Here is a 72,089-nt window from a genome sequence, read left to right as displayed (position 1 = left end):
AAGCAGAATTAGTTGTGTAGATATATGAGCTTGATCTTGATTCAGAAGTGCTATTGGACTAAAAGTACTGCAGTAGAAGCTGAAAGATAGAAATCAGTGTATCTTTAAAAAAAAAAACACAACTACATTGGACGTTATTAAATTCACATTGCGCTCCTTATGGATGGCATTTGAAATTAAGTAAGACTATAATAAGTCTATACCTCATATTTATTTATTTTTCTGTCAAACACTGGCAATGACAAATCATTATTTGCATTCAAGACCACCTCAGATTAACCCGTTGTAGCCACGCACCCAAACGAGAGCTGCAATGCAGCAGTTCGAAAAACTCAACTATGAATAAAAGTAGAAAACTATCATAATAAAGAAAAAATGTCTATAAAATAAAGAACATAGGATTTTGAATGTCATCCTTGTATCTCTCAGGACCACCGCAACTCTGCTCCAATTTAGGGGGAAGCTGATGGCACTGTTGTTTAAAGAACACTACATCACAACGAAGTATAAGTTGACGTCCAAACCCAGAACCTAGCTTCCTCTCAAATTCCTCATTAACTTTATCTTTGTATTTGACCCTAAACAACGCATCTGGGATCAGACTGGGAGTGCCTGAAGGGCTGGTCTAACAGATCAGTGTATGGTCTGGTTTTCGGGCTGTTTGTGGTCCTGTTTTATGGCCACATGAGCCCGATATTTGGTGTCTCCCGGACTTTGCAAAACACCTACACAGCTTGCATTTACAAGCTCAAAAGTGCTCTGATTTACCAATGTCGGACATTTTCTCAGCTACATGATTTGCTAATGTGGGCCCCTTTTATCTTGATCACTGGGTCTATTTTCTGCCCCAATCTGATACAGAGCTCAGCACTGCATTTTAGTGAGCTTTTCTGCTTTTCTCTATACAAATACAATATATATATCCGGGTCGGACTGGGATAGAAAATAGATGTATAAATATATATACACACACACGCACGTTTCTTTAGTAGGCCTAGTCATTGCAGAAAATTTAAAGATAAAGAGAGATAAGACGAGAAAAAATAAGAGGGTAATGAAGAAGAGGATGTTAAGAGGTAACCCTTAACTCTTACTTCTTGATTACTATACTCAATGACATAATCAAAGCAATTAAATATAATAAACTGGATATCCGTAGTTATTCCAGTTTGGATGTAGGCCAGTGGGCTCATTGTGATTTCTGACACTGCATCTTTCCATGCAGAGACCCTTATATGGAAAGTGCTTAGAGACCGGCGGTGATAGGCGCTATATAAAAACCCTATAACATAACATAACATAAACAGTTTTTTAGATTGTGGCATAGTGGCTGGTGCATTAGTTCACTAGGGTCAAGCTACTTCATTGTTAGTCTTAAGAAGGGAAGGAATTTAATGGACTCTGTACATGTGCTTGCTCTTCCACAGATTGCTCCTTGTAAACTGTGTATATGTCAGAGAATTTGAAAGGGTGGTAATAATGGATTGTGAACATGGATTCTTAACAAAAAATTAATATACCTGATCTAACATTCTTGTAGCATACATATTCTTTTAACTCTAGTTAAAGTACCAACTTCATATGCTGATCATCCTTTACAAGAGGTAAAATAGTACTTTGCATTTTAGTGTGCCTGTAATAAATATACCTAAATGTGTCAAAGGGTCAAATACTATAAAGACACTAACAACAAGATCCCCAGTAATGACGCTCACAATTAGATTTATTTTCTACTGTCTCCATTTTTCTTAGAGCATGTTTGTGGATTAACAGGAGAAGAATAATGTATTCATCGACATAAATTCGAGCCCTGATCAATGTGTGTTCCTGTATCGTAAAATACATTATGACATTTGATGTTGAGAGGTCCACTGACGACAATGGAGTAGGTCACTGCCAATATTGGATGATAAAGACATTCTGCTTCAAAATTCAGATGTTTGTTTTTCTGTTTCTCCCTTTTTTAGTTTAGAACATTCAAACCCCAAGTATGGAATGTTCTCATAGCTTTATTTCTCTTTTGCATTGGGCTCTTTTGGTTACTTTCATTTAGGGCTTTACCTGTGTCTCGGGCCTACAACTCTGTTTAGGATTTATAACAATCCCTTATCGACCTTGGCAGTGGCCAGCATTTTTTTATTATTTCCATGAACATGAGCATTTGGTGCTAGTGAATGTTGTCAACTTTTCTAACTGCTCGCTAGTGTCATCTCTTTATGATGCCCAATAATGTCAGGTCTTCATTCTACCCACCAAGGACTAAGACCAGCCAGTAACAGTTGCTCATACTTGCCACCCTGACTCATTACACGACTGACTGGTATCTGGGTAAAGTGTGTTATTCATTTAGTGGCTTCCTTTTTTATCAAGCACAAATGACATATATTATTCCCCCTGGGTGTTAACATTGTAGCATGTGGTTGTCACTCCTCCAATAATTTCCTGTAGTTGCATAGCCAAGACAGTCATGGTAGCTATACATTATTCATTGTTTTGATTAAGGATTAATGTGAGATCAACCCGTCCATGAGGGTGAACTCATTCTTCATTCCTCATCTTTACAATTTTGTTCAGGAGTTGCTTCTTTGGTTTCAGACTGGCACTTTTGTATATTTGGGGTCAGTAGATCTGGAGCAAAACATGTTAAATGATTGTTTCTGAGGTAATAATTTAAATAAAAACAAAAAAATGAAAAGACTAAGGAATGTAGAAATGGTTTCAGGAGTAAACCTTGATAAGGTTTGACCAGAAAACATATTTCCCCAAGAATGTCTACGGTTTTGATAGTAGACCAACAAAAATAGGTTGATTAAACTCCAGAGTGTAAAGGAAATTGCTCAGGATTCAGACTAACTTTATCCACCAAGCTGGCATTAAGCACAAGAGGCCTGAGATCATTTTTCCTATACTTTCTTGTCTAGCCATCATTTACTTTATTGATGACCACAGATGTAGACTTCTGATTTCCTGATGCTGAACATGTCTGATCGGTCACAAGGTAGATAATTAAACTAGAGAGCTAAAAAATCCAAATCTGTGACTGGGGGTGAGTGTCTGAAAAGGTTCAGAACTCTGTCCGTCATCTCCTTGTGTTTGATTTGTTCATCCTAAGTTGGCAGGGTATGCCCAGACGTGGGTCCCTTGCTCACTTTATCACTGGATTCAAGCTAGCCTGGCTGATGTGGGGTGTTACTCCGAAACCAGTCAGGGGATGCTTGTTTCCGGTCCAGGGAAGTCCTGGCTTGGTAGTTAGGTTTGGACTGTTCCAATGAGGCACAGGGTCAAGACTGATTTGCATATGGATGGGTCTGAACTGGGAGGGTGAAGTGAGCTAAAGAATGATGATAGATTCAATCCAGATCTGTGACTGGGGATGAGTGTCTGAAAAGTTTCAGCACTCCGTCCATCATCTCCTTTTGTTTGCTCTCTACCCAGCATCATCTTATGGATTTTTGGGGCTAGTGGGAAAGACAGACTTTTATTGTTTTTGAGGAACCACGTTAAATTTTAACATATAATTTAGTATTGTTTGGCATCATGTGCGCTTGAAATAGCAAATTTGTTTTTCTACAGCGCCCATCAAATATGTTTTGCCCGGGGCCCATAAACTCCTTATTTTTGGGGATCAGCACCTATTCCTCAGCAGACTTGGACCCAGAAGAAGAGAGAGAAAAATGCAAAAGGGGGCAGGAAGGAGGTAGAAAAAGACAGAAAATGCAGAGACAAAGAGAGAAAGCAGGGATGAAAAAGACTGAGGTGAAGAGGTAGGTAGTGTCTGTTGGTGGATTGAAGAGTCATGAAGTGACATCAGGATTGCGCAGCCTTTGTTATTTTATTACCATGACCTTCGATGGCCCCTGCCTCAGGCTTCAGAGCTAAACTTTGGGCCTCAACACCGTAGTGTTGTGTATGTTCACAAAAGAAGAAGACACACTTAACAACCAGAGAGCAGATGCAACGATCCAAATGTTGACACACGGTTAGGTCTTCATAAAGTCTAAGTGGGCAGCAGACGCCGCCGGAGTAGTCTCTGCTCTCAAAAGCAGAAAGTTCCACAAGTTTTGATGCTGCCGTATTATTCAAAACCACAGCCTTCCTTCAATGCTGCCAAAAAGCAGAATATTGGTGACATATGGACTGCCTGAATCGAACCTTCGATTATTTCCTTGATGCCCTGAAATTAGCAAATCCAAATCGGACCCTAAATATCTAAAGAATTTGGTGGGCGAAGGAGTAGAAGAAGTTATAAAGAAAATACCACATGATGATGAAGTGACGTACTGGTATGCACAAAACGGGGAAGTAAGAGGATATAGGCTAGGGCCACCTTCCAAGGCCAGACTTATGCATTGAAACAAAAGATCCCAACCTTACTTTTGAGGTGAGTCATTGTTCCTTCACTTGGGAAACCATACATTTCCCATAAAACCCTCACCCACCATGGTTACTCCTTGGTGGCATGCTTCATCATAGGGTCCTTCCCGTTCCGCTATGGAGCCCAAAGACTGCACTGATTTTTGACTATGAGAGGCAAATGATCCTGCAGAGGAGGAGTGAAGTAAAGGAAAGTGTTTGTTAAAAATACTTGGCTAGTGGGTTATACTACTTTATTCTGACCCCTAGTCGGTATGATTAAAAACAGAGGGAAAAGATTAGGAGTTCCCAAAGCCTAATGGTCGACATGTTTCTAGCCTACCCCTCTCGGCTATTCTTGAGGACTTAGCGTACTAATTGTCAAATACCTAGTTCCACTCCTACAGTTGTTCCACTAATCACAACTTTCAAAAAAGTGCATCAATCGCACTTGCTTACACAGGTGCATAAGTAATTAATACCACCTGGTACTTGTATTGTCAAATTATGTGAAAGAGAGAAAATGAAAGAACAATAATCATACTTTCCCATGTTGGCTTAGCTGCTCTGAATGGGCATGTTAATTGTGCCCCTCATCCATGTGCACACCTCCTAGGTGAAGAGACAAACCAATAGTGACTTGTCTACTCGTTTGTTCGTGGTTACCAGTGGAACATCTAGTGAGTTGAAGTAGTCACCAATGAAATGTTGCTTGTCAACACTAAGACATACAACATATATATGAGACAAAACACGTCCGTAGTTCTCAGTGTCTCATACAGTGAGTGAATATTTTTTCACCAATGACCGTAGTATTTTTTGCAAAATAAATCACACAACATATGTACACACACAACACGTACATATTATAACTTAAGCCATTGCTTCAGGGTTTCACCGTCGGGAAGTTCGGCTTGTAGTCACACACTGTTGTGGGAAATCATATTTAAAGTTAGTGGTTTTGAGAGAAAAGTCTGCTCTTAATGGTGGCAGTGGCATTGGGGGGTTGCAACTCACCTCGTCAAAGCTGTACTTCTCTACTATACTTATTTCCTTGCCACTCGGGAACCACATCTTGCCTGGTCCCGCTGCGGTAACTGAAAGCACCCGTAAGTACGTACGCATGCTCACGTAGTGCATCTGAAAAAGCTGGTGTGGTAACCTGCCAAAATGACAGCCATGAAATGGGCTAATCCGGTCAACCCGAAAGGGAGAGAAATATATATTTCAAATATATATCTCATTTCGGCCTGAACAATTCTGTCATGCTTAGGGAGAATGCACACAAAACGCAAAACAACTTGTTTAAAAGTTTGCGAGTTGTCTTATATTCAGACTTCTGAAAAGGGGAAAAGTTATATTTGTATTAGCAGCGATCGAAGGTTTTATATTAATTCCACAACTATATTAGCAAGGGATGATATGTTTCATGGAGCTACATATAAATAAAATGCTCGTGAAAAAGTCATATTTCTGCAACCAAAGTTGTAGGTAATGATAGTGACATGTACAGAGAGATGTTTTCAGTGCCAAACGCGCTGCAGCACGCTTAGTCCTCATTTGGGGAGACTCTGTAGGCCTAGAAATGCCTTATGCACAGACATTCTCCTGGCCATTTCTAAAGAAGATTTTTAGGGTTACTGGTGCATGATCTTCATAGGTGTGTGTTTATCTTACAAAAATACCCCATGGTATGTTGTCGTTCAGACCCACTATGTGTGTTTTAAATTTGTAAACCCATTGTTGCTCTTTCTCGAAGAGTCTGACTTCTACTGATTCGTGATTGATGCCAGGACGAGAAATTTAAAATCTTGAACCGTGTGTTTCTTTTCAATGTAATGCGCTGACATCTTGGTGCTTGTTCTCTCACAACGCACGTTACTCCTATGCTTGCAGATTCGAGTCTTCACTTTCCTGGTGGTCATTCTGATGTAGTTGAGACCGCATGGGCACGTGATCATATAAACTACCCTCTCTTTGTTACAATTCGTGATTTTCCTGAGTTGACATGTGATTCTGTTACTTAGTGTGGGAGTTTTGGTGGGTTTGGTTAGGTGGCAGACACTACAATTGCCACATGGGTAATGGGCAGTTACAGGGGCAAGGGTCCCTTGAGTTGTTATCCTTGTGTATGAGTTCTTTCTAGTAGGTGTGTGTGCTAGGATGTCTTTCAACCTCCTGCCACTTCTGTGTGAGAACATTGGCTGTGGTATTTTCATGGAGCCTCTGTTCAGAATCCGCCAGGGTTTATTAATGATCTTGGTGACAGCATTTGCTGCTATGCTGTAGGTTGTTATACAAATTGGCCTCTCCTCCTTTTCTTTTATGACAGGTGGCTCTAAAAGAGACTCTTGGTTGTTGTTTTGGGCCCTCTTATTTGCTCATGAAATCATTCTTCTGGGATATTTCCACATGATTAGTTTCTCAGTCAGGTGGTCTGCCTGTTCCTGGTAGTCCTGTAACTCCGAATAGTTCCTCCTGAGCCTCCAGAATTGTCCAAAGGGAAGATTCTCCCTCAGGTGGCATGGTCTTAAAGCGGTCATAAAGTAAAAAGCAGTTTTATGCAGTAGCTTTTTCGTGTGTGGTTGTCCTCAATTTTTCGTTCCCTTCTACTATGATATTCAGGTCCAAGAAAACTAGCTCTTCCCTGCTCAAGGTACATGTACAGGCAAATCAAAGAGGCGTTAAACACCAAGTTCAACCCAGTGGCAATTCTCAACTACATTTTCAGTCAAGAAAGGCAGAAAGCTGGTGAAATGATGGATGAGTTTGTAGGAAGACTTGATTCGCTCATCAAGCATTGCAAGTTCAATGAGTTCAGCGATGAAGAGGCCATGCGTCTCAGAGTAACAGATGGTTGTCTCTCTTATTCCTTCAGACGGCAAATGCCGAAAGAGACACTCAGGTTGCAGTGACTACTCATGGCTGCTAGAGTAGAAGAAAAAACTGACAGATAAGTGGCTAATATGGAGGCCGGAATCGCCCAAAATGAATCAGCGTGGAGTGTGAAAAATAAACTGAAACACAAGGTAGAAGGCCCCAAAGTAATGTCCCCAAAGAAATAAAACTTGTGTTTTCCATGTAGATTTTCCTTTCCACATTTAGGTGAATGTGCCACCATTGGATAGACATGTAAAGGCTGCGGGAAAGAGAACCAATTTGTAACAGTTTGCAAAGTGAAGGAAAGATCACGTGTGCCACGTCAAGAAAATAAAATGGATGCCAGAGATGTTCTAACCATGCCCACAAGGCCAATCAGCAACATCAGTTGAGGCAACTAGAAACTAAACAACATCAATTGTCATCAACCTCCGTGTCTAAAAGTATGACAATATAATTTTCAAGTGGCAGTGAGGAAGATGTGTGTGTGATGTTGATGTCGACCACTGGCCAACGGGCATATGTAGGACTATCTTCTTGCAAGGAAGAATGCCGATCGACAAGAAAAAGTGCACAAGTCCTTGAGACCCTGTCACAAAATCACACTGAAGGTGAATAGGTGCTCCACACCTTTTGTCCTAGACTGTGCTCAACGACATCGTTGAATTGCATTTCATTTACAAGAGGCTGTTGAGAAAGAACTTGCGACACTATTGAAGCATGACTTCATTGAGCGATTCACCTAACCGACACCATGGGTGTCACCCATAGTGGTAGTGCCAAAGAAGGAGAGTGGAAGAGCCATGCACACCAGCCAAGAAGACGACTGAAAGAGAATGATATCCATGTCCACATATTGTTGACATGATTACGCAGCTGAATGGAGGCAAAGTATTTTCCCGCCTTAATTTGAACAAAGGGTATCACCAACTGGAACTGGAAGAAAATTGCAGGTACATTACTTCCTTTTTGACTCATGTTTATTTATTTTGATATAAAAGACTATATTTCAGAGTGTCATGAGCTGCAGAATTCTTTTAGGATGTCATTCATCACATAATACAGCCAGTCTCAAATGCTTTAAATTACAGTGATGGCATACTGGTTTTTGGGGCCACCCGAAAGGAACATGATAACATGATAAATCCCTGTGGTGTTTACTTGCTGATGCAGGCATCACTTTAAATGCAGCAAAGTTTGAGGTTCATAAAACAAAGCTCAAGTTCTTTGATCATATTTTTTCTGATGGGGAAATGACTGCAGATCCAAATAAATTACAGGCTTTGCTATCAACTTCTCCACAAGGTGTAACTATGCTGCGATTCTTCCTTGGTCTGGCCAGTTACTGTTCAAGGTATATATGTGACTTTGCCACTGTAAGTGCCCTAGTGCGCGACTTAATAAAATTAAATGCTCTATTTCAGTTGTCACTTGATTGTAAACAAAGTTTCAAGAAAATCAAACATGCAATTGATAATGCCACTGAAATGGCATACTCTGATTCGAAACTACAAATGTATATTGTTGTTGATGCCAGCCCAGTGTGGTTAGTTGCCATCCTTGCCTAGCACACTGAACATCCTAATGCACCAAGACATATTGTGGCTTCTGCTAGCAGGAGTTTGTCAGCACAATCTGAAAAAGAAAGCCTCGATGTGGTGTGGACTTGTGAGCATTTTCATGTGTTCCTGTACAGAAAGCACTTCACAGTTGTCACCGACCAGCAAACATTGCTCACCATTTTTGGCAATCCTAAAGCCATGATGCTTCTTCGCATTGAGAGGTGGAGGTTGCGACTGCAGGACTGTCAAAATGCAATTGTGCATCATCCAGGAAAAGATCAAAACCCTGCTGCCTACTTCTCATGTGTATAATACCTTGTCATAGCACCACTTCTAAAGCGGCTGATGCTTATGTTAACTTCATCGTAAAATCAAGTACCCCTGCTGCTATATCAGTGGAACCAATCATTGATGCCACGAGCACTAACAGATTTGCTGATACCCAAAGACATTATTACACATCAGTCTTGGAGGAAACATACTTGAGCTCTTCATGATGGCCTTAAATACCAGAAATTCCAAAAAATGCAAGATGGACTTTCAGTTACCCTATAAGGCATTATATTATGAGGGTCGAGAATTGTTATACCTGAAAGCCTGAGACAACAAATCATTGAACTGGCACATGAGAGACATCGTGGAGTTTCTGCTACGAAACAAGCTCTGTCGGACTTGATTGTGGTTCCCTCATCTTGATGAAAGAGTTGAAAAGGAATTAAAGGCATGTCATTTGCGGAACTACTTGTCATCCAAAATAACCCTGCACCTGTTAAATATGTCTGGTCTTCCAAAGCATGCATGGGAGAAGTTTGCAATTGATTTCTTTGGACCCCCTGATAATGGTCACCCTATATTACTAATAGTTGATGAATATTCCTATTTTCCACTTGTGGAAGATCTGTTGTGAACCACTCACAACAGAGTCATTGAGAGATTAGGAAGTATTTTTGCAACTTGAGTTGTTCCTTCGATTGGAAATCTGACAATGGCCCACCTTTCAATAGTTAAGAATTTAAAGATTTTCTCACTCACCTAAATGTCAAGCATAAGAAAAGCACACCTTTCTGGCCCCAGGCGAATGGTGTTGTTGTCTGCAAGATCGTACAGCGCGCTCACTGGAAAGTCTTGAACTCAAATCAGTTCTTTACTCTATTCTTCGTGCATGTAAGTCAACTCTCCATTCTACCACAGGTGAAAGTCCTGCCTCCTTAATGCTTGGTAGAGCCATGGAAACCAAATTGCCACAATGGACCACCGAAAGATCTCTTCACATTGATATACTTTGCACTACTGATTCATCTCACAAACGCAAAATGAAGACCTATGCAGATAGACGCTGCAGTGCTTGGAGTACTGTGTTCAAAATAGGAGACCCAGGGCCTCATGTAGGTAGCCCAATACCGGTCGGTAACGGCCGATTTTCGGTAAATATACCATGACCGACCGGTATTTAGGCTTTTGATATGTAGGGGGATCATTTCTGTATTCGGTAATTTACCGAATCGGTAAAATTACCGAATCGGTAATTTTACCGATTCGGTAAATACCGAATACAGAAATGAGATGTAGGGGGAGTGTGTGGTGGGTGTGGGGATTCGTTATTTATCACCAACTGAAAGTTGGTGGTAAATGACGAATGTCTCAGTTAAGGCATTTTTTGGCCCTTAGATGTGTGCAATGTGGCAGACACACATGCCCTCAGGGCATGTATGTGTGCCACATGTGCACACATGCAGGAATCAGGGGTGCAACAGGGTGTCAATGTGACACCCTGCCACCCTTGATTGAGCTCCCTCCATTACAGATTCGGTATTTACCGATTCGGTAATGGTAACTGGCTTCACATGGATTCCTATGGGCCTCCTGGCCCATAGGAATCAATGAGATTCAGGTTACCATTACCGAATCGGTAAATACCGATTCTAAAATACCGACACTTACCGATTCGGTATTTTTTAACCTACATTACATTTACCGATTCATAAATACCGAATCGGTAAAATTCGGTATTTAAGAATCGGTAAATGTAATTTACCTACATATGGCCCCAAGTGCTTTTTTCAGGCAGAAACAAAAAAGCAAGTCTGATGCTCCTTTTGATGCTGACCCACTGAGGTTTGTGACTAGCAAAGAACACATGGTGCCTGCACATTGCTCTGGAAAGTCCATCACAAGAGATTCTTCTTATTTTAGACACCTGCCTCAAGGTTCATTGATTCTAGACGTTCAGAGTGTGACCCTCCCATCTGGGAGTCAGGAGAGGCCAAAGACTGCACATGTGTCTGTGTCACTTGTGCCTGCCATGGATGTCTCTCTCATATCTCCTCAGCCTCACGAAAAGAGATCTGGAATATTGAATCGAGCACCTTTTTGTGTACTTTTTCTTTAACAAGTGGGGAGATGTAGTATTGTATATGTTAGAGATAGCTGGACCCCTCGGGTCCCAGATGGACTCCTAGAATAGTGACGTAAGTGATTGGGTGTGGTTAAGAAACTTAATGACATAGTACGGGCAGTTAACAGCTACACTCTGAAGAATAAAGACCTGTATGTAATACGATCTCCTTGTGTGGCGTGATCATTTACATGTATCCGGGCTGGGGGGGAAGCAACAGGCAATTATTCTTTTGCAAATTAAGCACTGACAATTACACAGTTTAAGCCTTTAATGGCACTAAATTATCCCTGGGATTTCATGCTGTTAAACACATCACATATTACTCAAAGCAGGGCAAAATTGCTCCATGTTCTTGGCCACTGGTAAATTCCCTCAGAAACAAAAGTACCACTGTTGCAACATTGTTTCCGGAAAAAAATATGTCGGCAGCCCACTGCATTTAGTGATCAGGCCCTGTTTCGAGTGTTAGTTGGGCTTACAACTAACTTCCCTATTCGGCAGATTGTGCCCACATGAAAAACCAGCACCCCGGCAGGTTTTATCAATGTCGCTGAACCATTAAAATGTGCTCGGAAATCTGATGAGCAAAAGAAATGTTGAAGAAAGGTTATGCAGCTTTCTTTAAGGAAGTATTTATGCAATACTTTAAAAATAATAGTTGCAACAGCAAACACGCTGCGCCAAGATACTTTTCTCAGAAACACTACTGAGCGGTTAAGTACCAGCAAATATATTTAGTGTGGTTGGTCACATAGTGCACTGTCAGCTGGAAATTGTTTAAAAATATAACTCCACATCGAAACACGTGAGGCCCTCGGAAAAGCCAGGAATTACGAGCTGAGTTAGCTTCCAAGCATAAGAAACAGCCTCATATGCCGACAAAGTAGGTGTATTTGAAAAGAAATGAAACTCACACAGATGGCATCTCGTTTGGAAGAAACCCAAGTGGTTCCAGAGGGATAGTTTTCAATGACACACTTCTTTAAGTAAGGAAGGGGGTATGAATCACATCCTCTCCTGCGCCCTTGTAGAATAGGCCGCATTAGCAAGGAAGACAAACAACTTACAACTCACACATTCAAAGCCAATGAATTAAAACAAGGAACACCTTGCAGCAGAGTGGAATGTGTGCTAAGGGCCCTAATAAAAGCCGGGAAAATGGACCCTCAATTATGGAGAAATGGGCTTCTCAAAGCTGTATTAGGCTTCTCACAGGGCCTCCTTTCCCCCATAGAGAAACCCCTTAATCAGGGGCGTAGCTTCAGGGGGTGTTTAGGGTGTTACACCCCCCTAATAAATGTATTTTCTGATGAACAGGTGCTTTCAGTTGGGTATGGTGAGGTGTCTGTCGGATTTCACCTTGGAGTTTTACATTCACACACTGCCAAAAACAAATACACTCTTTCCCATCTTTGTTTTGAAAGCTCTAAAAAATGTTGATTCGTTTATGAAATATTGTTTTTCTTGCTTAGTACTCATACCAATCAGCATTCCTCTCCCTTTCCACTGCCCCTTTAGCCCCTCTCATGCACCCTGCTTTTCATATAATGTATTTTAACACTATATGCCTTCGTGATTGTCAGGAAATCTGAAGCTCACCACCCCCCAATCTTACTGACCAAGCTAAGTCCCTGACCCTAATCTACACCACAAGCAAATATGGAGGTGATCCTTTCTCCTTCCAATCCAGGAACAGGTGTTATTCCAGGCCTTGTCTAGAGTAACTTTCCAGCCATTTCCAGGGTGGGAAAGTGACAGATTTTTTAAATAAATACCAACAAATGTACAATTGTGAGAGTGTTTACAAGCTTACATGGTTAACCACGCTGTCGAACGCCCACTTTATCCATTGCATGGCATTTTCTGGGCTCGTGGTGGAGAGACAATCAGTAGTAAATCCTTTTATGTCTGCCAGAACTACTTTTATGAATTCCTAGTGGGCATGAATGAAGGTATTTCCAGTCAGAAATGTACATTTATGATGGAAAATATATTTGTGAATTGGGCTCATAAGAAGTGAAATGATTAGGCATTAGATGCCAGTAGATGCAAAACTCTCCATACCCAGATGCTTGTTGTTGCTAGGGGCATGCTGCTACCTGCACATGGTGAGTGCACATACTTACAAGAAATTGTCATAGTGCGGTGTTAGGCCAAATTTGACAATGCTGCGCTCCGACATTTTCAAAACGCAGGGATGCGCGAAATTTACAAAAATACAGCACAACTTAGATTTTCCCCTAGCACTGGCACTAAAAAAGCTGCCTATTGCCAGCCTTAGGCACCCTTGCGTCATGTTAAACGGGTGCCTGCACTGCAAGGGCGATTGTTTATATGCAGGAAAGGGCACCTTCCTGCACACAATCAATAATGGTGATTTGCTCTTTCTATGTGTACTGCAGAATGCAGCACACATAGAGAGAGCCGAAAACTAAGAGAAAATAATAATTTCTCGTTGTATCTCCATTTTAACACAAGGTATTACCTGGCCTTAGATTTTGTCGCTGCCCCAGCCATGTAAATCTGGGGGAGCATCAAAATTCAATGGATGTTGTGGTGGAGCGCCCACTTCAGTACCCATTGCCTGCCCCTTTGCCACAGAAGACTGACGCGGCAAGGGGCATATTTACAAGGTGTCATTAAGCCACATTAAGTGACTTAGCACCACCTTGTAAATATGGGAAATGGCGAAACTCCACTGGAGCATCAGAAAAAGTGATGCTGCAGTGGCGTTCAGGGCTTGTAAATATGCCCCCGTGTGTCTTGTGTTTTTTTCATTGTCAGATGTAAGCAATAGACTTCATCTGTAGGTGCCAGGATTGGTGCCGCAACCTTTGTTTGTTTTTGCTAATAATGATAGCCGTTGAGATTTTTCACACCACAAGTTTGGTATCCACACGTGCTAATGTTTTGTATATTATAGTAGACGGTCCTTGTTAGGGTTTCCCACAAGTTACTGATTTGGGTACTGCTATGGGTTGCAGATCTTTGGTCACCACTTGCGTAGCTACAAGAGCACTGGCTTTAATGTGGAAGAACAGTAATTCTGTGAGTATCTCAGAGTGCACTGAATGTAACCACAGTTCTTCATTGGTAAGGCACACGGTATGCCCAGTCCTTCAGAAGTACCCGCTTTCCAAATGCTAAGTATGCCAGGTTTACAATACACAACGTGCATGCTTGGTTGTGCCATTTGTTTGGCATTTTCATTGTAATAGCATGTCTATCCAGTGGAAATTATAAGTTTAATTTGGTAACAAAGTTTTCAGCAGAAGAACAATTTTTTTACGTGTTTTAATCAAACATTGGCAAAGCCAGGAGACTTAGCTTGGATTTTCAGTTATGTGCCAGAATTATTTTATACAACAATGCTTTTTGCTAAATTCATTTTGAGGTACTTGGGCCTCATTATTCGATGCCTAATATTTTGTTCATAAATAGCACTTCAGATAAAAACAGGAACTTCTGGGTGGGCATCAATCCTAAATAATAAGGTTAAAATGAGTCATAACATGATATAGCAGCTGGAACTCCTGCTTACCACATGCTTCACCTTTGTGCGACCATTTACATTCAGGTTAATTGTGGCAGATTGTTTCAAGAGAAAAGTGTTCTTGGAAGATTACACATGTGCACGAGTTACTCACAACTAAAAATCTCAATTCGTGCCCATTCTCCCCTTTGATCCCCAATCAGGATTTGTGAGGTATTTGTGATGAGGCCCTTTCTTTCTTGGGTTGTTTAAAGGAGATCTATTAAGTTCAACAACAGTTATTTAATCAGTATAGCATGGTAAAGCTAGTAGAAAGTGCCATATAAAAACAGGTTATTCTTACATACTGTCATGACAATGGCGGTAGATGACGCTTGTATGTCACCCACCACCTTCTTATTCGTGACGTTTTAGTTTCATGCCAGACAACTCAAAACAAAATGTTCTTCACTTTTTCTCTGTTTTAAATATCTGATTAATTAAATGTATCATTCAACAGACATAGTATACACCTAAATGTTGCAGGCTGCATCCCACCATGTTCTGTGCTGCCTACCTGCCAAAATGGTGGTAGGAGTTGTGCCTGTCTTCTTTAGGGTGCACTAGACTAAACCAGGTTGAATGGCAGACAGTCTCTGACCTGTCTGATATATACAAGGTGTTCATAGTTTTCTGAATTTAAATAGTTAAGAAATCTGTGGTTTTGGAGTCTGGATCAGTAATATATTTGGGCATTGTGCACAAGTGCAGCACAGATAGAAAGAGGAAAATGCACCAGAGGATTGTTTTTGTGCAAGAAGGCGTTTCCCTCCTGCACAAAAAGAATCCTGCTTACAATGCAGGTACCCTTGAACCATGGTACAAGGGTACCCACGTTGGTGCAAGGCAGCACACTATGCGCCCTCATGCCAGGAAAGGACAAGAATGCGCTGTAAAATGTTAAATATGGCACATTCCTGCCATTTCCATTTCACGCAGCGCAGCAAGGTGGCTTTCTGAGTTTGATAAATGTGCCCCCTGGCGTTTTGTTAAGATTCATTAAATTAAGTAGAAATGAGAAATGACTGACTTAATTTGATCAACAAAATTGACAATAGATATAGCAATGTAATTTACTTTGAGATTTTTTTCAAAGGCCCTATTAACTGCATTTGAAAGAGATACACGCTAGTGCGTGGAAAAGGTTTATCAAATGTGTTTATTAGGTTTAAAATTAATCTATAAATCACATTCACAGAAAATGAAATGTCCTTGTTTTAAGAGCGGCTTAATAAACTTTCGACTGGTAAAGGACTATCATTATAACCCCAATTAAATATATTAGAATATAACCTCAGATTTTCTAGGCCAGGGTTTTGCATGGGTCACACCAACTGAGTTCTAGAAATGGTGATCTACGTCTAAAAGACACTCCTACATTTAAAATCATCATTGTTAGGAGGTTAGGCAATAGCATGATACTTGGCTGTTGTCATGTCAATCCATGCCATATTATCATCATAGATGTATTGTATATCTGTTAAATGTGCAATACCAAGAGTAAAAACCAGTAGCAAAACATCTCATTCAATATAAACATCACCACATACACTTCAAGAAAAACATATAATACAATTAAAATAAAAAAATAAAAGGAGAGACCCGAGCTAGCCATTCTTAAAACATTGTTTACATTGCTTCCAGGTTCTGAAAATATTTTTTTCTACCTTTTTATTTTGATTAGCAAACAATCAAACATAAGTTTCACATACATTTTAAAAGTGCAAATGTCTCTGTAATGGAGTTTGTTTGAGTCTTTTGCTTATGGAGCTTTGAAACATTGTGCATCATATGGTGAAGAGGCTAGGCTAGGGTTGATATTATCAATAATGAGAATGCACAGCTACATTTGTAACCGACAATAATCAAATTAGGAGAACTCAGAGGGAACAACTTTGAGGGAAATCAAAACTCAGCCGTGGGCTGGAAGAATACCTCCTTTTAAAAAGTTTTTTAATACGTGTCATATATTAATAAAGTGCTAATTTTTGGCACAAATAGCTAGGCCAGAGATGTAGTACCTGATGTGTATGAAGCAAACGTTATTTCAGAAAATCACAAATTTAAATTATCATCTGACATAAATGCTGTGTCCTAAATATAGGCTACACAGAGATCACTGCATTGAAAGAACCTTTTCTGTTTATAGTGTCACCACCTCAGCTGTATGAGGCACTTCATTGGAGTCAGCGCAATCCTCACTAGCCATCAAATGAAAGTCTACACAAGCATCATTGATTGTCAGGTGCCCATGAATGATTCGCATGCTGAATTTGTGGTAACAAGGGACATGCTTGAGTAATTGGGGCACAGTCATCCGCACCATGGTCCACAGTGTACAAGGAGCAGAATGTCTCACTCATTTGTTCACACTTTGCACTTTTCACACATCTGAGTACCAGGGAACTTGATTGGATGGCCAGAAAAATGCTAAATATATGTAGTGTTTACTTTCTCATAAAGAAATACCGCAAGATTTTCTCGGCAACAAAACAGGCACCAATTCCAACTTCTGAGCATTAAGTTGGCAGAGGTAGAAGAACAATCCCTCTCCAATGGGAAAACACATGTTACACCAGTCAAGATGGCAAGAGTACAACGCATTCATAAATCCTTTACGAGTTCTTCCAGATTTTAAACTGCAAAACATCTATTTCAGGGGACTTTAAAATGAGGGGCAGGCCCCCCTAGGGGGCATCAAGTGTTCGCGGGGGCGCCAGGCTCTGGTCAAACGAAGCATTATGCTGATAACAGTGCTTTGTTTCAAGCCCCAAAAAAATTTGAGCAATGAGTCATCACTAACATCTTTTGTCATTTATATCCTAGCTGGGAGTATGTGTCAAAAGGGAAGGGATTGCAAATATTATTCAAAACCCCCACCCCCATTCTAAGAATCACACTATGGATACTTTTACACTTCAGTAAGGCCTGCCTGACCTGAATAGTATGTTTAGTAATCATGCATTTAATTGGATTTTTAAGACAGTAACAGAACTTTACTGCAATGTTCAAAAAAGTCTAGAGATATTTAAACATTTCCAATTTAATAGAATAATTGTGAAAAATTCTAAGGGGGGGGGCGATGATCTTTTTTTTCCATGGGACGGGGGCGCGCAACATTAAAAAGTTTGAAGACAACTGATCTATTTACACCTTAATGCCATGATTGCCACCACAAACTATGAAAAGCCTGCTTATAAAACTAGTGAATCCTTCAGAACAGGAGCATGTTTTCTCTTTTCTTACTTTTTTTTTTTTTTTTTTTTACTGAAAATTTTTCAAAACGGCCAGTACAGCCAACAAACATAGTAGTCCACATCAGCATGATAACGTAATACAGGGAGCTGTCAGGTTGTATATAAAGAAGACATAGTTCAATGGTCAACATGTCAACATCCGCAGACATCATTGGGCCAGGGAGTCAAATGCAATGGCCCGGGGGTCCCACCACCTCATCTCACCACGCAGGGCATTTCGGACAAAGAAAAGAAGATATGGGACTCGCGGCTGGGTGTCCCAGCTCGGCACGTGCCATCAGCATGCTCTGAGACATCCGGGCGTCAAGTCACTCTCTCCACTCCCCAGCACCCCGCAATCACACACTCACAGCGTCTTCCTCCACTGCCCCCTCCTGATGTGCCCGGGTCCAGCTCACAAACGGTTCCCAGATGTCCCGGGGCCGGGATGCGACAGGCAACAACTCCCCAAACGTGGTTAGCTGCGTATGTCCATACGTGACGTCAGCCAGCCAGCCCTTTACTGTGGGTACCCCACTTCTCCCCCAGTGGACCGCCACCCGCCTCTTAGCAAACAGCAAAAGCAACGCGTGCAACCTGCGCGCCTACGGTGGAGTGTGTTGAACATAACCCAAGAGCCCGAGCAGGGGGGAAGGAGCATCGGAGCGACCCACAATCTGATTGATTAGGAAAAAAACCTGAGTCCAGTATCCCACCAATTTCGGGCACGACCATGCTATGTGCAGAAAAGAGGCCGAGGCGGATCCGCAGCGCCAGCAGTCGTCGGTTTCCCGCAACCCCATCCTTTTTAAGCTGATGGGGGTTCTGTACACGCGATGAAGGTATTTAAAATGTATGAGCCGTAGCCTGTAGTTCGGTGAAAGCTCTGTGAGCTGCCTACAGCAAAACTCCCACTGGTCTTCTGTTATCTCAGGCTGGAGCTCACCATTCCAACACTGCATGGATTTAGGCGACCCCACCAGATCCGTGTGCTGCATGTGGCGATAAAGACGGGTTACCAATCTCCGGGGAGACGGGGAGCCCACCACAGCCTCCAAAGCCGTAAAGACCGGAGGAGCATCAGGGAATTCTCCGGAGAGCGCCCGGCACGCCGCCCTCAGTTTGTGGTACAGAAACAACTCAGAAAAGGGCACCGCGCCCCCATCCTCCGGCTCTGGAGGAGGCATGAACCGGCCCTCAGGAAACAAGTCCGCGAACGTGCGTAGACGCCGCCCGACATCGAGGCGGCCGGCTAGTCCATCCGCTACACAGGGCAGTAACGGATTGTGCCTCAAAGGAAGCGATGGTGCATACAACAGCGGCACTCCGGCCCTCTTGCGCAACTCCTCCCACACCCACTGCAGCATCCCAGCCGTGTCCACATCCGCTCCCGGGCATCGTGCCTTGGCACAGATCGCCACGCCCAATGGCAGGGGCGCAACTGCGTCCCGCTCCACCGCAACGTGGGGTTGATAGGGGGTGGGGTGGGCCCAAAAATGTACGAACGGAGCTTGCGCACAGAGGGCATACAGCTTCATGTCCGGAGCACCCAGGCCTCCCTGTCTCAGCGGCAGCACCAGGGTATCCCACGCCACCCTGGCCTGTCCGCCCGACCATACCAGCGCCACCAAATGGGACCGCAGAGTAGCAAAAAAATGCGAGGTCAACGGAATAGGTATATTGGCGAATAAGTAAAGAAATTTGGGTAGTACTACCATTTTTGTCAGTGCAATCCGCCCAACAAGCGACAGGGGCAGGGAGGACCAGGACTTTACTTTCTCACTCAACCACATCATAGCCCTGCCAAAGTTGAGGCTCCATATTGCCTGTAGATCTCGGCTAATCCAGATCCCCAAGTATTTAACCTCTTCCGCCTCCCAACGCAGAGGGTAGTCAGAGTGCACCTCAGCAGTACCGTCCGTAAGGGGAAAGATGACCGATTTGGACCAATTGATGGAGATGCCCGCAAGGCCCTTAAAGCGGACAAATTCCCGCAAGACAGGATCCAGGTTATCGGCCGGATTGATAAGATAAAGGGTCACATCGTCGGCGTAAAGTGAAATGAGTAGACTTCTAGAGCTGAAGCCTATACCTCTCGCTGTGTGGTGCTGTCTGATCCGGGCTGCAAGCGGCTCCATAGCTATGGCAAACAGCAGCGGAGATAGAGGACAGCCCTGCCGAGTGCCGCGTAGGATAGGGAACGGCGTCGACACCAGCCCATTGACTCTCACCCTTGCCCTTGGCATGGTGTAAAGCAGCCGGATTTTTTTGAGCAGTAGCGCACTGAACCCCATCCGCTCCAATATCCGGAAGAGGTAAGGCCATTCTAGAGTGTCAAAGGCCTTAGTGGCATCCAAAAATACCACTGCAGCCCTGACATCAGGATGTAGGTAGTGCAACGTGGCAAAGACGGTGCGCAAGTTATGGGAGGTCGCTCTTCCCGGTATAAATCCGGACTGGTCTGGAAGGGCGATTAGCGGCAACATGGGCTGTACCCTGTTCGCGAGCAGTTTGGCTAGGATTTTCATGTCAACATTAATCAATGATAGGGGCCGATAAGAGTTAAGATCGTCCGCCGGCTTGTCCGGCTTCAATAGTGTGATTATCAGCGCCTCCCTCATGGTGGCCGGAAGTACCCCTTTCTCCAGGGCCTCCTCGTATACCGCCAACAGCTTCGGCGCCAGCTCGTCGGCGTACGCTTTGTAGAAAGCAGTTGTCAGGCCATCTGGTCCTGGCGCCTTGTCAGGCGGCAGGCTTCTAATAACCTGCGCCACGTCAGTGGCGTCGATAGGAAGGTCCATGTATTCCCTGTGTTTATTGTTGAACCATACCAGTGCGATGGAGTCAAGGAAGGATGCGAGACCGTCAGGGCACGCATCCTGGGTGTTGGTATATAGTTGGGCGTAAAATTCCGAGAATGCCCCCAAAATGTCCTTTTTATTGTGTAGGTGCCCTCCGTCCGATGTACTCAACTCGTGAATATAAGTCGCGGAACGAGGCGGTTTAAGCATATTTGCTAAGGACTTCCCGGGACGCCCTCCCTCGCCATATCGCCTAGCCTCCGCGTATTTCCCCAAGAACTTGACCTCCCTCATCGCCTCTTCATCATATTGCAGCAATTTAGTTTTGAGCTGTCCCGCCACCGCAGATCCACCATCTTCGAAGAAGGTGCTGTGAAGCTGTTTAATGTCAGCCTCCAGCGCCGCCAGAGTGCCTCGTATCGCCCGCAGCACTCCTGCCTGCCGGGCAATACATTGGCCCCTAATAACGGCCTTAAAGGCCTCCCACAAGGTCGATTCCTCCGCCACTGAGCCTGCATTCTGCTCAAAGTAATCCGCGATATCAGTCCGTATCTCTTCCCTGAACGCGTCATCAAGCAAAGCGTGAGGCGGGAGTCTCCACGAAAACACAGGAAAGGGGTCACCCGGGAGTAGCAGACGCAGCATGCAGGGGGCATGGTCAGATAGCGAGCGGGGCATGTGCTCCACCTGTGTCGTCCACAGCGCGACGTCTCGCGACACCAACCAGAAATCTAGGCGGGACCACGCTCCGCTATGTGCCGATATACAGGTACCCTCCCGCTGGGCCGCATGTCTCCCCCGCCAGACTTCAACCAGTGCCCCATCAGTCAAAATGTCTCCTAGTGCAGCACTCGCCAGCGGGTTCAACGCACGCGCCGCTCCCCTTCTATCCATCTTGTCGTCCAGAACCGCATTGAAATCCCCTCCCCAGATAATCGTCTCACTTTCTCTTTTCTTACTTAACAGGAAGGTTGTCCGATTCCACAGCACATATCTAACGTGTGGACGTACCTTGTGAAGGTAACGAATGACAGTGTTTCCACCTTCACTTGGTCATCAAATTGCAATTCTTGTGATATCTGAGAGCAATGCAGCTACCTCATCTCTTCTGTCTATTAGGAAGCAACATCATCTGTGTGAATTACCAGAACATGCAGAGCAGACTCAAGCAAATCACTCCTCACTCATCAACATGCTGTCTCCTGAAAATGTGATGAGGCAAGGGAATGTATATCTTAGGAGTGTGTAATATTTGCATAATTTCCTTTTGCATAATTATGGTAAATTTCACAAAAATATAAAAAATTATACGAAATGCAATTTTGGCATTTTTGCTATATTTTAGTCTTAAATGCATCCTCCCATGAATTTTGGATGCGAGAATGCACTTCATGCTAAACAATAGTCAAAAAACACATTTGCCGTGAACAAGAGCCACTTGTGGTCTATCGATTTTCAGAGTTCCTGTACTCCGACAATTTTAGTCCTTTTTTTTTACGTGCTATCCTCCCAATTACGTAATTTGGCGTAATTTCGTAGGATTTCACATAAAATGCAGGAAGTTTCGTGAATTATGCCGTCATAACTGAAATTTCACCTGAGCCTACTTGACATACTTGAGGCTAGCAGTGCTACTAGCACACACAAGTGGAGCAGCAGAATGAGAACCAGAAGAGATTTACCTAAGTACCAGACAAACAGAGGAAGTCTGTTAAGTGCACTCAGAAATATTACAGGAGGCACGATAGCATAAATATTTACTCAGTGCTGAACTATCGATAATGCAGACAGTAGAGTTTTCCCAAACTCCTGCATAGAAAACACTGGCTTTAGATAGTTCATACCATGAACTGATTGCTGCCTTCAAATATCCAATCGCAAACAATTTTAAGCAAAGGGGAACTGCATTTCTGTGTACAGGTACTTCAGGTGCATGGAAGGGCACTGAATAAGAGGGGAGGAGGAACAGCCATTTTGACATTGTCATCCTGACCAACAGCCAAATTCAGATTATGGCCACAGCTATCAGTAGTATGGTGCATGGGTGCACAAATTGCAGGGTTCAGAGTCACTGATTCAGAGAGGTAATTGTGCCATTACATGTTAGTTACCCCAGCATGGGGAGCAAGATATAGACCTGGCCTTACTGGATCCAAATCTGCATGATTACCTCCAATTCCAGGGATTATTGGGCTCCCATTCACCACCTTTTCTGCGAACATGATAAATGGAAGCATGGGTTCAATAAAAAGCAAGGGAAAGAGGTGGTCAGGGTGTTGGGACGCAGGGGGTGCAGGACAGGCTATGGACCGTTTGTGGGGAGCACTGCACTCACCTCTTGGGGTTTGATTACGAGTTGCTCGTAATATTCCAACCCATGCATAAACCCCCTGTTTACGCATGAGTCGGAATTATACGTTTCAAGATATTTAACGCATTTAATAATGATCAGATGTGTCAAATAAATAACATTTGTTACATTTCTGCAGATTGAACCTGTCGAAATTTGACAGGGGGAAACATACAATATTTACTGTGACATGCGGATTGTGGTGCATTAAATACCAAAATCCTACTATTATTCCCCATGAACTCCCAATAGACACTATTTATCACATACGATAAATAGCACACTCTGTGGAAATATATTTATCAGGTGCGATAACTAATACCTTCACTCGTAATCAAGCCCTTAGTTTCCAAACTGTAGGAAGGGAGCTGGGACAGGCTGAGCTACACTTGAACCCGCAGCTCCTGGCAGGACACACACACAATTTCACTTGCTGGCTTTTTCATCTCATAAGATCAGCTCCAGTGTTCCCCACTCTGTAATCCTGGCAGTGGGAACACAGAGGCAGTTTTAATCTGTCCTTACATCTCTGTAAAAGCGCACAGGGTACTTTCCCACTCTAGAGAAAGAAAAGCTGCAACAAGAGCAATGGCCGAATGTGCCTATGAAGTTCCAAGAATTGCCAGTCACCTCTGGTGAAGACAATAGGGTTGGCTACCCCAATCAATATCCATCTTCCTACTGGCCTCAAGCATAGCCTGGGAAGTAGGATGCCATATGCTCCTGCTACATTGTTCTAAATTGGTGATTCATTGTGTTTCATTACCCTGGTCCATATGTGAAGAATTCTGTCTTCATTTGACTGATTGACATTACTTGAATGAACACCAGTACAGATCCTTTACATCTAACAAGATAACATGTCTTTTACCGACTAGAACTTGAAGTCCGGCATAAACATGCATTACCAAAATAATCTTACAATGTGTTATGATACTAGCTTTATTTCAAATGCACTTGTTATCACAACTTAATGGTGCTGTAAACAATGGACATTGAGATTACCCACTTTCATGGCTCTGAATTGATAAACCTCAGAAGATTTGAAGGTTAAGACACACATTTCAGGTCTCAAATCTGCAAGATTTAATTATCACAAAACTCTGAGGAGCAATCATTTAACTGACTGAGTTGTGTTGCCAACATTTTAAAGTATTTGTCCATCATCTGAGGCCTTACCATCCAATTACCACACCCATTCATCATAAAATATGTTTTAAAAAAACAGCTTTAATGTATTGCATTCTTAGTCTTGCAGGCCTTAATTTACTTTTTCCTCTACTTAAATGTGTGTTCCCCTAAGAATAATGTGCTTGTCAACATATTCATTCCTTTGTATAGAGTAAACGGTGAAAATCTTTAAGTGTTGCCTCAGGTTGCTCAATCATTTTTTTACAGCTGTATACATGGCATCTTTACCATTTATGTTATGTGTCTTGTGTTACTGTAAGTGGGTGGAAGAGGAAGTATACAGGAGGAGAAGATGATGAAAGGCTGCACCTCCTCAATATCGAAACAACAATATCAATGGGACACAATACCAACAATAAAATATTGAGAGGTAGGTCTAGATTTTCTATACCTAACTCGACATTTATGTACCTACGAGGTTAGTCTGCCCTTGATGTCCTTGTACCATAATGTTGGTGTCGATAGTAGTTGAATCGATGCAAAAAGTCAGAAGAATATAGGGGCATATTATCAAGCCAGGCGATAAAATTATCGCTGCTTTAGCGGCAGAAAACTGCCGCTAAAACGGAGATAATGGGCTTGATAATATGCTCTATGGAATTCCAATTGAAGCCCAGGTTAGATGTGAAGGACATCTAACCTGAGCTTCACTTGGAATTCCATAGAGCATATTATCAAGCCCTTTATTGCCATTTTAGCGGCAGTTTTCTGACGCTAAAGCAGTGATGATTTTATCGCCTGGCTTGATAATATGCCCCTTAATGTGCATTTGTAAATCACATGTTCACTCAGAAGGGCATCTTGCCACTGCAATGACAGTAATGGATGAAAGGTTGACTGGCATCACTGGGTTTTGAAACTGTCACCAAGAGGTTAAACACAGATGCCTGTGGTCACATTAGTCCAATGTACCACCAGGCCTGGCTAAAAAAAATGCAGTTATCGAGGACCTTGACACTGAATCCGATTGGTGATTTCATGGGTAGCCATGTATGGTTGCTCCAGCATGACACATGCAAGATGGCGGATAAAAGAGGGACAAACACACACAAATACACCTATCACTCGGCTAGCGAAAAGGGGAGCGACTAGAGAGGAAGAGAGACAATAAAAATAAGACGTGAGGCAGAGAATGAACGTAAGTGAAAGAAAAGGGACCAGAAAGAGAGTCGATGGATATAGAAAAATAGAAACAGACAGATCTATTGTTCAGACAAAGCTGTACTGGTCTGGGAACCTACTTGCTAGTCATTTTGATATGTGCGTGTACAATGTTTTGTGTATTTAAATTTGGACTGTCATCGCAATTGTACCCAATTCTCTTACTTTGAGAACATTTGTTGTGCATTTGTCACTGGTGGTTAACACTTGAAAAATGCAATCTCATATTTGTATTTTCTTCCCTACAAGATACTCTGTTCATCGTTTATTCTAATCACTAAGTTTATTACCATCTTTTCAAGAAGCATCCCAAAGATGTCGTTCTTTATCATGCCTTTCATATGAGTATTTAGAAAATATTAACATATATAGGCCTTACTCTCTGGACCAGATAAGGTGAGCATCTCTTATTTTTCTGATTAGTTTGTATGGGACACTGCTAGTTATGTGGTTACCTTTCCTGAATTTAAGATTTACTCTTATATGTTGCAGATTGTAAAATGGGCAGTTTCAAGTTTCTCTTTCAGACAGATACATGCCAACATATTTCTATGAACATATGATTAGTTAAGCCATCTGAAAATAAACACTTCTCAATGCCCCTTGTGTATTTCTCCTAATCCAGACAAGGGTTGGTATATATTTCCATTTGATGCACAACAGTATGTGATAGTGAAATGTTGATTGGTACACGCTGCATTGATAGTTATAATGATACCTATACTATTGGTAAAACTATTTGCTCATATAGAAAAAACTCCCTTGGAAATTACATTAACAGAGAAAGTGCAATTTCCTTGATAAATTAAACAATTATTAAATATCAAACTGTGAACTCCTGCCTGAAAGGGGAATCCATAAGATAAGTAATGTGCACTGCAGGAAACAATAAAGCCACATTCCATGCCATAAGATAACACTATAATAACTGGGTAAGCCATCTGGAACATTATTTATTCCACAGTGATGAAGGTTAAATTTTGATAATTATAGAAAAATGTGAGTTATTACATTTACAAGGCTACGTATCAAAAACACATTTCAGAATGTTGTTACAGGGTGGTAATTGTGTAGAAAATGTGCATTTATTCCTCTGTTAATTAAGATCTGAATGCCCTCTATTATTGTGCTGTCATGGCTTGTGTAACTATAATAGAAGATTACATTGGAAGGTTAGCATGTTACCCAAATCTTCAAATTGGTTACTTTTCATTTCTGTTCTATTTTTTCCAAAAATACTGTTGTACGAATATAATGCCCGTGACACTTCGCAGAGAGCAACCCCTCATTATAATTGGTGTTAAAAGTGCGCAGACCCGAGGGAAGAAACTGATGCTTCGGGATAGTGCCCATTGCAGTCCACCAAGCACAAGGTGACAGAAGTGGAATATGAGAACGCAAATTTTACTGAAGCAATCAAATTAAATGTTATCAAGAGAAGAGACTTATAACATGAATCATCAGCATAAAAATGCAAATATTAACCTTAGCTACGGTTGTATCATAGAGTTATATGGCCAAGGATTACTTAAATAAGTTTGCATACCAATTTAGTATATCAATGGTATGAATGGTGTAAAAAAGTGGATTATGTGGGGTGGGTGACTACTCACTTCCAGTAATAATCACAACCTTTGCCAGGGTGAACTTTCAAAGTCAGTAAGTTAACCTGATTTCAACCGCCTGGTAGCTAAGGCACAGAGTAGGGAAGCTTTACTTAGGGCAATGTGTAAAGTATTTATGCAGTACCAAAATGGTTACAAAGTCAAAATGCAAAACAATAATAAACACATTAATAAAATAGACCAATTTTTAATAAACAATATGACACCAAAATGACCACAATCCAGTAAGGAGAACCAAAGAAATTAGTTTTGAATGATTTTAGGGAAAAAAGCACTAAAAAACAGAAAGTGACAATGATAGTCCATGCTCGTGGTCGACCAGGATGTAGGCGTAATTTGAAGCTGACCAATATAGAGCGCAGGTTGAATACACCCCTCTGGTTTGCTTTGGTCAAAGATTGTACCGTCTAGCTTAGGACCTGATATCCAAGGCCCAAATCAGGCCTTAAGGATTTAAACACTTCAGACCCTAAAAAAATGTGCACTTTTGAGTAAGTTCACCCATTTTGAGTAAGTTTACTACTTCGGCATTCACAAATTCTGTTTTGTGGACTACAGTAGTACTACAGAACTTACTGCAATGTGCTATTCACAAACTGCACTTTTGAAGTAGCTTACACTTTTTTAGTAAGTCCCTACCTCCATTATTTTCTATGGGAGAGTGATCTGGTACCAGTGGTTGTACATGTGTAGTGCCGGGCTAACTAAACAAGTGTAAGTTACACAAGTGTAAGTTACTACAAAAATCCAGTTTGTGAAAACCCTAAAAAAGTAGTAAATCCAGCACTAAACATGGCCAATCACTGGTACTGCATACCCTCACATAGAAAACAATCAAACTAGGGACTTAAAATTATTCTCCATAGGAAATAATGGTATATTAAAGTCAATTATTAAAATAGTTAAAAGACCTCAATAAATATAAAATGTTAACAAGATATAAATATAGCACATACCTATTTAAATATACACAAATGAATAACCTCTTTTCAATCGATTTTTTTTTATTAATAAATGTATACATAATGTTTAATAAATATTAATGCACGTTAAAACATCTCTGGGTAGCATTTTTTTAGTTTAAAATTATTTTACTCTAATTTAATATTTTTGAACTCATTACATTTTTAATTCGAAATAAATTTAAAAGTGCAGTAATTTGTATTCTTTTCCTCCACATTTAAAAGAAAGATATTAATTATTGCAATTTTTTTGTTGTTAAATAATAATGTAAATTCATTTTATATATTGACTTTATAATTATAACGGTATACACACACACACATATCTATCTATCTATCTATCTATCTATCTATCTATCTATCTATCTATCTATCTATCTATCTATCTATCTATCTATCTATCTATCTATCTATCTATCTATCTATCTATCTATCTATCTATCTATCTATCTATTTATCTATCTATCTATCTATCTATCTATCTATCTATATTTATAGTTAGGATGTATTTTCTTTATAGAAACCAAACTTAAACTACATAAATATTAAAAAAGCTAACGTTATAGTTATACCTTAAATTTCTAAACAACACACTACCTTTAGATTACAGTAACTTTATATATTCTTTCTATACAAACAAAACCTAAACTGTACAAATGTTAGAAATTCTATATTTATGCTTATACCTTATATTTTTTATGTACACAATACCTTCAAATTACTATAAGTCGCACATCTATTCACTTATCACCTGCTCAAGCTGGATAGAGACTCCAGACCAAGGGGAGGTGTGGCAATCACTTTCAATGACCCAGTGAAAATAGCTGTTATTGAGACCTTGTTAGCTGATTGGATGGAAATGTGCATCTTTTGAATTGATCTCTCAGCTTCAGACTTTTGGAAGGGTGCGGTAATTTATTGTCCCCCTGGAATTAAGAAAAGCTTCAGTCATCTCTTAGGGGCGCGTGTCGCTCCTCATATCCTAGCATCTGACAATTTTTTACTTCTGGAGGTTTTCAATTTTCAAGGTGAAAATATCCAAACATCTTTTGGCTGACTTGGAGATGCTAGGACTTAAACAGGTTGTGCTGGGGCCTACTCATTTGGCTGGCCACAACCTAGACTTAATTTTAACTATGAGCTGAGGTGTGAACCAACTTTACTTCTTTTCTGGACATACCACTATTTGATTAATTTTTAAATTCTAAAAACAAATGAGTAGGTAAAATCAAACAGACTGGCTAGACAAGCTATGAGACGGTGGAAATATGTATCCCCAATCTCCCTTGCCAAGGTTTATCCTCCTTTGCCCAGGTACTAGATCAAATCACCTCTTTTAGACAGATTCCTGTCAACTCCAGCAAAAACAGGGCTCCCTGTTTTTTGGCCAACTTAAAATTGGTGAAATCCAAGTGAAAAAGGCTGGAAAGGAGTTGTGATGGACCAAAGTTCCAGCAGAAAAGGAAACGTTTAGGTTGCTCCTGAAAAACTATCATAATGCTATCAAATTGGGCCTGAAGAAACTGGATAATATGCAAGATCAAACAGGTAGACAATTTTACAAAAATTCTCTTCAAAACACTTAATGATTTTATAAAACCTCGTGCCTGCAAACGTGTGAGCCTGGCTTCATGAGAGCTATGCGACTATATAAACAATATCTACGTGAATTTCCCACCAATTAGGAGCGAAACAAACAACTTTCCTAATCTTAGTCTGACTTCTCCTGAGGCCATTTTTTATATTGAAAGACCCAGAGGCTGCTTGAAACTGCCAAATCAGTATCACAATTGGAATTGTGATCTCCCAGTATTATAGCAAGTCTCTCCAGCTTAATTGCTCCCACCATTATGTCCCTTTTTAACGTGTCCAATGACTAACCCTGGGCGTAGTACTACGCTACGCTCACGGAGCATGCGTAGTTTGCGCTACTATGCACTACGCAAATTGCATGTAGCACAGTGCAAAAACACGTAGCGTAACAGGCATTCTTTGCTTGCGGTACTCAACGTCATGTTGGCGACCGCCAGCGAGCAAAAACAACATCCCGGAGAGACTTTTTCCTCGTTTGCGATCAGCAACATCAAGTTGCCAATCGCGAGCATGGAAAATAAACCTCCCGGTGAAAGTCTCATCCCGGGGAGGTCAGGTTTCTCATTGCGAGTGGTCGAGTATTCTCGAGAAACTACCAGTCGGCGTTGAGAAAGCTGCCGCTTGAGTACAAATCTACTAGAGCGGCAGAAAACGTCCGCTTGCACTGTGCAATATGCAGTTTGCAATGACTGCACAGTGCAGACAATCATCCAGCACTGTGCAATCAGTGCGAACAGCATTTCTCTACCTCACAACGCAGGTCGCGTAGCTACGGGAAGAGTGCGTAGTGCAAAGTGCACTTCACGTAGCTACGCGTAGCGCTAATAGGCAAACTACACCCAGGGTTACCAATGACTCAGTCCCTATCATCTGGACAGCCTCCCAAGTCTCCCCATTTAAAAAAAGCCCAAATCTGACCCTAACAATCCCTTTAATTTCTGCCCTATCTCGCTGCTCCCTCTCCTTATCAAACATTTAGAGAACATCATAAACAAGCAGCTTTCCACTTTTTTGGAAGAAGATAGGCTCCGCAATTCCTTTTAGTCAGGCTTTAGAGCATGTCACAGAACAGAGACTGTACTTGTCTCTGTCACTGATACTATCAGATCATCCCTGCATGCGGGGACCCCAATGTTGATTGTGTTTTCGGACTTAACTGCGGTTTTCGATATGGTCGCCCATGATATCTTAATTCGCAGGCTGCACAGCATTGGGGTCTAAGGCATAGCACTCCAATGGTTTGTTGATTTCTTGAAAGGCTGTACGCAAAGCATCTCTTTGAAGCCCTTTAAATAATGTATCATGCTGGTCAGAAAAGGGGTACCACATGGGTCCACACTAAGCCCCACATTACTCAATATCTACATTGCCCCTTTGCCACAAATCCTCAAGGCATGTGGTTTAGAGATAATATCCTATGCTGATAACACACAGTTGGGCATCTCCTTTGGTCCAGATCTGGAAGGGGTTAACGCCCGCTTCTCTGACTGTATGTGAAAGATAGCTTCCTGGATGTCTAATAACTGCCTGCAACTAAATGGAGAAAAGACCAAAATACTTTCTATGCAGTAAAGCTCAACACCTGTGGAAGTCAGATTGACGGCCATCCGAACTGGGACTTAGTAGATAAAAAACTCTGTGTTAAGCTGGACACTCCTTTGTCCATGAAAGAACATGCATCAACCCTCTGTGTAACATGTTTTGCACCTTGCAATTATTCAAAAAAGCATGTCCTTGGCTCCCCCCTACCTCTAGGAAAACCCTAGTTCAGGCCTTAATCACAAGTCGCCTTGACAATGGAAATATTCTTCGTGTAGGTGCCAATGAGACTTCATAGTCTAAACTGCAGGTGTTTCAGAATACTGTATGCAATCTCTCATCTGCTCCTCCTTCTGCTCCAATAGTAAACTCCCTGCATTGGCAACCTATTAGGAAAACATTTGCAATTAAATAGGTCTCGCATTTGTGAGAGTTTAAGCTATTGGCATTGTAAATGGCAATGCCTTTTATTTATGTTTTTCAAAATCAATACGTAAATAAAAAGCAGTGTCATATTCAATGCAATTAGCTCAAATTCTCGCAAATGGGAGACCCAGTGCATTGTAAATGCTTGTTTTTTTTAAACTTTAATTACCTTTTTGGTTGTTGTTTTCAAGCGCCCATGCCGCGCTTTCACATTAACAGAGGCCACGCCCCTTTTGTTAGACGAGTCATGTCTAAAGAAAGGTCCGCAGCTGTTATTAAAGTGAAAGCACAGCAAGGTCACGTTTACCAAAAAAGGACACAAACAAATGCTTTTTTTGGTAAAAGCGCCCATGCCGCGCTTTCACTTTAAGAGCTGCCGCGGACTTTTGTTGAAACACGGCTCATCTAAAGAAAGGGACGTGGGCTCTGTTAATGTGAAAGTGTGGCATGGGTGCTTGAAAACAACAACCAAAAAGTAAATTAAGGGGCATATTCACAAGAAACTATCGCTGAGTCAAAGGTACTTTATCGCAGCCAAAGTTGCGATAAATCTATTGCCCCATTCACAAGCTGGTGTTAATAGCCCACAGCACCAGTATACCTGCGATAGCAGCTGCACAGAGGCCCCCCGCAACTGTCGCAAATGAGATGCAGAGTGGGCGTTCCTGTGCCAAAAGTCGCGACAACATCACACCGCAACATAAGGCGCGTTAGCACAAGGAAATCTACACCTGCTCTGACCTGGTGTAAAGTCGGACGGCAGGCTGCACAACAAAAGGGAGCACAGCCCAGGGCCACTTCGAAAGGGCAACAGATGCCATGGAGCCACCCATCATGCGGCCCGGACACTCAAGAGGGCCACAACACCCACCAACACCACCCCAGGACCACCCCTCCCTGGCACCCCCAACCAAAGACATGCACATCAGCTACACCTAAACATGCACAAAATAATCCGCCTGACGTCGCACAATCACAACTGGTGACATGCATGTGTTGACACAGAAATGAGCAGCACACATTCACTTTCGAAGCAAGAAATGAAACTTTATTAAAATGAACACTGAAATGAAATGAAGACACATGGCCGCTCCCCTCGGTACAATCCATAGGTCCCAGCCTGCAAGACAAAAAACATGATGAGAAGGTGTGTCCTGTGGACATCAAAGGACAGAGAGAGAGCGAAGGGGAGAGAGAGGAAGAGAGAAGAGAGTGAGAAGAAGAGAGGGTGAGAGAGAGAGAGAGAGAGAGAGAGAGAGAAGAGAGGGGGAGAGAGAGAGAGAGAGAGAAAGAGAAGAAGAGAGGGAGCGAGAGAGAGAGAGAGAAGAAGAGAGGGAGAGAGATGATTTATTCCACAGTGATGAAGGTTAAATTTTGATAATTATAGAAAAATGTGAGTTATTACATTTACAAGGCTACGTATCAAAAACACATTTCAGAATGTTGTTACAGGGTGGTAATTGTGTAGAAAATGTGCATTTATTCCTCTGTTAATTAAGATCTGAATGCCCTCTATTATTGTGCTGTCATGGCTTGTGTAACTATAATAGAAGATTACATTGGAAGGTTAGCATGTTACCCAAATCTTCAAATTGGTTACTTTTCATTTCTGTTCTATTTTTTCCAAAAAACTGTTGTACGAATATAATGCCCGTGACACTTCGCAGAGAGCAACCCCTCATTATAATTGGTGTTAAAAGTGCGCAGACCCGAGGGAAGAAACTGATGCTTCGGGATAGTGCCCATTGCAGTCCACCAAGCACAAGGTGACAGAAGTGGAATATGAGAACGCAAATTTTACTGAAGCAATCAAATTAAATGTTATCAAGAGAAGAGACTTATAACATGAATCATCAGCATAAAAATGCAAATATTAACCTTAGCTACGGTTGTATCATAGAGTTATATGGCCAAGGATTACTTAAATAAGTTTGCATACCAATTTAGTATATCAATGGTATGAATGGTGTAAAAAAGTGGATTATGTGGGGTGGGTGACTACTCACTTCCAGTAATAATCACAACCTTTGCCAGGGTGAACTTTCAAAGTCAGTAAGTTAACCTGATTTCAACCGCCTGGTAGCTAAGGCACAGAGTAGGGAAGCTTTACTTAGGGCAATGTGTAAAGTATTTATACAGTACCAAAATGGTTACAAAGTCAAAATGCAAAACAATAATAAACACATTAATAAAATAGACCAATTTTTAATAAACAATATGACACCAAAATGACCACAATCCAGTAAGGAGAACCAAAGAAATTAGTTTTGAATGATTTTAGGGAAAAAAGCACTAAAAAACAGAAAGTGACAATGATAGTCCATGCTCGTGGTCGACCAGGATGTAGGCGTAATTTGAAGCTGACCAATATAGAGCGCAGGTTGAATACACCCCTCTGGTTTGCTTTGGTCAAAGATTGTACCGTCTAGCTTAGGACCTGATATCCAAGGCCCAAATCAGGCCTTAAGGATTTAAACACTTCAGACCTTAAAAAAATGTGCACTTTTGAGTAAGTTCACCCATTTTGAGTAAGTTTACTACTTCGGCATTCACAAATTCTGTTTTGTGGACTACAGTAGTACTACAGAACTTACTGCAATGTGCTATTCACAAACTGCACTTTTGAAGTAGCTTACACTTTTTTAGTAAGTCCCTACCTCCATTATTTTCTATGGGAGAGTGATCTGGTACCAGTGGTTGTACATGTGTAGTGCCGGGCTAACTAAACAAGTGTAAGTTACACAAGTGTAAGTTACTACAAAAATCCAGTTTGTGAAAACCCTAAAAAAGTAGTAAATCCAGCACTAAACATGGCCAATCACTGGTACTGCATACCCTCACATAGAAAACAATCAAACTAGGGACTTAAAATTATTCTCCATAGGAAATAATGGTATATTAAAGTCAATTATTAAAATAGTTAAAAGACCTCAATAAATATAAAATGTTAACAAGATATAAATATAGCACATACCTATTTAAATATACACAAATGAATAACCTCTTTTCAATCGATTTTTTTTTTATTAATAAATGTATACATAATGTTTAATAAATATTAATGCACGTTAAAACATCTCTGGGTAGCATTTTTTTAGTTTAAAATTATTTTACTCTAATTTAATATTTTTGAACTCATTACATTTTTAATTCGAAATAAATTTAAAAGTGCAGTAATTTGTATTCTTTTCCTCCACATTTAAAAGAAAGATATTAATTATTGCAATTTTTTTGTTGTTAAATAATAATGTAAATTCATTTTATATATTGACTTTATAATTATAACGGTATACACACACACACACATATCTATCTATCTATCTATCTATCTATCTATCTATCTATCTATCTATCTATCTATCTATCTATCTATCTATCTATCTATCTATCTATCTATCTATCTATCTATCTATCTATCTATCTATCTATCTATCTATCTATCTATCTATCTATCCATCTATCTATCTATCTATATTTATAGTTAGGATGTATTTTCTTTATAGAAACCAAACTTAAACTACATAAATATTAAAAAAGCTAACGTTATAGTTATACCTTAAATTTCTAAACAACACACTACCTTTAGATTACAGTAACTTTATATATTCTTTCTATACAAACAAAACCTAAACTGTACAAATGTTAGAAATTCTATATTTATGCTTATACCTTATATTTTTTATGTACACAATACCTTCAAATTACTATAAGTCGCACATCTATTCACTTATCACCTGCTCAAGCTGGATAGAGACTCCAGACCAAGGGGAGGTGTGGCAATCACTTTCAAAGACCCAGTGAAAATAGCTGTTATTGAGACCTTGTTAGCTGATTGGATGGAAATGTGCATCTTTTGAATTGATCTCTCAGCTTCAGACTTTTGGAAGGGTGCGGTAATTTATTGTCCCCCTAGAATTAAGAAAAGCTTCAGTCATCTCTTAGGGGCGCGTGTCGCTCCTCATATCCTAGCATCTGACAATTTTTTACTTCTGGAGGTTTTCAATTTTCAAGGTGAAAATATCCAAACATCTTTTGGCTGACTTGGAGATGCTAGGACTTAAACAGGTTGTGCTGGGGCCTACTCATTTGGCTGGCCACAACCTAGACTTAATTTTAACTATGAGCTGAGGTGTGAACCAACTTTACTTCTTTTCTGGACATACCACTATTTGATTAATTTTTAAATTCTAAAAACAAATGAGTAGGTAAAATCAAACAGACTGGCTAGACAAGCTATGAGACGGTGGAAATATGTATCCCCAATCTCCCTTGCCAAGGTTTATCCTCCTTTGCCCAGGTACTAGATCAAATCACCTCTTTTAGACAGATTCCTGTCAACTCCAGCAAAAACAGGGCTCCCTGTTTTTTGGCCAACTTAAAATTGGTGAAATCCAAGTGAAAAAGGCTGGAAAGGAGTTGTGATGGACCAAAGTTCCAGCAGAAAAGGAAACGTTTAGGTTGCTCCTGAAAAACTATCATAATGCTATCAAATTGGGCCTGAAGAAACTGGATAATATGCAAGATCAAACAGGTAGACAATTTTACAAAAATTCTCTTCAAAACACTTAATGATTTTATAAAACCTCGTGCCTGCAAACGTGTGAGCCTGGCTTCATGAGAGCTATGCGACTATATAAACAATATCTACGTGAATTTCCAGCCAATTAGGAGCGAAACAAACAACTTTCCTAATCTTAGTCTGACTTCTCCTGAGGCCATTTTTTATATTGAAAGACCCAGAGGCTGCTTGAAACTGCCAAATCAGTATCACAATTGGAATTGTGATCTCCCAGTATTATAGCAAGTCTCTCCAGCTTAATTGCTCCCACCATTATGTCCCTTTTTAACGTGTCCAATGACTAACCCTGGGCGTAGTACTACGCTACGCTCACGGAGCATGCGTAGTTTGCGCTACTATGCACTACGCAAATTGCATGTAGCACAGTGCAAAAACACGTAGCGTAACAGGCATTCTTTGCTTGCGGTACTCAACGTCATGTTGGCGACCGCCAGCGAGCAAAAACAACATCCCGGAGAGACTTTTTCCTCGTTTGCGATCAGCAACATCAAGTTGCCAATCGCGAGCATGGAAAATAAACCTCCCGGTGAAAGTCTCATCCCGGGGAGGTCAGGTTTCTCATTGCGAGTGGTCGAGTATTCTCGAGAAACTACCAGTCGGCGTTGAGAAAGCTGCCGCTTGAGTACAAATCTACTAGAGCGGCAGAAAACGTCCGCTTGCACTGTGCAATATGCAGTTTGCAATGACTGCACAGTGCAGACAATCATCCAGCACTGTGCAATCAGTGCGAACAGCATTTCTCTACCTCACAACGCAGGTCGCGTAGCTACGGGAAGCGTGCGTAGTGCAAAGTGCACTTAACGTAGCTACGCGTAGCGCTAATAGGCAAACTACACCCAGGGTTACCAATGACTCAGTCCCTATCATCTGGACAGCCTCCCAAGTCTCCCCATTTAAAAAAAGCCCAAATCTGACCCTAACAATCCCTTTAATTTCTGCCCTATCTCGCTGCTCCCTCTCCTTATCAAACATTTAGAGAACATCATAAACAAGCAGCTATCCACTTTTTTGGAAGAACATAGGCTCCGCAATTCCTTTTAGTCAGGCTTTAGAGCATGTCACAGAACAGAGACTGTACTTGTCTCTGTCACTGATACTATCAGATCATCCCTGCATGCGGGGACCCCAATGTTGATTGTGTTTTCGGACTTAACTGCGGTTTTCGATATGGTCGCCCATGATATCTTAATTCGCAGGCTGCACAGCATTGGGGTCTAAGGCATAGCACTCCAATGGTTTGTTGATTTCTTGAAAGGCTGTACGCAAAGCATCTCTTTGAAGCCCTTTAAATAATGTATCATGCTGGTCAGAAAAGGGGTACCACATGGGTCCACACTAAGCCCCACATTACTCAATATCTACATTGCCCCTTTGCCACAAATCCTCAAGGCATGTGGTTTAGAGATAATATCCTATGCTGATAACACACAGTTGGGCATCTCCTTTGGTCCAGATCTGGAAGGGGTTAACGCCCGCTTCTCTGACTGTATGTGAAAGATAGCTTCCTGGATGTCTAATAACTGCCTGCAACTAAATGGAGAAAAGACCAAAATACTTTCTATGCAGTAAAGCTCAACACCTGTGGAAGTCAGATTGACGGCCATCCGAACTGGGACTTAGTAGATAAAAAACTCTGTGTTAAGCTGGACACTCCTTTGTCCATGAAAGAACATGCATCAACCCTCTGTGTAACATGTTTTGCACCTTGCAATTATTCAAAAAAGCATGTCCTTGGCTCCCCCCTACCTCTAGGAAAACCCTAGTTCAGGCCTTAATCACAAGTCGCCTTGACAATGGAAATATTCTTCGTGTAGGTGCCAATGAGACTTCATAGTCTAAACTGCAGGTGTTTCAGAATACTGTATGCAATCTCTCATCTGCTCCTCCTTCTGCTCCAATAGTAAACTCCCTGCATTGGCAACCTATTAGGAAAACATTTGCAATTAAATAGGTCTCGCATTTGTGAGAGTTTAAGCTATTGGCATTGTAAATGGCAATGCCTTTTATTTATGTTTTTCAAAATCAATACGTAAATAAAAAGCAGTGTCATATTCAATGCAATTAGCTCAAATTCTCGCAAATGGGAGACCCAGTGCATTGTAAATGCTTGTTTTTTTTAAACTTTAATTACCTTTTTGGTTGTTGTTTTCAAGCGCCCATGCCGCGCTTTCACATTAACAGAGGCCACGCCCCTTTTGTTAGACGAGTCATGTCTAAAGAAAGGTCCGCAGCTGTTATTAAAGTGAAAGCACAGCAAGGTCACGTTTACCAAAAAAGGACACAAACAAATGCTTTTTTTGGTAAAAGCGCCCATGCCGCGCTTTCACTTTAAGAGCTGCCGCGGACTTTTGTTGAAACACGGCTCATCTAAAGAAAGGGACGTGGGCTCTGTTAATGTGAAAGTGTGGCATGGGTGCTTGAAAACAACAACCAAAAAGTAAATTAAGGGGCATATTCACAAGAAACTATCGCTGAGTCAAAGGTACTTTATCGCAGCCAAAGTTGCGATAAATCTATTGCCCCATTCACAAGCTGGTGTTAATAGCCCACAGCACCAGTATACCTGCGATAGCAGCTGCACAGAGGCCCCCCGCAACTGTCGCAAATGAGATGCAGAGTGGGCGTTCCTGTGCCAAAAGTCGCGACAACATCACACCGCAACATAAGGCGCGTTAGCACAAGGAAATCTACACCTGCTCTGACCTGGTGTAAAGTCGGATGGCAGGCTGCACAACAAAAGGGAGCACAGCCCAGGGCCACTTCGAAAGGGCAACAGATGCCATGGAGCCACCCATCATGCGGCCCGGACACTCAAGAGGGCCACAACACCCACCAACACCACCCCAGGACCACCCCTCCCTGGCACCCCCAACCAAAGACATGCACATCAGCTACACCTAAACATGCACAAAATAATCCGCCTGACGTCGCACAATCACAACTGGTGACATGCATGTGTTGACACAGAAATGAGCAGCACACATTCACTTTCGAAGCAAGAAATGAAACTTTATTAAAATGAACACTGAAATGAAATGAAGACACATGGCCGCTCCCCTCGGTACAATCCATAGGTCCCAGCCTGCAAGACAAAAAACATGATGAGAAGGTGTGTCCTGTGGACATCAAAGGACAGAGAGAGAGCGAAGGGGAGAGAGAGGAAGAGAGAAGAGAGTGAGAAGAAGAGAGGGTGAGAGAGAGAGAGAGAGAGAGAGAGAGAGAGAGAGAGAGAAGAGAGGGGGAGAGAGAGAGAGAGAGAGAAAGAGAAGAAGAGAGGGAGCGAGAGAGAGAGAGAGAAGAAGAGAGGGAGAGAGATGATTTATTCCACAGTGATGAAGGTTAAATTTTGATAATTATAGAAAAATGTGAGTTATTACATTTACAAGGCTACGTATCAAAAACACATTTCAGAATGTTGTTACAGGGTGGTAATTGTGTAGAAAATGTGCATTTATTCCTCTGTTAATTAAGATCTGAATGCCCTCTATTATTGTGCTGTCATGGCTTGTGTAACTATAATAGAAGATTACATTGGAAGGTTAGCATGTTACCCAAATCTTCAAATTGGTTACTTTTCATTTCTGTTCTATTTTTTCCAAAAATACTGTTGTACGAATATAATGCCCGTGACACTTCGCAGAGAGCAACCCCTCATTATAATTGGTGTTAAAAGTGCGCAGACCCGAGGGAAGAAACTGATGCTTCGGGATAGTGCCCATTGCAGTCCACCAAGCACAAGGTGACAGAAGTGGAATATGAGAACGCAAATTTTACTGAAGCAATCAAATTAAATGTTATCAAGAGAAGAGACTTATAACATGAATCATCAGCATAAAAATGCAAATATTAACCTTAGCTACGGTTGTATCATAGAGTTATATGGCCAAGGATTACTTAAATAAGTTTGCATACCAATTTAGTATATCAATGGTATGAATGGTGTAAAAAAGTGGATTATGTGGGGTGGGTGACTACTCACTTCCAGTAATAATCACAACCTTTGCCAGGGTGAACTTTCAAAGTCAGTAAGTTAACCTGATTTCAACCGCCTGGTAGCTAAGGCACAGAGTAGGGAAGCTTTACTTAGGGCAATGTGTAAAGTATTTATACAGTACCAAAATGGTTACAAAGTCAAAATGCAAAACAATAATAAACACATTAATAAAATAGACCAATTTTTAATAAACAATATGACACCAAAATGACCACAATCCAGTAAGGAGAACCAAAGAAATTAGTTTTGAATGATTTTAGGGAAAAAAGCACTAAAAAACAGAAAGTGACAATGATAGTCCATGCTCGTGGTCGACCAGGATGTAGGCGTAATTTGAAGCTGACCAATATAGAGCGCAGGTTGAATACACCCCTCTGGTTTGCTTTGGTCAAAGATTGTACCGTCTAGCTTAGGACCTGATATCCAAGGCCCAAATCAGGCCTTAAGGATTTAAACACTTCAGACCCTAAAAAAATGTGCACTTTTGAGTAAGTTCACCCATTTTGAGTAAGTTTACTACTTCGGCATTCACAAATTCTGTTTTGTGGACTACAGTAGTACTACAGAACTTACTGCAATGTGCTATTCACAAACTGCACTTTTGAAGTAGCTTACACTTTTTTAGTAAGTCCCTACCTCCATTATTTTCTATGGGAGAGTGATCTGGTACCAGTGGTTGTACATGTGTAGTGCCGGGCTAACTAAACAAGTGTAAGTTACACAAGTGTAAGTTACTACAAAAATCCAGTTTGTGAAAACCCTAAAAAAGTAGTAAATCCAGCACTAAACATGGCCAATCACTGGTACTGCATACCCTCACATAGAAAACAATCAAACTAGGGACTTAAAATTATTCTCCATAGGAAATAATGGTATATTAAAGTCAATTATTAAAATAGTTAAAAGACCTCAATAAATATAAAATGTTAACAAGATATAAATATAGCACATACCTATTTAAATATACACAAATGAATAACCTCTTTTCAATCGATTTTTTTTTATTAATAAATGTATACATAATGTTTAATAAATATTAATGCACGTTAAAACATCTCTGGGTAGCATTTTTTTAGTTTAAAATTATTTTACTCTAATTTAATATTTTTGAACTCATTACATTTTTAATTCGAAATAAATTTAAAAGTGCAGTAATTTGTATTCTTTTCCTCCACATTTAAAAGAAAGATATTAATTATTGCAATTTTTTTGTTGTTAAATAATAATGTAAATTCATTTTATATATTGACTTTATAATTATAACGGTATACACACACACACATATCTATCTATCTATCTATCTATCTATCTATCTATCTATCTATCTATCTATCTATCTATCTATCTATCTATCTATCTATCTATCTATCTATCTATCTATCTATCTATCTATCTATCTATCTATCTATCTATCTATCTATCTATCTATCTATCTATCTATCTATCTATCCATCTATCTATCTATATTTATAGTTAGGATGTATTTTCTTTATAGAAACCAAACTTAAACTACATAAATATTAAAAAAGCTAACGTTATAGTTATACCTTAAATTTCTAAACAACACACTACCTTTAGATTACAGTAACTTTATATATTCTTTCTATACAAACAAAACCTAAACTGTACAAATGTTAGAAATTCTATATTTATGCTTATACCTTATATTTTTTATGTACACAATACCTTCAAATTACTATAAGTCGCACATCTATTCACTTATCACCTGCTCAAGCTGGATAGAGACTCCAGACCAAGGGGAGGTGTGGCAATCACTTTCAAAGACCCAGTGAAAATAGCTGTTATTGAGACCTTGTTAGCTGATTGGATGGAAATGTGCATCTTTTGAATTGATCTCTCAGCTTCAGACTTTTGGAAGGGTGCGGTAATTTATTGTCCCCCTGGAATTAAGAAAAGCTTCAGTCATCTCTTAGGGGCGCGTGTCGCTCCTCATATCCTAGCATCTGACAATTTTTTACTTCTTGAGGTTTTCAATTTTCAAGGTGAAAATATCCAAACATCTTTTGGCTGACTTGGAGATGCTAGGACTTAAACAGGTTGTGCTGGGGCCTACTCATTTGGCTGGCCACAACCTAGACTTAATTTTAACTATGAGCTGAGGTGTGAACCAACTTTACTTCTTTTCTGGACATACCACTATTTGATTAATTTTTAAATTCTAAAAACAAATGAGTAGGTAAAATCAAACAGACTGGCTAGACAAGCTATGAGACGGTGGAAATATGTATCCCCAATCTCCCTTGCCAAGGTTTATCCTCCTTTGCCCAGGTACTAGATCAAATCACCTCTTTTAGACAGATTCCTGTCAACTCCAGCAAAAACAGGGCTCCCTGTTTTTTGGCCAACTTAAAATTGGTGAAATCCAAGTGAAAAAGGCTGGAAAGGAGTTGTGATGGACCAAAGTTCCAGCAGAAAAGGAAACGTTTAGGTTGCTCCTGAAAAACTATCATAATGCTATCAAATTGGGCCTGAAGAAACTGGATAATATGCAAGATCAAACAGGTAGACAATTTTACAAAAATTCTCTTCAAAACACTTAATGATTTTATAAAACCTCGTGCCTGCAAACGTGTGAGCCTGGCTTCATGAGAGCTAGGCGACTATATAAACAATATCTACGTGAATTTCCCACCAATTAGGAGCGAAACAAACAACTTTCCTAATCTTAGTCTGACTTCTCCTGAGGCCATTTTTTATATTGAAAGACCCAGAGGCTGCTTGAAACTGCCAAATCAGTATCACAATTGGAATTGTGATCTCCCAGTATTATAGCAAGTCTCTCCAGCTTAATTGCTCCCACCATTATGTCCCTTTTTAACGTGTCCAATGACTAACCCTGGGCGTAGTACTACGCTACGCTCACGGAGCATGCGTAGTTTGCACTACTATGCACTACGCAAATTGCATGTAGCACAGTGCAAAAACACGTAGCGTAACAGGCATTCTTTGCTTGCGGTACTCAACGTCATGTTGGCGACCGCCAGCGAGCAAAAACAACATCCCGGAGAGACTTTTTCCTCGTTTGCGATCAGCAACATCAAGTTGCCAATCGCGAGCATGGAAAATGAACCTCCCGGTGAAAGTCTCATCCCGGGGAGGTCAGGTTTCTCATTGCGAGTGGTCGAGTATTCTCGAGAAACTACCAGTCGGCGTTGAGAAAGCTGCCGCTTGAGTACAAATCTACTAGAGCGGCAGAAAACGTCCGCTTGCACTGTGCAATATGCAGTTTGCAATGACTGCACAGTGCAGACAATCATCCAGCACTGTGCAATCAGTGCGAACAGCATTTCTCTACCTCACAACGCAGGTCGCGTAGCTACGGGAAGCGTGCGTAGTGCAAAGTGCACTTCACGTAGCTACGCGTAGCGCTAATAGGCAAACTACACCCAGGGTTACCAATGACTCAGTCCCTATCATCTGGACAGCCTCCCAAGTCTCCCCATTTAAAAAAAGCCCAAATCTGACCCTAACAATCCCTTTAATTTCTGCCCTATCTCGCTGCTCCCTCTCCTTATCAAACATTTAGAGAACATCATAAACAAGCAGCTTTCCACTTTTTTGGAAGAACATAGGCTCCGCAATTCCTTTTAGTCAGGCTTTAGAGCATGTCACAGAACAGAGACTGTACTTGTCTCTGTCACTGATACTATCAGATCATCCCTGCATGCGGGGACCCCAATGTTGATTGTGTTTTCGGACTTAACTGCGGTTTTCGATATGGTCGCCCATGATATCTTAATTCGCAGGCTGCACAGCATTGGGGTCTAAGGCATAGCACTCCAATGGTTTGTTGATTTCTTGAAAGGCTGTACGCAAAGCATCTCTTTGAAGCCCTTTACATAATGTATCATGCTGGTCAGAAAAGGGGTACCACATGGGTCCACACTAAGCCCCACATTACTCAATATCTACATTGCCCCTTTGCCACAAATCCTCAAGGCATGTGGTTTAGAGATAATATCCTATGCTGATAACACACAGTTGGGCATCTCCTTTGGTCCAGATCTGGAAGGGGTTAACGCCCGCTTCTCTGACTGTATGTGAAAGATAGCTTCCTGGATGTCTAATAACTGCCTGCAACTAAATGGAGAAAAGACCAAAATACTTTCTATGCAGTAAAGCTCAACACCTGTGGAAGTCAGATTGACGGCCATCCGAACTGGGACTTAGTAGATAAAAAACTCTGTGTTAAGCTGGACACTCCTTTGTCCATGAAAGAACATGCATCAACCCTCTGTGTAACATGTTTTGCACCTTGCAATTATTCAAAAAAGCATGTCCTTGGCTCCCCCCTACCTCTAGGAAAACCCTAGTTCAGGCCTTAATCACAAGTCGCCTTGACAATGGAAATATTCTTCGTGTAGGTGCCAATGAGACTTCATAGTCTAAACTGCAGGTGTTTCAGAATACTGTATGCAATCTCTCATCTGCTCCTCCTTCTGCTCCAATAGTAAACTCCCTGCATTGGCAACCTATTAGGAAAACATTTGCAATTAAATAGGTCTCGCATTTGTGAGAGTTTAAGCTATTGGCATTGTAAATGGCAATGCCTTTTATTTATGTTTTTCAAAATCAATACGTAAATAAAAAGCAGTGTCATATTCAATGCAATTAGCTCAAATTCTCGCAAATGGGAGACCCAGTGCATTGTAAATGCTTGTTTTTTTTAAACTTTAATTACCTTTTTGGTTGTTGTTTTCAAGCGCCCATGCCGCGCTTTCACATTAACAGAGGCCACGCCCCTTTTGTTAGACGAGTCATGTCTAAAGAAAGGTCCGCAGCTGTTATTAAAGTGAAAGCACAGCAAGGTCACGTTTACCAAAAAAGGACACAAACAAATGCTTTTTTTGGTAAAAGCGCCCATGCCGCGCTTTCACTTTAAGAGCTGCCGCGGACTTTTGTTGAAACACGGCTCATCTAAAGAAAGGGACGTGGGCTCTGTTAATGTGAAAGTGTGGCATGGGTGCTTGAAAACAACAACCAAAAAGTAAATTAAGGGGCATATTCACAAGAAACTATCGCTGAGTCAAAGGTACTTTATCGCAGCCAAAGTTGCGATAAATCTATTGCCCCATTCACAAGCTGGTGTTAATAGCCCACAGCACCAGTATACCTGCGATAGCAGCTGCACAGAGGCCCCCCGCAACTGTCGCAAATGAGATGCAGAGTGGGCGTTCCTGTGCCAAAAGTCGCGACAACATCACACCGCAACATAAGGCGCGTTAGCACAAGGAAATCTACACCTGCTCTGACCTGGTGTAAAGTCGGATGGCAGGCTGCACAACAAAAGGGAGCACAGCCCAGGGCCACTTCGAAAGGGCAACAGATGCCATGGAGCCACCCATCATGCGGCCCGGACACTCAAGAGGGCCACAACACCCACCAACACCACCCCAGGACCACCCCTCCCTGGCACCCCCAACCAAAGACATGCACATCAGCTACACCTAAACATGCACAAAATAATCCGCCTGACGTCGCACAATCACAACTGGTGACATGCATGTGTTGACACAGAAATGAGCAGCACACATTCACTTTCGAAGCAAGAAATGAAACTTTATTAAAATGAACACTGAAATGAAATGAAGACACATGGCCGCTCCCCTCGGTACAATCCATAGGTCCCAGCCTGCAAGACAAAAAACATGATGAGAAGGTGTGTCCTGTGGACATCAAAGGACAGAGAGAGAGCGAAGGGGAGAGAGAGGAAGAGAGAAGAGAGTGAGAAGAAGAGAGGGTGAGAGAGAGAGAGAGAGAGAGAGAGAGAGAGAGAGAGAGAAGAGAGGGGGAGAGAGAGAGAGAGAGAGAAAGAGAAGAAGAGAGGGAGCGAGAGAGAGAGAGAGAAGAAGAGAGGGAGAGAGATGATTTATTCCACAGTGATGAAGGTTAAATTTTGATAATTATAGAAAAATGTGAGTTATTACATTTACAAGGCTACGTATCAAAAACACATTTCAGAATGTTGTTACAGGGTGGTAATTGTGTAGAAAATGTGCATTTATTCCTCTGTTAATTAAGATCTGAATGCCCTCTATTATTGTGCTGTCATGGCTTGTGTAACTATAATAGAAGATTACATTGGAAGGTTAGCATGTTACCCAAATCTTCAAATTGGTTACTTTTCATTTCTGTTCTATTTTTTCCAAAAATACTGTTGTACGAATATAATGCCCGTGACACTTCGCAGAGAGCAACCCCTCATTATAATTGGTGTTAAAAGTGCGCAGACCCGAGGGAAGAAACTGATGCTTCGGGATAGTGCCCATTGCAGTCCACCAAGCACAAGGTGACAGAAGTGGAATATGAGAACGCAAATTTTACTGAAGCAATCAAATTAAATGTTATCAAGAGAAGAGACTTATAACATGAATCATCAGCATAAAAATGCAAATATTAACCTTAGCTACGGTTGTATCATAGAGTTATATGGCCAAGGATTACTTAAATAAGTTTGCATACCAATTTAGTATATCAATGGTATGAATGGTGTAAAAAAGTGGATTATGTGGGGTGGGTGACTACTCACTTCCAGTAATAATCACAACCTTTGCCAGGGTGAACTTTCAAAGTCAGTAAGTTAACCTGATTTCAACCGCCTGGTAGCTAAGGCACAGAGTAGGGAAGCTTTACTTAGGGCAATGTGTAAAGTATTTATACAGTACCAAAATGGTTACAAAGTCAAAATGCAAAACAATAATAAACACATTAATAAAATAGACCAATTTTTAATAAACAATATGACACCAAAATGACCACAATCCAGTAAGGAGAACCAAAGAAATTAGTTTTGAATGATTTTAGGGAAAAAAGCACTAAAAAACAGAAAGTGACAATGATAGTCCATGCTCGTGGTCGACCAGGATGTAGGCGTAATTTGAAGCTGACCAATATAGAGCGCAGGTTGAATACACCCCTCTGGTTTGCTTTGGTCAAAGATTGTACCGTCTAGCTTAGGACCTGATATCCAAGGCCCAAATCAGGCCTTAAGGATTTAAACACTTCAGACCCTAAAAAAATGTGCACTTTTGAGTAAGTTCACCCATTTTGAGTAAGTTTACTACTTCGGCATTCACAAATTCTGTTTTGTGGACTACAGTAGTACTACAGAACTTACTGCAATGTGCTATTCACAAACTGCACTTTTGAAGTAGCTTACACTTTTTTAGTAAGTCCCTACCTCCATTATTTTCTATGGGAGAGTGATCTGGTACCAGTGGTTGTACATGTGTAGTGCCGGGCTAACTAAACAAGTGTAAGTTACACAAGTGTAAGTTACTACAAAAATCCAGTTTGTGAAAACCCTAAAAAAGTAGTAAATCCAGCACTAAACATGGCCAATCACTGGTACTGCATACCCTCACATAGAAAACAATCAAACTAGGGACTTAAAATTATTCTCCATAGGAAATAATGGTATATTAAAGTCAATTATTAAAATAGTTAAAAGACCTCAATAAATATAAAATGTTAACAAGATATAAATATAGCACATACCTATTTAAATATACACAAATGAATAACCTCTTTTCAATCGATTTTTTTTTATTAATAAATGTATACATAATGTTTAATAAATATTAATGCACGTTAAAACATCTCTGGGTAGCATTTTTTTAGTTTAAAATTATTTTACTCTAATTTAATATTTTTGAACTCATTACATTTTTAATTCGAAATAAATTTAAAAGTGCAGTAATTTGTATTCTTTTCCTCCACATTTAAAAGAAAGATATTAATTATTGCAATTTTTTTGTTGTTAAATAATAATGTAAATTCATTTTATATATTGACTTTATAATTATAACGGTATACACACACACACATATCTATCTATCTATCTATCTATCTATCTATCTATCTATCTATCTATCTATCTATCTATCTATCTATCTATCTATCTATCTATCTATCTATCTATCTATCTATCTATCTATCTATCTATCTATCTATCTATCTATCTATCTATCTATCTATCTATCTATCTATATTTATAGTTAGGATGTATTTTCTTTATAGAAACCAAACTTAAACTACATAAATATTAAAAAAGCTAACGTTATAGTTATACCTTAAATTTCTAAACAACACACTACCTTTAGATTACAGTAACTTTATATATTCTTTCTATACAAACAAAACCTAAACTGTACAAATGTTAGAAATTCTATATTTATGCTTATACCTTATATTTTTTATGTACACAATACCTTCAAATTACTATAAGTCGCACATCTATTCACTTATCACCTGCTCAAGCTGGATAGAGACTCCAGACCAAGGGGAGGTGTGGCAATCACTTTCAAAGACCCAGTGAAAATAGCTGTTATTGAGACCTTGTTAGCTGATTGGATGGAAATGTGCATCTTTTGAATTGATCTCTCAGCTTCAGACTTTTGGAAGGGTGCGGTAATTTATTGTCCCCCTGGAATTAAGAAAAGCTTCAGTCATCTCTTAGGGGCGCGTGTCGCTCCTCATATCCTAGCATCTGACAATTTTTTACTTCTTGAGGTTTTCAATTTTCAAGGTGAAAATATCCAAACATCTTTTGGCTGACTTGGAGATGCTAGGACTTAAACAGGTTGTGCTGGGGCCTACTCATTTGGCTGGCCACAACCTAGACTTAATTTTAACTATGAGCTGAGGTGTGAACCAACTTTACTTCTTTTCTGGACATACCACTATTTGATTAATTTTTAAATTCTAAAAACAAATGAGTAGGTAAAATCAAACAGACTGGCTAGACAAGCTATGAGACGGTGGAAATATGTATCCCCAATCTCCCTTGCCAAGGTTTATCCTCCTTTGCCCAGGTACTAGATCAAATCACCTCTTTTAGACAGATTCCTGTCAACTCCAGCAAAAACAGGGCTCCCTGTTTTTTGGCCAACTTAAAATTGGTGAAATCCAAGTGAAAAAGGCTGGAAAGGAGTTGTGATGGACCAAAGTTCCAGCAGAAAAGGAAACGTTTAGGTTGCTCCTGAAAAACTATCATAATGCTATCAAATTGGGCCTGAAGAAACTGGATAATATGCAAGATCAAACAGGTAGACAATTTTACAAAAATTCTCTTCAAAACACTTAATGATTTTATAAAACCTCGTGCCTGCAAACGTGTGAGCCTGGCTTCATGAGAGCTAGGCGACTATATAAACAATATCTACGTGAATTTCCCACCAATTAGGAGCGAAACAAACAACTTTCCTAATCTTAGTCTGACTTCTCCTGAGGCCATTTTTTATATTGAAAGACCCAGAGGCTGCTTGAAACTGCCAAATCAGTATCACAATTGGAATTGTGATCTCCCAGTATTATAGCAAGTCTCTCCAGCTTAATTGCTCCCACCATTATGTCCCTTTTTAACGTGTCCAATGACTAACCCTGGGCGTAGTACTACGCTACGCTCACGGAGCATGCGTAGTTTGCACTACTATGCACTACGCAAATTGCATGTAGCACAGTGCAAAAACACGTAGCGTAACAGGCATTCTTTGCTTGCGGTACTCAACGTCATGTTGGCGACCGCCAGCGAGCAAAAACAACATCCCGGAGAGACTTTTTCCTCGTTTGCGATCAGCAACATCAAGTTGCCAATCGCGAGCATGGAAAATGAACCTCCCGGTGAAAGTCTCATCCCGGGGAGGTCAGGTTTCTCATTGCGAGTGGTCGAGTATTCTCGAGAAACTACCAGTCGGCGTTGAGAAAGCTGCCGCTTGAGTACAAATCTACTAGAGCGGCAGAAAACGTCCGCTTGCACTGTGCAATATGCAGTTTGCAATGACTGCACAGTGCAGACAATCATCCAGCACTGTGCAATCAGTGCGAACAGCATTTCTCTACCTCACAACGCAGGTCGCGTAGCTACGGGAAGCGTGCGTAGTGCAAAGTGCACTTCACGTAGCTACGCGTAGCGCTAATAGGCAAACTACACCCAGGGTTACCAATGACTCAGTCCCTATCATCTGGACAGCCTCCCAAGTCTCCCCATTTAAAAAAAGCCCAAATCTGACCCTAACAATCCCTTTAATTTCTGCCCTATCTCGCTGCTCCCTCTCCTTATCAAACATTTAGAGAACATCATAAACAAGCAGCTTTCCACTTTTTTGGAAGAACATAGGCTCCGCAATTCCTTTTAGTCAGGCTTTAGAGCATGTCACAGAACAGAGACTGTACTTGTCTCTGTCACTGATACTATCAGATCATCCCTGCATGCGGGGACCCCAATGTTGATTGTGTTTTCGGACTTAACTGCGGTTTTCGATATGGTCGCCCATGATATCTTAATTCGCAGGCTGCACAGCATTGGGGTCTAAGGCATAGCACTCCAATGGTTTGTTGATTTCTTGAAAGGCTGTACGCAAAGCATCTCTTTGAAGCCCTTTACATAATGTATCATGCTGGTCAGAAAAGGGGTACCACATGGGTCCACACTAAGCCCCACATTACTCAATATCTACATTGCCCCTTTGCCACAAATCCTCAAGGCATGTGGTTTAGAGATAATATCCTATGCTGATAACACACAGTTGGGCATCTCCTTTGGTCCAGATCTGGAAGGGGTTAACGCCCGCTTCTCTGACTGTATGTGAAAGATAGCTTCCTGGATGTCTAATAACTGCCTGCAACTAAATGGAGAAAAGACCAAAATACTTTCTATGCAGTAAAGCTCAACACCTGTGGAAGTCAGATTGACGGCCATCCGAACTGGGACTTAGTAGATAAAAAACTCTGTGTTAAGCTGGACACTCCTTTGTCCATGAAAGAACATGCATCAACCCTCTGTGTAACATGTTTTGCACCTTGCAATTATTCAAAAAAGCATGTCCTTGGCTCCCCCCTACCTCTAGGAAAACCCTAGTTCAGGCCTTAATCACAAGTCGCCTTGACAATGGAAATATTCTTCGTGTAGGTGCCAATGAGACTTCATAGTCTAAACTGCAGGTGTTTCAGAATACTGTATGCAATCTCTCATCTGCTCCTCCTTCTGCTCCAATAGTAAACTCCCTGCATTGGCAACCTATTAGGAAAACATTTGCAATTAAATAGGTCTCGCATTTGTGAGAGTTTAAGCTATTGGCATTGTAAATGGCAATGCCTTTTATTTATGTTTTTCAAAATCAATACGTAAATAAAAAGCAGTGTCATATTCAATGCAATTAGCTCAAATTCTCGCAAATGGGAGACCCAGTGCATTGTAAATGCTTGTTTTTTTTAAACTTTAATTACCTTTTTGGTTGTTGTTTTCAAGCGCCCATGCCGCGCTTTCACATTAACAGAGGCCACGCCCCTTTTGTTAGACGAGTCATGTCTAAAGAAAGGTCCGCAGCTGTTATTAAAGTGAAAGCACAGCAAGGTCACGTTTACCAAAAAAGGACACAAACAAATGCTTTTTTTGGTAAAAGCGCCCATGCCGCGCTTTCACTTTAAGAGCTGCCGCGGACTTTTGTTGAAACACGGCTCATCTAAAGAAAGGGACGTGGGCTCTGTTAATGTGAAAGTGTGGCATGGGTGCTTGAAAACAACAACCAAAAAGTAAATTAAGGGGCATATTCACAAGAAACTATCGCTGAGTCAAAGGTACTTTATCGCAGCCAAAGTTGCGATAAATCTATTGCCCCATTCACAAGCTGGTGTTAATAGCCCACAGCACCAGTATACCTGCGATAGCAGCTGCACAGAGGCCCCCCGCAACTGTCGCAAATGAGATGCAGAGTGGGCGTTCCTGTGCCAAAAGTCGCGACAACATCACACCGCAACATAAGGCGCGTTAGCACAAGGAAATCTACACCTGCTCTGACCTGGTGTAAAGTCGGACGGCAGGCTGCACAACAAAAGGGAGCACAGCCCAGGGCCACTTCGAAAGGGCAACAGATGCCATGGAGCCACCCATCATGCGGCCCGGACACTCAAGAGGGCCACAACACCCACCAACACCACCCCAGGACCACCCCTCCCTGGCACCCCCAACCAAAGACATGCACATCAGCTACACCTAAACATGCACAAAATAATCCGCCTGACGTCGCACAATCACAACTGGTGACATGCATGTGTTGACACAGAAATGAGCAGCACACATTCACTTTCGAAGCAAGAAATGAAACTTTATTAAAATGAACACTGAAATGAAATGAAGACACATGGCCGCTCCCCTCGGTACAATCCATAGGTCCCAGCCTGCAAGACAAAAAACATGATGAGAAGGTGTGTCCTGTGGACATCAAAGGACAGAGAGAGAGCGAAGGGGAGAGAGAGGAAGAGAGAAGAGAGTGAGAAGAAGAGAGGGTGAGAGAGAGAGAGAGAGAGAGAGAGAGAGAGAGAGAGAGAGAGAGAGAGAAGAGAGGGGGAGAGAGAGAGAAAGAGAAGAAGAGAGGGAGCGAGAGAGAGAGAGAGAAGAAGAGAGGGAGAGAGATGGAGAGAGAGAAGAAGAGAGGGGGAGAGAGAGAGAGAGTGAGAGAAGAGAGGGGGAGAGAGAGAGAGAGAGGAAGAAGAGAGGGAGAGAGAGAGAAGAAGAGAGAAGAAGAGAGGGAGAGAGAGAGAAGAAGAGAGGGGAGAGAGAGAGAGTGCCGCCCCTGCGCACCCAGGCAACACTGCTCACCTGCTGCCACTGGTGTGTCTCCAACCACTTGCCAGTATGTATTGCAGTTCACCAAGTAACACATCTGAGTCAGAGCTGTCAGCTGAATCAGAGTCCAGATACATGACTGGCACAGTACACACACCTGCACAAGACAACATCGCCTGCCTGCCCATACACACACAGGCAGAGGCATCCCAACCCCTCCCGCCGCCCATCAGAGCATGCCCGCCCATACACACCCAGGCTTCACTGCTCACCTTCCGCCACCGGCGCATAGACGGGAGGTCCCACCACGTGCCACCACAAGCCACAAGCAAGGGGCCAGTGGACATGGCACCCTCAACACCATGCAGCCACGCTCCGCTGGCCAACAGGTCTCACGTTTGGTGCTGGGTCTTGATTACTCCATGGCAGAGGACATACCAGTGCACCCGGCACCATCGCAGGCTGCAAACCCGCTCAGCCCAATGGGTGCCACTAACTCTGGGATTCCGGAAGTGACGCCACGTGGCGGTAGGCCCGCGTTGCCCGCTGGCTCTGGCCTACACTACGGTCCAGCAGGGCACACTAAACCTGAGCTGTCCGGACCGCCAGGAGGGGGCATCATCGCAGGCTGCACACCCGCTCAGCAGCTTAAGGTGCCACTGACTCAGTGCACCCAAAGTCACCGTCCCGTGGCGGGGTGCCTGTGCCAGCCACAATGCTCCGAGTGCCACTAACCCTGTGCAAGCCCAGTCAGCGCCACGTGGTGCCCATGCAGTGTGCCAGGCCTTGGATGCCACCAACCCTGTGTGCAACAACTCATGGGCCCTTTATGAATGAGAAGCGTGGAGCGGCCGTCATCCAGTCACCACCAGAAGAGAGCAATGTGACGTCGTCGGCCCCTTATGTTGGCGGAGTCACATGGCCAGTGACGCCTGTGCCGGTAGGGTGTGGTGTGTGTGCAAACCTGCCCTCAGGGATGGCTGTGACATGCTGACGACTAGACCAGTGACCTGCACACCACCAGCGCGTACGCCTGCGATGGGTAGCAATGATGGCCCCCCCTCGGTGCGTCATCGGAGTGGTCTGGCCTGCTGTACGCCGGACCAGTGCAGGACTTGCCACAATGACTCGTGGGTTCAGGGCATTGGCCAGTACATGTCCGGACAAGGAAGTGACTGATGCGTATGTCCCTGTTGTAGTGTTCACGGGACCCGGTACACAATATGCAATGTGGCAACCTCTGACTGGCATCCCACAGGATGAGAATCATTAACGCAGGGAAATCACTGTCCCTACATTTATCCACACATTCATACATGATTGATGTAAGACATGACACAGCAGTGCATCACTGGATGTTTATTTGCACATCCAGTGCAGTTCTGCAGGTACAGGGCAATGCCGAGCACACTGCACAATATGGGCCCGTGGAGGGCAAGCCAGAGTCCATCCGGGGATGACATGTACTGCAGAAGAGGAAAGGTACAGTCCACAGTCTGTCCGCCGTGTCATTGGTCATTGAACAGGATGTGGCAGTCTATGTCGCTGTCCAAGGTGAGTGCATCGGAGTGTATCGGGGGGTGTCGGGGGTCAGTGGAAGGTCATGAGGGCATGTGAGGCACCAAGCAGAAACAGGCCAGGTGGCGGAAATGAATGCTAGTGCATCCTGATCACAAACCCATCCACGTCCTCATCCCCGGATGTGTGCCCTGCCCCCGCTGTGGGTGTTGCAGTACCGGCTTCAGCACTATGTACCATTGACACATCAGGGGCATGAGTGGATACGTCTGCCGCACTGTGAGGCACTGACACACCAGGGTGCGGGAATGTGGATGGTGTGGGGGCAGCAGCATTCATCAGCGCCACGCCTTGTAGCGGCAATGCCATGATGGAGGTCTGCAGGGCATGATAAATCCCAGCTACATTTTGATGATGTGCAGCAGTGGCTGCCATCCTTTCCACCTCCATATGCACCATGTCCTCCATGAGCCTCCGCATGTGTGCCAGCTCATGGCTGGTATCGCTGGAGCCACTCTGAGTGGGCAGCTGTTCTACTCTCTGCGTCATGACTCCAGCGATGTCAGTCAGGGCTCGTTGGAGACCATGGGGAGGACATAGACACTCAAGGATGGCAGCCATGAGTTCGAACCCCACCCGCACCTGCTCAGCCCTCTCCCTCTGGCCCTCCAGCACACGGTGTTGGAAGGCCATTTGTTGTTCCTGGGGGACTTGTGAGGGTACTGGGACTGTGGGTGCCTCCTGCTGGGTGGTTTGGGTGGTGGGTGGGGTCTCCTCGATTCAGCTGGGCTACCCTGATCCTGGAGATGAGTCGCAGATGAGGTCAATGATGTCTAGGAGGGCTTTTGCGTCGATGCTGGTGTTCTCCTCCTTGTCATCAGTGAAGAGTGGCTGGGACTGCTCTGCAGGAGGTGTTGACGATGCCCCTGCGATGTGAAGGGGAGATGGTGTATTAGAATGTGTCCACATGTATGTAGCTGCATGATACATGTTGACATTCTGATAGCATGGCATTGTACATTGTGACAGTCTGTGGGTCTGTGCGAGGAGCAAGGTCATTGCGGGTGTGTACTGTGCCCTGCTTGATTGTGCATGTGTGCTATTATGGCCGTCTCCACCCAGCCCCCCAGACCCTGTTGCGGTTGTGTCCTGTCGAGCAGTGTCCGGTCCCCCGACTCCGGCCACAGTATCCACACTGATGACTGTCGACACCAGCTCCTCCATGTTATCCAGCTTGAGCTGTGGTGCTGGGCCCCCACCTCCAGTCTGCATTGCTGCCTTCTGGTTGGCAGAGAGTTTCTCCTTGGTCTTCCGCTTGATGTCATTCCATCACCTCTTGACCTCGTCCATTGTCCGCTTGTGCTCTCCGACGGCATTCACCTTGTCGACGATGTCACGCCATATTCCAGTTTTGGTGCCCAATGACACGTTGGAGGTAATGAAGAGTTGTTGATGGTGTTCCATCATCTCCGTGACTATGATCCTGTTCGCCTGCGGACTGAACTTCGTCTTCCTCGTGTTCTTGTCCTTGCCCTTCCCTGTCCGGGGCTGGTCGTCCGGGGTGTTTGTGGTGTTGCGCTCGTCCTCTTCGCCTGCTCCAGCTGCCTCCAGGGTGCTTGGGTGTAGGTCAGTTAGGATGTGGGTGTTATTCTACTTTTATGGTGATTTTTTCAGCCTGCCAGGTGTATGTTGCAGGCCTGGCGCTGCTTATCGCTGATTTCCTCATCGCGCTCTGGCCCATCGCATGTTTTTTGGTGTTGTGGTTTGTGGTTTTATCTCCGTCGTGGTGGTTGTATCGCGGACATTGTCCACGGTGTTGGTGGACTATCGCATGGGACCGCCTTGTTGTGAATTCCACGTTGACACGGGATTATTTTCCCGCGATGGGCTGCGATATTGGAAGTCGTGTTACTCTTGCGGTAGTTATCACACGTTCTTGTGAATATACCCCTAAGTGTATCTAAAAGTCCTATGGAGTTTTGCTCAATTTGGTGTATTTTTGAGCTGAAAAATGCTACATTGATAAAATCAAAATGTAAACACGCTAGTAACCTGAATAGATGAGGCTTTTTCAGAAGTGCCATGAAGATCGGCCTCTCCATTTAGCCTTGTCCTTGCAGCCCAACAATGAAAAGGGTGAGGAGCCATAATTCAACTGTACATGTTAGGTACTTTTTGTGCGGGCTGTTCTATTTTTTACAGTTAAACCAAAAAGCCTTAGGCTGACATTCCACTTAAATTTGATCACTATTCTGCGGGTGCAGTATTTGAGTCATAACCCTGGCCCAGTGCAATGCTTTGCTTGAGGGGTCTCAGCAAACCTTTGACAGCAGCACTATCCATGACCCTGAGACAGTGAGTAGAAATAAGGAGATATGCCCCCAGCGCTAACCCACCACCTCCCAGAGAAAAAAAGCATTTGCAATTCAATAGGTCTCGAGACCTATTACATTGCAAATACTTGTTTAAGTTTAAAACTGAACGAGGCACAGCTTCAAGGACACCGCACTCGGTTTCTTTTTTTTTTAAACTTTAACACTGAGCGCAGTGTCCTTGAAGCGGGCGCTGGGCTCAGTGTTAAAGTAAAAAAAAAGTAGGGGTGGGCGGAATTTGCGAAATTAACTTTCGCAAATTATCACGAAAATGCAGAAAATCTCCGCAAACACGCCGGAAATATCGCGAAGACGCCGAAGTTTTTTGGCCGCCTGTTCGCGGTATTTTTTGAGTGATCGCGGGTCGCCAACTTACCCATGCGGTTGCTCACGGGCGCGGCCATCTTGTTTTCACTTGTCCCGCCCTCTCGCGATGCTTACTTCCTGTTCCGGGTCGCGCAATGCATGTTCGCGCCTGTTCGCGGTCGATATTTCCTGTTCGCGACCGCTTTTAATTGATCGCGTTGCTTTTTGCTTGCTCGGGGAGAAAATATCGTGTGAACTTGCGCACTTGGTCGCAATGGGCGCGGCCATCTTGTTTTTCACTCTATTGCATGGTTCTGGGGCCTGATTTTCAATCCTCCCTAAATCTTTTCAATCCTTTGTTTATAGCCACTTTTTTTGGATCTTTATTACTTATTATTTCTCTAACTATTTTCCTGCTTCTATATTTTTGGTTTTTGTCTACTTTTTTTTTGTTTTTTAGCTACTTTTTCTCTTTCTATTGCCTGCTATTTATTTCCTTTACTCCTTTATTTATTTTACCTTTTCTTTCCCGCCCCGTCCGCAGAACCATGTCCAAGGGTAGGGCTGCTCGCCGGCACAGCCAGAGCCGCGACCGCCTTCCTTGCGGAAGGCGGCGCCCACAAGGGGTGCAGGCACGGGCCTTATTTGGGGAGGTGGAGTTGGCTGCACTAATTTTCTTTGTGCAGCGCCACCTCCCCTCAACCCTGGCAGCAGGTGGCAGGCCTGGGTCCGGGTACGGCCTCCGGGAGCGTCGGCAGCGGTGGGGGAAGGTGCGCCGGGCAGTGTCGCGCATCTCTGGGGTCCGGCGCACCCAGGCACAGCTGACGCACCAGTGGTCCGACATCCTAGACCGTGAGCAGGACCTGCTGGACCTGCTAGGAGTGGAGGTCCCGGGGCTTGGTGAGTACCTATTTAGTTATTACAACTTTGTGTCTGTTCTTCTGCTCTATGTTATATATTGCGAATATCTTTTTTTCCTTCCAACCAGCTAGAATGTTGCTGCTTACAATACATTCCAGGTTAATAACGTTTAAAAGTCTTCTGTGATTATGACACAGGTGCTCTTCTGCGCTACTACTAATCTTACTTGTTTGCAGCTTTGCGTTTGCGCTTGCTTAGCGTGATTCTTTATGAGTTTATTTTAGAGAAATTAAGTTACGTAATGCTACAGTGACTCACGTCCACTCCTTACTTTGTCCTGTCACTAATAGATAGGGGCGGATTGATACTTAGGTTTAGGTACTTTGTATGAGCTTCTAATTGGTTAGTGGTATGCGTGATGCCCCCCCTCACTCAGTTACGTGACGTGCTGCTAGTACGGCAGTCTTTAGAACCTTTTCTAGTTTGTTCAATGAGTGGAGGTAGGCTTAGCAGTTACTTAGCAGTAGCAGATCAGCATCAATCAAACCAAAATTTGGTGTATACAAAAAATGTAGTCATGTTCATGTGTCCTCCATGATTGGACCATACGCATTGTTGAGGAATACAGTGGAAATGCATACTTAATGTACAATTGGCATGCCTGGAATAGGTGGGCTAGGTTGGGTGGTACGTTGTACTACTATTTAGGCTTAGTTGTAACTTAGTTTTCTGGAATCAGAATGGAAGACTGGATTACTGTTGATAAATAGTAACTTAAGTAGTCGAACTGCGAATCCCCCGATATTACATGTTGACCAGATGAGAGCGGTCAATGTAGTTATTGCAATTGTTGTTTACATAAGTGTTTTTTGACCGTTGTTGAAAAATATTGTATTTGTTTGACACCATCCATCAATGTTTGTCTCTTTCTTATATCTTTCCTGTTCATCAGCACCCAGGGGCAGACCGACAGGGACTGGGCAGTCGGCGGGACAGGAACACCACCAGGAGGACACCGCTGAGGGCTCCTCTGCTGGCCCCAGTATATCTTCTTGTTTTTAATAATATTTCTTATTCCATAACTTTTACTGCCCCATTTTTCCCGAACTATAGTGTGTTTCCAAATGCTATTTTTTTACCACCAATTATCCTTCGATCTGTACGGTTTCAAAAATCTTATCCCTGCCTCCGCTATGATGACTCTGAGTACTACTACTACTACTACATACTATCAGTCTGTCTGTACTGTAGTAGCTAGTCTTGCCCAGTTGGCCAGTGCCACTCTTTGTGAAAGGTTGTAATATAAAACTCATATTCACCAGTAGCTCGTACAATCTGTTGGGTCGTTGTCTTGTACTACTTTTACTCTTATTGATGTTGAGGCTTTGAAAATTCACAGCAACAACAGCCCTACCAGATTTCTTAATATTTTGATATGATACCCTATAGGACATACCACTGTTGTAGGGATCTTGTACATACATTTGCACCAGAAAATAGGATGTTGGTGATGGTAGGTTGGAGCTTCCTTGCACACCTCAATCAGAAATTCCGCACCCACCACAATTCCACTGCTTGACTATAGTTCTGTCTTGTCATACCTATTAGGTCTCGGAACCCTCCCCCCAAGATACCCAACAAGTAGACAACCCAGAACATAACACACCCAACCTCTGTCGTGGAAGCAATTCACATGCACACCCTTACTTTAATTTGCTCACTCGTGTAAGTTAGTCCACACCAAATACCACTAAGTCTATGTAAGTTTAAAATGTTTATTTCAATTTTAGAAGGTCTGTACACTGTTTTCTTAGCAGCACCAACCGGCAAATCAATACATTAAAACAATATACATTGTTACACTTATACAGTTGGGAATTAAATCATGATAACTGAACAGTGGTGGAAGGCAGCACCACCATCCCATAGCAATTTAGTTTATATAAATTTATAAATGAAGATGTGAGTGAAGGGACCCCTCACCTCAGAAGAACCTAGTACTGATAGTTGGTGCATCGTTCAGAAGCTCTGGTTCGTAGAAGGGAATCTTGCGTCTGTAATGCGAAAAAAGAAATGGTGTGCGTTAGTATATTGCAACTTGCAAGCATTTCTCACCCGTGCCAAAAAGTGTAGCATCTATGGATAAGCAATATGGACTAACAGTAACAGTAGTACACCAGTTCTTCCTAAAAAAGTGGCTTGTTAATGTTTGTTGACCGCTTGTACGCAGCGCGTAGACTAGACAGTAGCAGTGTGAGGCAGGTCATGTGGGCTCAAAGGTGTCTTAAGAAGCTGCAAGGTAAAGGTAACGTCACATGTGCATGGCTAGGGCTAATCAAGCAAAGGCTACAATGATCATATAACTATTAGTGTCTACTCTACTACAACCTGATTTGTACTAGTGATGTATGTTAGTATTAACTAATTTTTCAACCTTGCTACTGATCAATAGGGGGGAGGTGTATATGACGCCTAATAAATGTGTAATGTTTTCTAGGCGCACTACCGACCACCATTGCCGGGGCCAGCAAAGGCGATGCGGAGGGCGAGGATGCGGCAGTTGCAGATAGCAACGGAGCAGTAGGGGGAGTGGCAGCACCAGTGGCAGGCGGTGGTAAGTTAGATTCATAATCCTTAACTATTGTTGGACTTGACAGCACACTCACTGCAAGGGTGTACTGTATGTATATGTATACTGTACAGTTGTGACTTAGGGCCCCATTAGGATGGTGGGCATATTGCCCCCGCCGGGCCCGCTGGAATTCACTGCCGTCACCGCAGGGGCAAACCTCCCGCCATCCCTGTAGAAAATATTCAGACATGTCGACCAGGCGGAAAAGGGTTTAATATGGCGGTGGTGTCTCTCTCACCACACCGCCAGCCATATAATCTGCATTTTGGAATGCCTTTGCGTGGCGGCATTGCCGTCCGCCACGGAAAGGCATGCACACATTGCAGAGTATGCTTGGGGGCCCCCATGGAGGGTACCTACCTATGCTATGGTACCCCCCCACCTTTCAAAGCAAAACGTGACAGGCTCCGTGCGGGGCCCGTCATGTTGTGCTTGGAAAAGCAGCACAACATTTTAGCATTGCTTTCAGTTTCAGCAAAGCCAATCAGAATTTAAATTTAAAAAAACAGGGTGCGCCCGCCACTGTGCCGGGCGCATCATCCTAATTAATTGTCCCCACGGGACCCCCACCCTTTTTAGCAGTCGGATGGCGGGCGGACAAAGTCCGCCCGCTATCCGATGTCGTAAGTAAGTATGAGTTGTTGGGGACGTTTGAAGAGTGAACTAGAAGACTAGAATTCCCTTTAATTGGTATAGGACTAGGAGCCGGAGTATTGAGTAACCAATGGCCTCATCTATCTGATTTCAACTCCGCTTTGAAAGTTTTATGGAGAAGAGCACCTGGTGCACTGTTCAACTAAAAAGTGTAAGACAGGTGGAAGGAAGAAGGACGGGCGACATTTAAAATGTTATGTACTACTGTGCTTTATTTTATAGTGCTACTCTACCATGCCACTATGTGTATAAATAATTACCTTGTCCTACTGTTTTATTAAGACTATATTTTAAAATTTTCATGTTTTTTTCTTTGTGATACACAGCTACTCTGAAACTCAACCGGAAGGAGTTGGCCGCCAAGGCACGGCGCTGGAAGCTGGAGGCAATCCAGCAGGAATATCGGCGGCTGGTGGTCCTAGCCGAGGAGGAGGAGGAGACTGCAGCAGCAATTCAAGCCTCCTCCAGTGCCCCGGGCCCCAGCCACCGCCCTCCAGCGGTACGGCGCCACCATCTGGCGGCTGCCCGCCGCCACCATGCCATCTCCGGTGCCCCCCCACTGTGGCTGCAACTGCCGCGGCCTTAGATGCCGCGTCGCCCATTTAGAGGACGAGATGCGCCAGATGCGTGTCCTCCTCCAGTCCCGCCCCATCAGTTAGTCCCTGTCACTGCCCCTTTTTTAATTCCTGTTCTTGTTCTTTACTCGTTTGGCCGTTAGACTTTTTTCTACTGTGGACAGTGGTTGGAGTTAGGGAGGGGGGTGGGTCAGCTTTTGTGGGTTTAGTTTATTTTTGTTTGGGTAAATTAAATATATTTTTCTATGTTACATGCAATGTTGTTAATGTTTTGTAGGTGGGGTAACTGTTTTACATCATACTGTTTCCTTGCTGGTGCATGGCCGCCCATTGCCTGTGTTTGATTTCAATAATTTGCTGACTGTATAAGACACAAACAGATAGATACAACACACCTCACTCATTGACTGGTCCTTCTAGTACTTTCAGTCTGTCCTCTAGTCTATGCATTCTTTGGAGTGGTGTGTGAAAATGAAATCATTGACAACATGTCCATTATTAATTCTGCCTCCCCCAAACTTCTCTCTTACCGGTGCTTGATGTTTATGTCCAACTGTGGCACAGCACTGGCTGCATGGTGAAGATGGTTTCCTTTTTCATACATGCCATGATTGGGGTGGTGGTGGTGGTAGTATAGTAGTAGTAGTAGACACTGGCAGGGTGGCAGCATTTCCAAAAAAAGAAAAGGAGACAGTCAATCGCCTTTGAGAGACTGTTAGAGGAGTAGTTGAATGAAGTACATTACAGAACTTACCGAGCAACAATTATATGCTCAAATATTTGACAAAAAAACTGAATGGTGGTTAGGAGGATAGCCTACTAGACAGAGTTACAAACTATAGTTGTGTCGACTCGAGTCACTTGACTATGCCTACAGTCTAACAGTTAGTGCTGTATATGAGGAATGACAACAAACAAATCCAATCAATGCTGGCAATTCATGCTGAGGTATATGTTCCTTTGTTAAATAAAATAACCTCTGAAATATCCTACTCATGGGTGGGCAATCAGAAGAAGATCATCGCTCTGCATTGAAATTGAAGTAGTGTTGCTTTCACCACATCTGCTCCAGCAAGTGTGTGATTAAGTATTGGTGTACATTTAATTTAGTTACACCTCGACAATAAGTCACACAGCCCGGGGGAAGAGGGTTAGGGTTTGTTGAATGGATGGGAAGGGGGATTTTGGGAAAGGTTTGACATAGAAAAACAGTATGCATCCATAGACAAACAAACGACAATCATTGAAGACTACCATATCCATATGTTAAGGGAGAAAAAGGCAATGCATGCATGATGATGAGGGACCCGGATTACATACACTTCTATTTCTTGTTCTGTTCCGGCCTTAATACTTTAACAGATAGCAAATAGAAATTTTAAATATTGGTAGTGAAGAATCGTAAACACAGAGCAAACCTAATGATGATTGATAATAACAACTCCAAGAACACACTGTTGTAAAGATTGTATACAAGATATTAATCAAATTATTTAAAAGAAGTTAAAAGTGGATACTGTTACTGTCTTATCCTGGTCAAAAATGTGGACTGGATTTTTGCATCTCGGCATTCCTCTTGCTCCTCTCGTCCATCAATCTTGGGTGTGTCGCCTCGCCACTCGCCACTGCCCGGCTGGAAAAAAAAGGTGCTTGATTGGTAAGGTAATTAATATGCATTGTAATGTTTTACAAAGTTTTGGCCAAGGCCCGGCCTGTAATTTTAGATTGAAAACCAAAGGGGATATTGAGAAAGAAAGTGAAAACAAATGCACAAGTGATGGTGTAGTGCAACAAGAACACTTTCCGAGGTGGCATGTATGCATATGCATCATCTCTACTCTAGTCTGTTTCCAGCATTGACCTTCAACAGTAACAGGAGAGATCAGGCCCACAGTGCTTAGCATTAGCACATCCTACGTTAACACTTTAGAGTCCTTTTTTTTTCTCTCAAAGAGTTGGACAAACGCAAAGCACATTATCCATTCCAAACATAGCATTTTACAGTTTAAGTTAGTAAAATCAATGCACTGCAGTCATCCCACCGCTACACTCTATTCAACTTCTACACAGACATTTGGGTCTGCTGTGGTTGTTGTTGACGTGTTTACCTTTAGGCTTTTCCGTTTTATGCCACTCCTGAAACATCCTCCTCCTGACTTCATCATCATCTCTGATACTTTTACTGACTGAAGATCGGCCTGCAGTATAAGTATAATTTTTATGACACAACAAGAGTAGAAATATAAATATTACTGACTTGAGTCATTCTTTATTGTGTACAGAAAGATAGATTACTACTAGTACACTTTGACATCACTTTGTGCACAACAAACAAACAACGCAAACACAAAGACCAATAGCTCAGAGTCAGGTGTCCAATGCATGCCATTAATTGTCATCATTCATTACCTGTTCCTTCTCATCTTAGGTTAACGGGCCATCTCTTTCGCCATCATCATGATGGACGGTGCTGTTAAGTCACAGTCATTTGCATTGCGCAGATTGAGTGAGTCCCCTTCCTGTATTGAATTAAAAGCAATGTATCACCAAGATGCAGGAGAAGTACACATTTCTTGTTTGCAAGAAGGGGAAAATTAGTGTGTTCTGTAGAAAGTTGATTAGTGGCAGTGCACAATTACATCAATTCATGCGCAACACACACAACAAAATCTACATCATTCAGTCTGCGATTCTGCGGCCAATGCATGGCATCAATCATTACCTGTTCCATCTCATCTTGTTAACTCTGCAGGCCGTCTCTTTCGCCATCATCATGATGGACGGTGCTGTTAAGTCACAGTCATTTGCATTGCGCAGATTGAATGAGTCCCCTTCCTGTATTGAATTAAAAGCAATGTATCACCAAGATGCAGGAGAAGTACACATTTCTTGTTTGCAAGAAGGGGAAAATTAGTGTGTTCTGTAGAAAGTTGATTAGTGGCAGTGCACAATTACATCAATTCATGTGCAACACACACAACAAAATCTACATCATTCAGTCTGCGATTCTGCGGCCAATGCATGGCATCAATCATTACCTGTTCCATCTCATCTTGTTAACGCTGCAGGCCGTCTCTTTCGCCATCATCATGATGGACGGTGCTGTTAAGTCACAGTCATTTGCATTGCGCAGATTGAGTGAGTCCCCTTCCTGTATTGAATTAAAAGCAATGTATCACCAAGATGCAGGAGAAGTACACATTTCTTGTTTGCAAGAAGGGGAAAATTAGTGTGTTCTGTAGAAGTTTGATTAGTGGCAGTGCACAATTACATCAATTCATGCGCAACACACACAACAAAATCTACATCATTCAGTCTGCGATTCTGCGGCCAATGCATGGCATCAATCATTACCTGTTGCATCTTATTTTCAGTTAATGGCCAGTCTCTCTCGGCTCTGAAAGGAGGATAGCTATAGTAGTCATCTGATTCATGGTCCACTATTTTGGAAGGACGAGGAAAGTTTGAATTTGTTGTTACCATCATCCAATCATCATTCATGAGGGAAATGGAATTGAGCAGGAGATTCAGTATGATCGAGCGGAGGAGCTGGATTCTGAGGACTGTAGTGTCAAATGGCAGACACCTGAAACTTGTATCTTAAATTAGAAGAGTAGAAGACGGTGATAATGGATTTGTTGCGATTCACAAGTTTATAACCGGAACGACAGACACATAAACAAAGGGGGAAAAAAGGGAGGAAGACAGTAAGTGCGAGCCTAATTGTCAGGGAAGTATAGCTCATCCTCAAACTCTGGGGGTTCTTCCAGTAGTAGGTAATCATCTGACACAATACTTCCGTCACCTGAGCCGCTGTCCTCATCTTCCTCTGTTGATTCATGCATTGTGTAATTCGGTGGTATGAAGTGCTGATTCATTTTGATCATTGTTAACCTCTCCACGTTTTTTGGAGATAGACTGGTCCTTCTCAAGGTTACAATGGAACCAGCAGCACTGAAAACACGTTTGGAAGAGACACTTGCGACAGGGCAAGCCAGATAGCTTATCGCCAGCCTGCTGAGCTGTGGCCATTCAGACCTTTTCCTATACCAATACTGCACTGGGTTTTGATCAACGTACACCTCTGTTGGGTCGTCCAGATAGGCCTGGACCATCCGCTCAATGTTCAGGGTTGCTGCTGGTAAGCTTTTGTGCTGTTTTTTCTGTGCATCAGCACTGTGCTTACAATAGCCCATCTTTACATACCAATCTGATAATGATTGTACTCTGCCTAATGATCCAGTTATTGTTTCTGTAGTCGATGGTGATGGTGAGTGTTGTGATTGTGAGCCAACCGCACTGCCCTCAGCCGACGAAGTTGCACTTGATTCTGTATGGCCTGCTTCAGTATCAGTACTTGTTGTGGGTTCATGTGGCGGGCTTTTAATTAGCAGCCCTTCCTTTTCAAACTTAATGGCTGCTTCAGCTATACAACTTTTGTAGCGGGCAACATCATTGTCGGAAAAAGCAAGGAATGTCTTCACTAGTCCTAATTTTGCACGTGGATCCAGAATTGTGGCACAAATTTAATGTTTTTGTGACAAAATTTTATTTTGTATCCTTACATTTTCAGTTAAGCGCCTGGATAAGCTCTCCACCAAGTCATGGGCTTGCCTTCTGTCCTCTACACCTTTGTAGGATTCAGACACATTATTCAGCTCATGCTCTAGCATTTGCAACAATGGGATAGCTTGGCCCATTGTGCAGTCCTCCTTGCTGACTTCACGTGTGAAGACCTCAAAAGGAGACAGCATCTCAGTCAGGCATTTAATTAGGGTCCATTGCTCCCTCTGAAGGGTCATGCCTTTAACACTAGCATCACTGCTTCTGTACCAGACATATTCATGGAGTGACCTGTGCTGTTCGTACAGACGATCAAGCATGTAATACGTTGAGTTCCAACGTGTTGCCACCTCCTGGATGAGTGCCTTGACTGGCATCCTAAATTCCCGTTGGATGATCCTCAGCTGCTTCCGAGCTTTAAAAGAATGGCTGAAATGAGTGCATATTCTTCGGCAGATGGCCAGTAAATTGCTGACTATGGGTTCTTTTTTCAGAAAGTCTTGCACTATAATGTTTATGCAGTGTGCCAAACATGGAACCCTGAAATAGGAACCAAGTTCCATGGCCTTAAGTACATTACTGCCATTGTCTGTGGCAACAAAACCAATACCAAGCCCTCTGGGCCGCAGCCATTCCAAAACCTTGGTGCGAAACTCTTCTAAAATGTTTTCAGCCGTATGAGATTTCTCCATGGCGAACATGGCTACAGTTGCATGTTTCCGAGTACCTTCAAAAATCGCAGCTGTGTCAACAACACCTTGTGCCGATAGTTGATCTCTAACCCCCACAAAAGAGATCCAGTGTGCAGTGATGCACATGTAATCTGTGGCTTGGCAACTGCTCCACTTGTCTGTTGTCAGGTGGATATTGTGCACAGCACTCTTCTCCAAACCTTGACCAACCAATTCCATCACATCATGATGTAGTGCTGGAACAGCAATTCGTGCAAAATAGGACCGGCTGGGAACCTTCCATTTAGGGAAGATGGCAGACACAAATTCAAGGAAACCCACCCCTTCCACAAATGAAAAAGGAAGAAGGTCCAGCGCTAACATTTTAGCCAGCTTCGCATTGTACAATCGTGCCGTTGGGTGGTTGCGTTGGAACTGCCCCTCCAACCTAAACATGCTCTCAATGGTAGGCTGGCTTACTTTCCTTAGTGGTGCTGTTTTCATTAACCCACTAAGGCTCAACGACACAGATTGTCTCATTGAGGTAGTCGCCGGTCGCCTTGGTGTCTCAGCCTGACTCTGAGTATGGCTCTTACTGCGGTGCCACTCTGATGTTACTGAGGAGGATGTGGGCGTTACCACTGCAGTACTGGGGACAGGGCTAGAAATGCCTCCCTCTTCTTCACCTTCCACCACAAAAATATCGCTCCCTGATTCACCTTGATCAACTTCAATGGGTTGAGTTTTTCTACTTTCTTTTAACTTAAGTAGGTGAGCCTCCCACACGATATTGTGGTGTATTCTGAGATGACTTGCTTGTCCTCCGGTACCATAGTTTGTACCAAGCTTACCACGCCGAACACCTTGGCGACAAATTGAGCATATAGCAACGTTCTCCCCCTCGGCGCTAACAGAAAAGAAGTCCCAAACTGGGGAAGGAGAACTTTCTGGCACTGCTGGATGTGCCACTTTCAACACCAGATGAACTTGAGGGGGTGCTTGAAAATATGTGACCCTGTCCACCTACACTATGACTTTTACTACCACTACCTACTGAGATGGTTGAGCTGGATGTAGGTCCCTGCCGGGCCTTGGAAAATATGGCAGCTGGAGGTAGTGGTGGTGTAACCTGTGTTGGTGAGATCTGTGCTACATCCCGCTCAGTAGCAGCCTTTCTGGATAGGGTGACAATGTCGGTCTCCAATCCCTTTGGGGCGGGAGTAATGTGCGTGATGACTGGCTCATCTTCATCAACATCATCACCCCCCTCTTCTACATCTACCTCCATAACTCTAAGTTTTTCTGGGACCTTCCTTTTCAGAAGCAATGTCTTGTGGCGTACATCACTCTCAGACCGAGCTGGTGGGACCCAAGTGTCATCACGATCATCAGAAGCGGGGCTTGAAGAAGAAGATGATGGACTAAGCCTCCTTTTCCTTGCTGGTGGTCTGGAAGACCATTGATCTTCTGAAACAGTGGTTTGACTTCGCTCCACTTTGTCTGCAGGAAGCTCGATTTCCTGAAATGCCCCTACGTCAGGAGCAACAACTACTATGGTGGGCTGTTGCGGCGGCTGCTGCTGTTCTGGTTGCGGCGGCTGCTGCTGTTCTGGTTGCGGCAGCTGCTGCTGTTCTGGTTGCGGCGGCTGCTGCTGTTCTGGTTGCGGCGGCTGCTGCTGTTCTGGTTGCGGCGGCTTGACACTGATCTGCTGAGTTTGCGCCTGCGTTGAACTTGATTGTGTACTACTTTGCGGTAATGACATTTCTTGAACATCTCTGCTCGTTAGTAGACTGGCTACCTCTGCGACACTAAAGCCCTTGGGCCTAGGTTGGTGGGTTTGGACCGCTGTGCTGCTCCCAGCTTGGTTCCCGGACAATGCTTTGGTGCCAAAAAAAACATTGGCCGGCACACCACCAGTCGTGGTTAATGGCACTTCCTTTTTCTGTTCCTTCTTCTCACCGGCAACTTTCTTGGTACTGGACCTGGTACCTTTCTTTGGGGCCATCTTCTTCAGATGTCAGGCAGGAGGCAGATGCACAACAAGTTCTGGTCACACGTGGGCGTGATGCGCAGCAGGACTTCTGTCTGGCTGGCAGTACAATGGGTAGCCAGGTGATGCCGATGACACCTCCTACTCTGTCTTTTGTGCACCTAAAAGCAAAGAAGACAGGAGAAGAACATCAGTGAAATGTTGCATTTGTTGTTGTGGTTCAGTTACTTAGTACTGTACTAGTGCAAACAAAAGATAGTCTAGCCATTTATGACTATTTTTTAATACTAGAGCTATGTTATACTACTAGTACTGTGTACAGCCACACACTACACTCTCAGGAAGGATAGGAAAGTTAATAATAAACAACAAAATAAAAATCTAATGGAAGTGGGGTGGACCATTGCATTATTTGAGCATCTCAGCATCCATGGAGCTGCTGCTGGCAAAGGGGGTGGATTGATGGAAGCAGTAAGCCAAAGAGCCAATAGGAAAACCATGCAGGCCTATGGCAAAATCAGGACACTAATACTCACAGTCCAAACACCCAAAAAGGCCACCACCCACATGGACACACACAAATCACAAAGAAGCCGGGGGCCTGGGAAACACCAGGAGCTGACAAAAGGCCTATAAAAGCCAGGTAAAGGATGCCTGCTAAAGCACACTGCTCTGACTTTTTAATGCAACAAAATGTAGGAACATTCACAGGCCCCAAAAAGCTCTGCAGGGTGCATGCATTGAACACCAACACACCAGTGACCAGACACATAAAAAAAAGCATGGATTGTCTTTAAGACAACCAACATCAGCAAGGCCACCCCCCAAAAAGCACACTTCCCCAACTCAATCCAATGCCATCCACGCCCTAAATGAAGTCTAAATTCAACAGATCGCATAGAAAACACTTGATCAATAAAGCTGTGGCTACCTGCTCTGATCCTAGTGGATGAAAAAGCAGGCCTGTTGGCAGACAAGTCCAGGCAAGCTTGCAGGCCTAGGTCTCAAAATGGCCACCAGCCACATGGCCAGGCCCAACAACATCAGCAAGGCTACCCCCAAAAAGCACACTTCCCCAACTCAATCCAATGCCATCCAAGCCCTAAATGAAGTTGAAATTCAACAGAGCACACAGAAAACAGTAGATTAATAAGGCTGTGGCTACCTGCTCTGGTCCTAGTGGATGAAAGCAGGCCTGTTGGCAGACAAGGCCAGGCAAGCTTGCAGGCCTAGGCCTCAAAATGGCCACCAGCCACATGGCCAGGCCCAACAACATCACAAAGGCCACCCCAAAAAACACACTTCCCCAACTCAATCCAATGCCATCCATGCCCTAAATGATGTCTAAATTCAACAGATCACATAGAAAACACTTGATCAATAAAGCTGTGGCTACCTGCTCTGATCCTAGTGGATGAAAAAGCAGGCCTGTTGGCAGACAAGGCCAGGCAAGCTTGCAGGCCTAGGCCTCAAAATGGCCACCAGCCACATGGCCAGGCCCAACAACATCAGCAAGGCCACCCCCAAAAAGCACACTTCCCCAACTCAATCCAATGCCATCCAAGCCCTAAATGAAGTCGAAATTCAACAGAGCACACAGAAAACAGTAGATTAATAACGCTGTGGCTACCTGCTCTGGTCCTAGTGGATGAAAGCAGGCCTGTTGGCAGACAAGGCCAGGCAAGCTTGCAGGCCTAAGCCTCAAAATGGCCACCAGCCACATGGCCAGGCCCAACAACATCACAAAGGCCACCCCAAAAAACACACTTCCCCAACTCAATCCAATGCCATCCATGCCCTAAATGTGCTTGAAAATGAAATACATTCAAAAAACAAAAGGAACAGTTGCTTCATCATGCACACACACACCCATGAGGCCATGCCCATGGCTAGCTCGGGCCTACTACTACAACCCACAAAATAAAAAAATAAAAAAAGGAATGATGATAATTAATTAATTATCAAAAATAAATTGTAGTTACAACAACTGCAATGCCCACAATCAAACACAACAACCACTTACTTGTAAAATATCCTATTCCAAAAATCCTGAAATCCAATTGCAATGATGCAGCAGACAAAAAGAGTGATCTTTCCAGCTCCAAATCCAAAGGCAGAATGAGCAGGAGATGGACAAAGCACTGGGAGGAGCCTGCTGGACAGGAACAGGAAGTTGGAGATTCTGTGTCACTTCCTCCCTCTCTCCACCTTTTAAAAAAATGACTCCTTGCACAAAAAAGGAAAGCCAAATGTCAATGTAAGGAGTTCTTTTCATCCAAAATCAGCATTTGCAGATGGTTTCATGCTGCTAGAGCCGATATTCCTCTCCAAATTGAAAATTTTACGTTGTTGAGTTCTCGAGCTTCACATTACTTCCGCCGGCGTGACGAAAATGACATTATCGCGTTCTCTTCTTTGTCCGTGTCGCGTTGGTTATGACGTGTTCGCGGTCTCTTTCTCCTGTTCGCGTTCGATTACACGTGCCCGCGTCCTCATCCTCTGGCTCGCGATGTAGAATGACATGTTCGAGATCTCAATCTTCTCATACTCGCGCGGTGCATGATCGCGAGAAGAAAGACGTGATCGCGCGACAAATGACATGATCGCGTGACAAATGACGTTAATGCGGCCGCGAACTCTCGCGAGACAGCGCAAAATGGCTACCAAAATCCAACATCTCATGGAGAACGCGACCGGGTCAAGAAAACTTGTCGGAGAACGCAGGGATTCAGGTAAGGCGATCGCGCGCGCGCGAGAATGTATTTTTTACAGCGCGAGCAAGAAACAAATTATCGCTAAGCTGCGGAATGCGGAAATTTTGACATTTTCGCGCTTTCCGCGGAACGCGAAAATGCCAAAATATCGCAATTTCCGCGAACGGAACGGAATTTTGGCCCAGGCCTAAAAAAAAGAAAGAAACCTAGCACGGTGTCTTTCAAGCAGCACCACGCTCTGTTTTATAGTTAAAAAAAAGAAACCAAGCGCGGTGTCCCTGAAGCGGGCACCACGCTCATTATGAAAGTTAAAAAAATTTATAAATAAACAGAGCGCTGTGTCCCAGAAGTGTACGCTACACTCAACATAAAAGTTACATATAAAAAAATAAATAAACTGAGTGTGATGTTCCTAAAGTGGGCGCTGCGCTCAGGATACAAATACAATAAAATAGCATCTGCCAT

This window comes from Triturus cristatus, chromosome 6, assembly GCF_964204655.1.
Source record: "Triturus cristatus chromosome 6, aTriCri1.1, whole genome shotgun sequence".
In the NCBI taxonomy this organism is placed as follows: domain Eukaryota; kingdom Metazoa; phylum Chordata; class Amphibia; order Caudata; family Salamandridae; genus Triturus; species Triturus cristatus.
The sequence above is the reverse complement of the archived record's forward strand: the minus strand, read 5'-3'. Positions refer to the sequence as shown.